The sequence below is a fragment of the Phragmites australis genome, chromosome 14 (genome assembly GCF_958298935.1).
Source record: "Phragmites australis chromosome 14, lpPhrAust1.1, whole genome shotgun sequence".
Classification (NCBI taxonomy): Eukaryota; Viridiplantae; Streptophyta; class Magnoliopsida; order Poales; family Poaceae; genus Phragmites; species Phragmites australis.
Genome location: NC_084934.1, coordinates 1,760,835 through 1,829,322, shown reverse-complemented (window position 1 = coordinate 1,829,322; position 68,488 = coordinate 1,760,835). Strand labels below are relative to the sequence as shown.

Below are 68,488 nucleotides of genomic sequence, written 5' to 3'. Positions count from 1 at the left end.
ATACTGCTAAAAAGGCTCGATAGATGGGTAGAAAATCAAGGATAAGATCATATGGTTTTAGTTTCAAACGGAAAGCCAATTTTTAAATTAGGTGCAACCCAACACTGGCTGTTACACAAGGGTACAGCCACAGCGAGGAACACGGAGGCCGAGTGACATACACACCAGACACAGAGGGACGGCCGATCAACGGTCCGCACGCGTGGCGGGCGGTGCACGTACTCGTGCGGCCGGCGCACCGTGACGCGCGCGAAACGGCTCGTCAAGGCCGCCGGCCGGTCAAGGGCGGCCGCGCGGGACACGTCGCGATTTCCCTGCCCCGTTGCAGTCGTCATCTCCTCCTCCTCGTCCGGCTTTAAATACCGCTCCCCGCCCGCCCCGTCTCGCCCACCATTCCTCTCCCGAAACCGGCTCGGCGCGGCGTGGCTCCGATCGAGGAAAGCAAGAAGCAGCAAAGCGTGCGGGTGATCTTCGACATCGATTCTCTTTTTGTTTTTCCCCATGGCGACGGCGAAGATGATGGTGCTCGCGGCGGCGCTCGCCGTGCTCCTCCTGGCGTCGTCGGCCATGGCCGGCCGGGCCGATCCGGCGGAGCCAGCTGCTGGCACTGTCTCTCCTGACCACCACGTACGTTCTAATCTTCGCGTGTCTCTCTCTCTCTCTCCTCTGTGTCGTCCAGATCTGTTTCACGATATGGAGACGGAGAAGGGACGTTTCGAGGACTGACTGACTGTTTGACTTCCGGTCTGGCGTCGCAGAAGGAAGGCGGCGGCGGCGGCGGCGGCGGCGAGGGGGCGAACGACGAGGACGAGTGCATGGCGAGGAGGACGCTCGCCGCGCAAACCGACTACATCTACACCCAGGAGCATCACAACTAATCCTGGCGACCGTGCGTGCATGGATGCATGCATGCATGCAGCGGAGCTCCGGAGTACATCTACACCCAGGAGCATCACAACTTATCAATCGTAGTAACCTAGGAGTACATGCATGCATGGTTGCTGTGAAATAATGCTCCGATCCGTGCATGATGATGCGTTTCATAAACAGGTTTAGGCTTCCATGCCATTGTGATGATGTCATTCTACATGATGCTTTAATTTCTTTCTTTCATAACAGCAGCGTTCCTAGTCTCAGAAAAAATTACAGGAGAATTTCACGTTTAAAATTCTCCTCGGGCATGTTTGAAACACAAGAACTTCGCGTGTTTTTTTACAGGAGTTCTGTCAATACCCGCGAGAATTGCCGAGAATTCCATGTGTTCCAAGAGCGCCGTATGGAGCTTGAGCTCCTCACTAGTGTCAACCAGGGTTCACAACAAATACGTGGTTTTCAACCGATTTGGTCTGGTTTGCATTTAGAAACCGAGCGATTTTTGAACAAATTCAACATTCAAAAATTTGATAAAATTCAATTGGATTTGACCGAATTCTCCGGTTTTTGAAAAATGCACTGGGTCCGGTTTTCGTCAGTCACATTTGTGAACCCTATTGTCAACAGGATAAACAATTTCCGTTAATATTGATTCCGAGATATCTTTTTCCTTTCTTTTATCGAGCAGTCTGGGGGCCTTCTCATCTGTGCTGAAATTTATGAATCCCTGAATCTGCAACGCTCGTTCTCTGTAAACTGTTTTCTCAGCCTGCAAAACAAAAAAAAGTAAACTAATCTCGCAGGACCTGCTGGTGCAGGATAGGTCATCGGCAATTTTCCGGATGCCTGAACAGGTACAACCAGCGATGATTTCCTGACAGATGCAACAGGGTCAAAAATCCAGAATAAAATCTGTTTACAATACATCATGAAACCACAGCTCTACCATTAGATTTTGACCGAATCTTGACACCATGACAAAGAGCCATTGACCTTGTTCATATATACTCCAGCAAGGGTCAGATCACCAATTTTGTATGCACGTAGTTGACGACAACGTGCCTGCCAATGGATATGCAGATAAGCACGGCCTCCTCTAGAACACTTGATAGATGCCGTTCTCTTCATTAGTTTATCCATCAACATGACTTAACACAATGCTTATCACTTAAGCAGCTGACTGAAGCTAGAAGCCGTTCGTGTCTTCGCTTGGACAACGCTGACGTGTTAGCTGTTGCATATCGATGCTGACGTGTATCGTCTTGCATCTTCTCGGCAGTGACAGATCAGATTAGAAGTATGGATTGTCTGAATGAGAAATGGTAGATGGAGACGAGCCATCAGATTAACTGGGTTGATGGGGACAAGAGAGTTTTCACCACCAATACGTGCCTGCCATGGCGGCGTGCGCTTTCTAGAACTGGACATCTTTCTCCAGACCCAAGAGCTGTTCAGAAGTGCACGTAGATGGAGGGTTGATCACGACCCGAGACAGAGGAGCTAGCTCAGAGATCAGATGAGCGTGCAGGTGGATGAAGACTCAAGAGGCAGCCTGATTCATGCAAGGTTAGAGAAAAACAGCGTCAGGTCAAACCATCTTTTATCATGAAAAGGAGGCCAGCAGAATACAATTCTCCACAAGGAAATATAGGGTCTTTGGTTCTGGAACATTATTACCTGTTGATTCTGTACATATTTGAGTGTTCTAGAAAGGTGCTGATCTTGAAACGTGGAAATAAAATAGGTGGAGAGTGACATGCATGGGCTGTATGCACAGGTTCACACCTGAGCCTGAGAAGATTCAAAGGCACTCCAAATTTGACACAGTGACACCGATGTCCGTAGGTTCTTCCGACCCTCGCCCCGAAAGCACTTAATAGACCTGCAGGCAATGATATTTTCAAAGCATCAAACCAAGTTCACAACTATGGAATTTAATGTGATTGGACAATACAATTTGAAAACAACACAGGTCGCTGGCCTGCTGGCTGCTGCTCCAGACGAACCCAGCAGCAAAGTGAGAAACATGATATGAACAGCACAGCATCAGAATTCGTACAAAACCCTCCTTGAACTTCTAACAAAGGTTCATAGTCAGGAGGCCATGAATCAGAAGATTATATTGTTGAACAGTACTACAAACAAACCGCGCTTATGTATGGACAAAGAATGTCTGAACTCTGAAGAGGTAGATACCAGGTTGCCTAGGACAGAAATAGGGAGGACCTCAGGAAACAGAACAATTCCTAGACAATGTATAGAGAACCTCTTCTCAAAAAAGGGGGGGGGGGGGGGGCGGGGCTTAATTAGATGCAAAAACTTTACCAGTATGGCACAAATCAATCTTATGACATGCGCGCAAGCTATGAAAATGATGAAAAAGAGCAAAAGTAGACAAATTATAGTACTATGCCAAAATATACCCAAACTTGCCAAAGGAAGATGATACAAGCTCTGGTGGATTACATACACATCAGTGTACAAGCAATCAAATAAAACTGATGAAAAACAGATGACATAATGAATTAGGTGTGACTACCTACGCAAATCAACATCTCAAACTTCATGCCATTTTGTACTGTTCCAACATATCTAGCAAATAATCTAAGTCCAGTTACTTCTAGAAAGGATATACACTCTAACAGGGTATCATCGACACTTCAACAGTAAATGCTTGTGATCACAGATGGATCTCTTGATCCATTCATCATGAGAAACTGGTATTCAGCACAGAACCAGATTGGACACAAAACCCTCTTGAGCTCTCGACAAATGTTCAGAGTATTTATAAAATGCGCACTGGTAAAGACAAAGAAAGTATCTGAAGGGCCTTTGCCCAACTTGTCTAGCAGAAAATATAGTTTCGATCAAATAAAATATTTCCATCAGACAAGGTAGAGAGAAGCCCCTAAGTATTAACAGCTACATCTCGGAACTTCAGTACAAACTAGGCTAAATAGTTACATCTCAGTATTTTAGTACAAACTAAGAGAAGTGAGTAAATAAAATAACTTTATCAATATGACTCAAAGTCAATCTAGCCACAGGGGAATTTTAAAAAAATGATGGATATAACATACAAATACAGGTAGGGAAACAGTGGTATTATGTGAAAAGTGCTTGTCTGACCAAATTGCAAACGAAGATGATACAAGCTCTGTTAGATTACTTTGTCTCTGCAATCCACATCAGCTGAAGAAGCAAACAAGTTAAATAGACGATGCCAGAATTAGGTGTGACTACCAAAGCAAATCAACAACTCCTGAACCCTCGTGGCGCTCCTGAATAGCTTGCTGAACAAAGCAGATTGTATCAAAGTACAAAGAGAAGCTAAGGCAATTTGCAACAAAATGCATAGAGTTAATTGATAATTAGTGGAAGAAAAGGAAACAACCCTCTGTTCAACTTCATATAGAATAATTATGGTGTGTTTGGTTTGAGGAATCAATTGATCCTAGCTGAAATGATCCATCATGAGATCATCCCATGAATTTTGGTGTGATGATTCCATTCCGCATGTTTACACTAGACATGTGCTTATGAGGGATGAGGTGGTGATGGATCAACCCATCCCATTCCTCAAACCAAGCAAGAAAATGAGGAGTGAGACGACACATCACCACCCCACTCCTCAAACCAAACACACCATTAGTGCCAAATGCAATCACACATCTTTTTTACAAAATAAATGGAACTCGCCAAAACTATTAGCGTAATAGGAGCAAAGTTAAATCAACAGAATTCTTTTAACTGAATGTAAGGCCAGAGTTATTACACAAGAAAGCTTGAAAACATTTACCCAACAAATTCCTTCCCATTCCCCATTTCCACCATTTTGAATTTAGAGCTTCCGTATATACTATACTATCTCTGTTACTCGTACACAATCATACAGACAACATGCCAATAGATATAAACTGTACAATCATCAATTAAAACTAAGGAACAACCAGAGGCTCAAGCCGGCACCGAGAGCCATGTGCCATTCAAGACATGCAAGCACAGGGCTATGCAGATGGTGGCAATCACCATGGCCCTATCACTCATATACCTCAACGCATGCAGTCCAGCCCCAACCGTGGCATCACCTCCAGCCCTCGCACCGGCGTGCAGTTTCCACAGCACAAACTCGAGGAACGACCGTACTGCCTCAAATGTCGCCCTGCCCGTCAAATCCAGAACGAGCTTGCGGTTGCTCGGCACCGCCAGCGCACTGGACACAATCTCCACCCACCCTTCCCCAGCCCCACCATTGCTGCCGGAGTTGCCACTGACATTGGCGTTTCCATCAGTACTGTTGTCACTGGACAGTACGCTATGGGAGGTCTTCACCAGTGTCTCGACGGAGGTGCTGCAGAGTGCAACGAAAAGCTGTTGTAGCCTGGCGCCGTAGGCGGGGTTTGTGGCGGCGGCGAAGAGCTGGTCGTAGGTGTTGATGTGGATGGTCTTGTCAATGAAGACGCCCACGGCGGTGGCCGTGAAGACCTCGACCCAGCTGCGGATCGCTCTCCGGCACCTCCCGGTGGTGACTACGTCTACCCAACTTGCCGGCGAGGAGTCCGTTGAAGGTTGATCCGGCGCGGAGTAGAAGGCAAGCACGAGGTGGCGCCCGAAGCTGCCGGCGACGGCGGACGCGAGGCGCTCCCCATCGGGGGAGAGCATGCTGTCAATCAAGCGGTCCGAGAACGCCACGTCGCCCGCGGAGGCCGGGCCGGAGCCCGAGGTGGCGGCGTACCCGCGGAACACGCCGGTGGCGAGCGCCCCGGACAGAGCTGACGCCGACGCGGACGCCTCGGGTGAAGCGGCGAGCTTGGAGATCTGCTTGAGGGTTTGGGGAACTGCGTCAGAGTCGGACTGGAGGAAGCCGGCTAGGTCGGAGGCGACGGCCGCGACGGCGTCGGCGAGGGACACGAGCGCGGAGGCGAGGCGCGCGAGGCGGCGGCGACGGGCGGCGACGGCCGGGTGGTGGTAGATCAGGTAGCCTCCCGCCGCGGCGCCTCCACAGAGGAGCCAGCGGCGGTGGCGCCGGGAGAAGGCGAGGACGCGGTGGCACATGGTGGTCGGAGGTGGGGTGCGGATGGGGAACTCGCGTCGCCGGGTCTCCGCGAGGACGTGGCGTGCGTTTTTTCTTTTTCCTTTCCTTTTTCTTTTTTTATTTTCTTTTTTCTTTTTCTTTACACGAGAGAGGACGTGGGAGCTTTTTTATTTTTATATTTCGAAAATAAAATAAATTGCAAAAATACATATCCATTTATTTTTAAAAAAATTAGACTACTATGACCCGTTAAAAGGAGTAACAGAAAAAATACTCCGTTCCATTGTTCTCAAAGTTCATGAAAAAATCTGAAAATTTTGTGATGTAGAGTAACTATCATTTAGCTCTTAAAAAATTTCAAATAAAAATATAATAAATATAATAAAAAATAAATTTTATTGTATAAGTAATTATTTAAGCCGAAAATTTTTCGGCTCATCTAAATTTGACCCAAATTTACCGTGGATTTCGCTCGTCCCCACCGTGGAAACGCTCCCAACGGAATACGTTTAAGCCGTCCGATCAGTCTTAATCCTCTTTGACCTCGTCAAATCCCCCGCCGTCGTCTTCCAGCCCGTCGGCCGTCCTCGGTCGCGAGCTAGCGCACGCAGAGACGTCCTGTTTTGCTATCTCCGCGGGTGGAAGCAGGGGCGGATCCAGGGCCCGTGCTGGCCCAGCCCAGGAAGACAGAGGAAGTTAGAGGAAAATTCAGAAGAAAAAAAATGCATCATTTTAGCTCACAAGTCCAAGAAGCCCAGGAGAAAGAAAGAGAAAATTCAGAAAAAATACATCATTTTAGCCCATAAACCATAAATTTGATCCAATAGTAAGAGGCCCAGCACCCCTCTTGGCATTGGGCTGGATCCGCCCCTGGGTGGAAGACCTCGTTGACGTCCTCCATCAATCTCGTATGGGAGCACGCGCGAGGCCTGCACCCTCTCCCACCACTTCGTGTGCTGCGAAACCTCGATCGTAATCTCCAAATGCGCGATTGGCCTTGGGCACCATGGAAACCTCGCCATGGACATTGTTGGACATAGGCGCACCATGGGCACCATGGAAGCCTCGCCATGTGCTTGGAGCCTGATCATGGGACAACTTGATCAAAAGAAGCAACAGAGACTGCTGATGTTGTTTATGTTGTTCTTGTTGCAGACAGACGTCTGAAGAATCGAGTTTTCAGATGTTGGGTGTTGATGGAGAGAATGTCCATGGCGAGGAAACGGCCGGAAGGCACAGACTCGTCATGACCTGTGAAGTTGTGAAGCCAGCACCTGTAATGGAGCTCCATACTAAAGGGGGGCTTACAGGTACTCCAATGATTACTCGTAAACAGTGTGCTTTGGAACAGAAGAGAGAACTAGGATAAAAACAGCAATTAGAGGAGTGTAAATAGGTATTTTATTAAAAAAATTAAAATAATGTTTTCTCCTATTTACTCACCTAACACATCTCAAAATAAATAGTTGAAACAAAATCAGAGAGAAAAACATGTTGCAACTAAAAATATCGAAGAAGTCATAGCTTTCTTGGATATATATATGAACCATAAGTTTTATCGAAACTTATTCCAAGAGTCATAGCCATAGCAATTAAAAGAGAAAACACTTTAATCAAAAAAAGGAAGCATCTTGGAAGGAACTATTCAAATTCATGATTTAGAGGCAAAGATTTCAAGATTCAATTATATATATTTGTATGTGAATTTTATGTCTCTAGCAACAAGAAAAATGACTCTAATCAGATAAAAAATTTCAACACAACAACAAAAACGAAACTCAACAAGAAAATCACAGAACTTGCAAACAAAACAAATAAGCCAATAGAAAGAGATGAACAGAAGCATGAGGGAAATCACAAGCTTTATTACTCAAAGTGAAACGCCTTATTTTAACAGATTATAAAGTATATTTGCTCTCAAAAGGCTCTCACATATTATAAATACTAAGCTCTTCTCTCTTCCTCTCCTAAAACTCAATCACATACAACTCAAATAGCTGGCTCAAGCCTCCCCATACAGTCATACCTCTCTATTTATAGGCCTTAAAAGTTTTCTTGATATCAAGTTTCTTTGTTCCCAAAATATTTCTCTTTTGTAGTACACTTCTACATACCACCGAATGTATTTTTGTCTATTTTCTTCTCCATCCATCGGACCATCGTAACGCCTTCACGACTTAGTTTCGCCTCGACGAAAGCTTCGCAATGATGCCACGTGCATTCCATCATTCCATGGTTTTGAGACCAAACCGCAAAATCATCTCGCACGATTCTCAAAATGTGACTCACTATCACTTGTTTTCATCTCAAGCAAGCATCCCAATATCGATATGTGTACTCCGTCTTGCGATCTTAACCGCTGGTAAGTCTCTCCCACTCTCAATCCCTCAGGCCACCTTATCACTTGCACCGGTATCCCCTTCGCTTGACTTTATCAACACGTCGTATCCATCCATCTTCTCATACTTTGCTTGACTTCCATATGACAGCTAGGATCACTCTTGACTCCACCCGACCTCCTTGATCGTCCAACATCAAGCACTTCGCTTAGCCCCGATCATCCCACCGTCGACCACCAAGTTACATCTATTACTTGCACAACACAAGACAAGCAAACAAGTATCTCCAACACCATCATGGATTAGTCAAAATTCTCTGTTGAAGAACTCATCCCAGACAAATCATGAATGTCAGATGATTCGGTGTTTACCCCTTCTGAGCGCTAGACCATCCAGCGTGTTCAACTCCTCAGATCGGCCATTTTGCATCATCTCTAGAAATATTAGTCTGATGTCTCCTCCGGCGTTCACACTGCAAATCATCGGACTATCCGGCGAGTAACAAACTTGCCAGATGCTATTTTGCAGCCTCTCTGAAACAAATGGTCCGACGAATCATCTGGCGTTCATTCCTTTGAGCGCCGGACCATCCGATGAGTACAAGTCTACCAGAGCCAGTTTGCAATCTCTCTGCAATAAAAACTCTGGCATTCATATCACTCCATCGCCGAACCTTCCAGTGTTCACTTCAATTTTTTCTTCTGGCTTGAAATGTTCTGATGTGCACTGCTGCCTAACATTGGACCATCCAACGTGTACTTCAACTTCTTCTTTTGAGTTGAAATAATTCGATGTGAAATCCTTCTAAACGCCGAACCATCCGGCGTGGTCAATTTCCCGAACGCCTGATCATCTGACGTGTACAATTTTTCTAGCATATAAACAAAACACTCTAACTCCATTTCTTCCTGCAACTTTGATTAGTCATGATCATAATTGCAGTACATAAACATATTCATGTAATCCAATAAATTATCAAACCAAAACAACAACCTTGTTAATCATTCATCATATATAAACCAAAACACATTTTAATTTGGTTTCTCAGATGAGTTTAACTGGCAACAAACATGGATTTGCTTCTCTAAACCCACTCAGAATGATGACACTTGCGATGCTAAAAGAACACCTCATGGAAGATGACCTAAAAAAAAGGGAGAGAATCTACTAATGCCTAAAAAAGGGAGGAAAGAATCACCTGTTGCCTCAAGGAAGAGCGAAAAATTGGTGCATATCACACTGTAAATCAGATCTTCGGTTGTAGAATGGAGAGACTGTTATGCGGGCACATTCTGAAGTCGTTGATCACACAGCTCAGTGTCAACTACTGCCTAGTTCACTACTCGAATTTTCTTTCCTAGTTGCAGGTTGCTCTTGTTTCTTGTGATTATAGTCCTCAAACCGTAAGCATGAGTGTCACATTGTTCAAACTCTTCTTTTTTAATATAATGATGTTGAGTTATCCTATGTATTCGAGGAAAGAAAAGAGCACTGAAAATCCATCAACTTTCAAATTAACTCGACTTGATGCATGAACCAGATCCACTCATTCTATGTAAAAGTCATAGCATTTCTCTCCAGGTTCAGAGGTATTACCTAGGGATGAAAACAATTGGAAAATGTCTAAACCACTTTAAATTTCACATTTTCGTTCGGAAATGAAGTCAATAACGATAATTCTAGAAACGAATACAACGTTGATAATACGAGAAAATCAAAAATGGTGTTATCGGAATAGAAACATACCGGTATCGATCGGGAATCGATAATTCAAACCCAAAATAAAACATACATATATAGAACACAACGCAACCTCGAACTATCAAACATGCGAGCTAGCTAGCTTCTTGTGCTCGTCTATGTCTATCAAAGATAGAAATAGATTATGGTCAGGCACTCATGCATGTCGATCAACATATTAATAAGTCATACCATGCATGAACCTTCGATAACCCTGATCCTATAGCCTATCAGTACCAAAATATTAGTTTGCCCTTAGGAAAAGTAAACTATCGAGACACTAAAAGCGCAAAGCATATCATCAGCAAACTCACACCGGAAGTTCCCTTGTTATGCCATCGAACAACAACTGGTTTATTCCCATGATGAAGTTCGTGAATTTTACAGCCCATAATTCTTCTGCAGATCTAATGGCCACATCTACTCTATCAATAACCTGCTCCAAAATGAAATAGAACAGTTAGTAACCCACATTCCTAAAGATAGAAAGAAATGGTTCTCTCCGCACAATTATACGGCAAGCCGACGGGAACTAAGCCCACAACAACAACAATTTATTCATACGAGGTAATTGGAATGGAAGTGAAAGTGCATAAAAATTACTGGATTTCATGCTAAAACAAAGCACACAGAGATTACTGGATTGCTACATTGGCCAAATGGCGCTTGCATTCAGTAATAGAACAGTAGGACACATTTGGATAGTAGTCAATCTAATCAAGCCGCATTTCGAGTAAAGCTCACCTCTTTCTCGAGCTGGGCATGACGGTCCGAACCAGCCTTCATCGTCTCCATCCTCTCTGGGCCGCCATGTTCGAGCACGAACTCCATCTACTTGTCGCACCACTCCTGTTGCAAGAAGAACGGTGGGTGACCGAATCCTAGATGGATGGCCAGCAGGGGCGACGATGTGATGCGTCAGGAAGCAGGGGCCAGAGGAGGAAGGTGGTGGATCTGGGAGGACGGAGTACAGGAGTGAAAGTGCCTAGAGAGGGGGGGGTGAATAGGCTTTTCTGAAAATTAAAACTAAAACAGCGGATTAAATCTACCGGATACTCCGGTGAAGGTCGGATACTCCGGTCTAGTCCGGAGTATCCGGTCTAGTCCGGAGTCTCCGGTCTATACAGGAATTCTAGAACAACTACGAATTAAAGCAAGTAGCTAGAATCTAAGGTTGAAGCTAGGTCTACTGGATATCACAGAGCTAAAATAACACTTAACACTAGCAAGATGATCACTAGAGCAATTTGTATGAAGAATCATAAATTTCACACGATAAAACAAATTGCACGAATACGAACACAAGAGATTATTTCGGAGTTCGGCCACCTCACAAAGAAGTGCCTACGTCTCCGTTGAGGAGCTCACAAAGAGCTAGGTCTTTTCCAACCCTGTCCTTTCTAGCGACCACCAAGATCAAGCTAGAAATTCTTACTCAATTCGAAGATGTTTACAAACTTTCTGTGGCACTCCACAAGTTTGAGTGCTCTACGGGCGACGCCTTGCTGTCTAGAAGCACGAAGCTTCAAGAGAAATGATCACAGCGAATGCTCGATGAAGAACTCAATGCTCAAGTGGCTTAAACCCTCTCCAAACACAAACTCTCTAAATTTTTACAAACTTTGCACTAGAGGTAGTTAGAGGGTCTTTGAATGCTCTTAAAGTGCTCAAGAGGTCTAAAGTTCACCAGCAACAGCAAGCACTAAATGCCATGGGGTGTGGGAGCATTTATAGCCCTCTCTAAAAAACTAGCCGTTACTGTTTTGTCAGAATTGACCGGAGTATCTGGTGAACACCGGAGTATCCGGCCCTAAATCCAAAAATGGCGTCAGAACGGTCCTGTTAAATTACCGAAGCCGGAGTCTCCGGTCCTGACAGGGCTTCCAAAAACACTAAGTCCGGAGACTAGCCGGACCCTCCGGCCTCTCCAGGTACCGGAGTATCCGGTGAACACCGGAGACTCCGGTCTTTTTATCAAAAAGATTAAAAGCTAACCGAGACTCTCTGCCGGAGTCTCTCTCGGAGACTCCAGTTAAAACTTAATCTCTTACCAGAGTATCCGGTGAACACCGGAGACTCCGGTCTTTTTCAATTAAAATAAAGACCTAACCGAGACTCTCTGGCGGAGTCTCCCTCAGAGACTCCGGTCTGATAACCCATAAATTACCTCCAATGTTTTTCTAATAAAAATAAACCGGAACCGAGACTCTCTGCCGGAGTCTACCTCAGAGACTCCGGACTAAATACTGAGTACCGGAGTATCCGGACTCAGTGAAATTTGCAGAACTAACTCGGTGTCCGTGGGTGATTGTGTCTCTCAATTAGTTGGTTCTAAGGGATATCTTAGTATTGAGATACTAACAAAGCAATCAAAAGCAACCCTCTTAATAGAGCGGCTATCCTAGACTCAATTTTAAAAATAAAAGAATTTAAATCCTATTGAGTACTCTTCGTTGATTCTCCATTTGTTTCGACGGGCGTCAAACGTCACTTCTCTTTTCAACCAATACTTAAACCTGTTCATAACTTAGATAAATATATTAGTTCCTTAATCGTTTTGTCATCAATAAGCCAAAACCCACTTAGGGGGCCTAGATACACTTTCAAGGAGGAGGGATCATTTTCGTATAGTTTTATCATTCACATTTCTGTTTTCTCGAAATATCGTTTCCGATATCTGTGGTCGGAAAAGTTTTAAAACTATCTCCGGGATTTTGAGTTTTACCATTTTTGTTTTTATCCCTAGTATTACCCTCTCCATTCCGAAATAGATGCATTTTTAAAAGTTAGCTTTGTTTTAAATAGATATAGTTTTAGGTTTTTTAGATGGTTTTCCCTAAAGAGTTCTTATTAAAAACCATTGAAATTTGGAGTTGGAAGTTGGGGTTAAAAATGAATGAATGCGATAGATTGAGTATTATTAATTGGAAGTGTTAGAGGTGGGAACAATCAAGTGTATGCATATCAAAGATAAAAGAACTTATTGCGACCATGTTCTATGTGTTCGGAGGCTAAAATGATATTAAAAAAGAACAAATGGAGTATTACTCTTACCAGTAAATCAGTAGACCTATAGTCTTGGCAATAAATATATGTTCCTAGCAACATCTACTCCAAGCATTTTGGACTGCGGAGTGTCCTCAAGATTCGTGCGGTCCAGGTGTGGGAAAAAACAAATATGAACATAGAAATGAACTATACAACGGGACTGGACAATGTCTCTATTATATAAAACACGAGTTAATCTAATATTTATATTTTCATTACAAAGTACGAATACTTAGCTAGTACAAAATAAATTAAGTGCCCACCTCATCTCTTCTCCCACAATGTTTCTCTCTCCTCTTCAAGGGCGGTACATGGCCCTCGCCACCAGCATTGGTCGAAGCCGTACTCCTCGACGTCGGGTCCAACGGGGAGCACACATGGCGTCGGCGGCTCAGTACACTGACGGGCGATGGTCTGGGGGGCAGGAGGCGCCAGATCTAACCATCCCGACCGACGTGGAGGTATCTGAGGAAGAGGTGGTGGTGGCTCGGCGCATCAAGGGCCAGTGGATGGGGGCGGCCGGTGCCAGATATGGCTTTTCCTGGCAACGGCACGAGGTGGCAGCGGCCGACGTGTAGTTGGGAGAAGAAGAGGAGATGTACGTCACTACCTCATCACACAAGTCTGGCCTTGCGGCGGGTCGCAGAGACCAGCGAGAGTATCTGATCGGTGGGGCGCGGGAGCCCAGCGACACAGCTCCTGTCACCGGCGAGGGCGGTACGCGTACACTGTCAGATATCATTCATGGCACAAATCTTAACGCATGATGCACGGTCGGGAAGCCCGAAACATGTGTTGCCGGGAAGAAATCTATTTTCCGTCGTGGCAAAAAGGTACGCCACGTTGGTAACCTTGAAATGCATGCATGGCAGCGACAGTGCACGTGGCGGCAGAGGAGTGGTCTGATGACAGCATCGATCGTCGAGCGCGTCAAGTTGGATCCAACTTTCATTTCACATAGTCAATGGTCGCTCCTTGCGTGCACCCAATTTGATCAATTGTTTGGTCTAATAATATTTTGATAAAAAAATGTGGGTATGCTGTACTGGTTAAGTAGTTTTGCAGGCAAGGTTGACTTCCCATCCATGTGCCGCCGAAAAGAAGAAATGAAGGAATTGGAAGATAGACATGCGTTGTTCTTTCTTCTTTGAAATGAATAACGCATCAATCGAACAAAGGTAAGAGATTAAGGGATAGGGCTTCCATTGCTCCCTCGCTCGTAGATTGCTATCCTATCCTATCCTGGTCATGGGCAATTAATGAATAAAATATTCTCTTCATTCAAAAATAGGTGATGTATTTTTTTTAAGAAAAATCAAACTTAATGTATTTTGATTAATATTTATTAAATTATAGGAATGTCCGTATAAAAATTATACATATGTTTATTATTCAAAATAATTTCATACAATATAGGTTTTTAGCTATAAATAATATATTTTTAACACCAACTCTATAGCTACAGTATTTGAGGATCCGTAGCTACAGGATTCACTACTACAGTCTTTCGGATCCAGTGCTACAGTGATACAGCTATTTCAAATTTGTTGATTCTCTCTTCTATCCGTATCACTAATTACATACGATGACTATGAGCTCGAAGGGAGGAGGAGAATAATAAAATTTAGAAAATATAGTAGTTACTGCAGATGAAAAAAAGATGTTATAATAGTATCAGGGGATGTTGTGATAGTATTATAAATAATGAATTTTAATTTTTAAGTATCTACTTAGATATAGCTTAAAAAATTAGTTAAAATCTAACATTAAATATTAAAAAAACACATCTATTATTTTTGGCACTAGGATTTGACATGAACAAAGAAGTTTTTTTTAAAAAAAATCTACATCGGATTTTAAGTTTTACCGTTTTTATTTTCATCCCTAGTATTACCCTCTCCATTCCGAAATAGATGTTGTTTTAAAAAATTAGCTTTGTTTTTAAATAGATATAGTTTTAGGTTTTTTAGATGGTGTTTTCCTAAAGAGTTCTTATTAAAAACCATTGAAATTTGGAGTTGGAATTTAGAGTTAAAAGTGAATGAGTGTGATGGATTGAGTGCTATTAATTAGAAGTGTTAGAAGTGGGAACAATAAAGAGTATGCATATCAAAGATAAAAGAACTTATTGCGGCCATGTTCTATGTTATGGAGGTCAAAATGATATTAAAAAAAGAATGAATGGAGTATTACTCTTACCAGTGAATCAGCAGACCTATAGTTTTGGCAATAAATATATGTTCATGGCAACATCTACTCCCACCATTTTCGACCGCAGGATGTCCTCGAGATTTGTGCGGTTCAGGTGTGGTAAAAAAGCAAATATGAATATGGACGTCTCTATTATATAAAACACGAGTTAATCTAATATTTATGTTTTCGTTGTAACGTACAGATATTAGCTAATACAAAATAAATTAAGGTGCCCACTCATCTCTCTCTTCTCCCACAACATTTCTCTCTCCTCTTCAAGGGCGGTACATGGTCCTCGCCACCGGCATTGGTCGAAGTCGTACTCCTCGACGTCGGGTCCGACGGGGAGCACACAAGGCGTCGGCGGCTCAGTACACTGAGGGGCGATGGTCACCGGCGAGGGCGGTGCGCGTACACTGCCGGATCCCTCATGGCACAAATCTTAACGCATGATGCACGGTCGGGAAGCCCGAAACATGTGTTGCCTGGAAGAAATCTATTTTCCATCGTGGCAAAAAGGTACGCCACGTTGGCAACCTTGAGATGCATGCATGGCGGCGCCAGCGCACGTGGCGGCAGAGGACTCGTCTGATGACAGCATCGATCGTCGAGCGCGTCAAGTTGGATCCAACTTACGTTTCACATAGTCAACGGTCGCTCCTTGCGTGCACCCAATTTGATCAATTGTTTGGTCTAATAATATTTTGAACAAAAAATGTGGGTCTGCTGTACTGGTTAACTAGTTTTGCAGGCAAGCTTGACTTTCCATCCATCTGCCGCCCAAAAGAAGGAATTGGAAGATAGACATGCGTTGTTCTTTCTTCTTTGAAATGCATAACGCATCAATCCCGAGAGACCCTTTTTTAAGATTCGGCCAGAGATGATCCTGAATAAGTTCGTCGGAGAAATAAATGGGAATGAATACAACGGTCGGTGGTGGGGTGTCGACCTAGTGCAAGAAGAAGTAACTGCACCGGAATTTAGACAGGTTCGGGCCGCACGGGGGCGTAATACCCTACTCCTGTATGGATGCTATAACTGTCCTGAGGAAGTTCCTCAAGGATGTTGCTGGTTACAAGGATTTTGGCCTAACTAAGAGCTTGAGGCTCCTTGTTCTTTGGCTGGAACTGTGCTCAACCTTACTCACAGTGTCTACCCTTGCGCTGTGTTTTTCGTCTTGTTCTTTTTGGATGGCTCCTCGCTGTGGTTGGTCTTTCGTTGTTGGTTCGTTGTGCGTATCCTTCTCACTTCTGTGTTGCCGACTATTTTAAGTACACGCCGGCCACGACATGCCCCGAACGGGAAGGAGGGGACTTGAGTTCCGAGACGCCATAAATGGAAAGGGCGTCATCATTTTTTCTGGGTGAAGTGACCGGGGCTGGAAAATGTGTCGCACGTCCGGTCGCCCGTCACCATAAATGCCCTGGCAACGGGCGCCGTGGAGAGGGCCCACCGGGCAGCCGCAGAGCAACCCGGCGTGCTCGCCCTATCTTGTTCCCCTGCCACAGCAGTGCGGCAGACGGAACGCCTTGATCCTCACGACGTTATCCCGAGACAAGCCGGATGGCACGAGACGGGACCTGTGCAATTAATGACCCCACGCCTCTATGCCAAAACATGGCAGGAACTGACGCTAAGCGCGGTGGGAGCAGTTGGAGGTGTCAGGCCACGCACGTTCATTAAATGCAGCCTCGGACCTCTGGCTGGTTGACACCTCATCGGCAGGCCCCTCGGGGGCCTTTCTGGGTTGTCGGGGTACCGAGTGCTCGGGGGTACTGTCCACATCCCCGAGCACTCACTCCCGAGCACTCTTGCACGAACCTTCGGGGAACCGAGTGCTCGGGGGCTGCCACGTGCAGCCCCGAGCACTTTCTCCCGAGCACTCTTGCATGAACCCTCGGGGAATCGAGTGCTCGGATCTTCGGGGAACCGAGCGCTCGGGAGCTGCCGCACGCAGCCCCGAGCACTCTCTCCCGGGACTTAGCTCTTCTGATCGTCGGGGGACTATGGTGCTCGGGGGTGACCGGGCACCTCCCCGAGCACTTTCTTCCCGGTACTCGGATTCCGTGGATCATCGGGAAACTAGGGTGCTCGGGGATCACTGACTGTGGCCCCGAGCACCTTCTCCCGGGACTTGAGCTTTTCTCATCCTATAGGAGAGATCTCGCGGGGTGGCGCCATGTGGCGGATGGCTGGCCTGGCCTCGTGATTTAGGGACCCCTGGTTCCTGATACACCGACAGAGGCCGATTGCTTCCTCCCGCTTCCTTATACCAGCACTGTAGCGGCGGAAGTAGATGCCGTTGGAGGCATTTGCGGCACGCAGTCGATCGGCAACCGCACTGTAGCACTAGAAAACGCGTCGATACAGCGTTTGTTGGAGTTGGCCTAAGGCCGACTCTAGTAGCTACCGTATTTGAGAATTGGTAGCTACTCCAGTAGCTATCAGATTCACTGCTACAGTGTTGCAGATCCAATGCTATAGTGATGTAGCTATTTCAAATTTATTGATTCTCTCTCCTGTCCACATCACTGTTCACAGATGATGAATGTGGAGCTTGAAGGAAGGAGGAAAGTAATGAAAAATATTCTCTTTACGCAAAAAATAGATGATGTATTCGATTTAAGAAAAATCAAACTTAATGTATTTTGATTAATATTTATTAAATTATAGGAATGCCTGTATAAAAATTATACATAGGTTTATAATTTAAAATAACTTTACAATTTAAAATGATTTTATACTATATAAAATTTTAGTTATAAATAATATATTATGTAAGGCCCACTCTAGTAGCTACCGTATTTGAGGATCGGTAGCTACTCCAGTAGCTATCGTATTCACTGCTATAGTGTTGCGGTTCACTGCTATATGATGTAGCTACTTCAAATTTGCTGATTCTCTCTTCTGTTCGTTTCACTGTTTACAAATGATGATTGTGGAGCTTGAAGGGAGGAGGAAAGTAATGAAATATAGAAATATAGTAGCTACTAAAGATGAAAAAAATAGAAGATATTGTAATAGTATTAAATGATAATGTGATAGTGTTATATATAATAAATTTTAATTTTTAAGTATCGGCGGAAGATAACTTTTAAAAAATTAGTTAAAATCTAACTTCAAATATTAAAACCAAAAGAAATATTGAAGGGAGTGAGTAGGAAAGATGGCACTAGGATTTGACATGAACAAAGAAGTTTTTTTTAAAAAACAAATCTGCATCGAAGCTGGTGCTGCTTAAGCAAGGTCATCGTCGATTTCTGTTGTCGCGGAGCCAGCAAGGTCATGAACAAAGAATGTTTTTTTTAACAGAGGCAGTCAGGCAGAGCAGCATGGTGCTGCGCGCAGCTTCTTGTTTTGGACTCCCGAGCCCGCCGCAGTCTGCTGATGGCCGGCAGGTCAAGACTCAAGACCCGGAGGAAATTCATCATGTTCACACTTAAGAATCTAAGATCGGTTATTGTGGTGATTATCGGCCCGATGAGACATATCATAATTCCGAAAAGCTAGCCCCTCGATTCTTCTTCCCGAGCCGCCCATGGTTCTCAGCTGCTAGATGGCGCCACGGCACACACACAGCTGCTGGTTAGCTAGACCGCACTCACCATCGGATCACACTGCCACCGCTATCAATCTTGCACCGATCGACTCGCCAGTCGCCACGCAGCAGGAGCACCGCCCCGCCCCACCCACCTCTCGTCTTCCACTCTCTCCCCAAAGTCTCTCCACTCCACTTGCTCCTCTCGTCTCGATCTCCATCGCCATAGCTCGGTATATAAATAAGCCCTTGCGCATCGCCCAAACTCTTCCCAGTTCCAACCAGCAGCACCAGTCAATCCACCATGGTGGCTCCGGTCAGGACCGCGCTTCTCCTCCTCGTGCTCCTCGCCCTGTCGGCCCCGCTCGCGTCGGGCGCCGCCGGGGGTGGTCCGGACGGCGGGGGCTTCTTCGGGATGCCGTGGTTCGGGGGCCCGCAGGGCGGGCCGGGCTTCTTCGGCGGGTGGGGCGAGGGGGGCCCCGGGTACCGGCGCAGCGCGGTGGTGCCGCCCTCCACGGTGTGCGCGGAGAAGGGGCCCTGCCACGGGAAGCGGCTCACCTGCCCGGCCAAGTGCTTCAGCTCGTTCAGCTACAAGGACAAGCACGGCAGCGGCGGGGGCGGCGGCGGCGGGTGCAGCTTCGACTGCACCAAACACTGCGTCGCCTCCTGCTGAAGCTGAACCCATCAGTCGATCGGAGCTCAGCTACTGGTAGTAGTATTAAGGGGTTGCTTAATTACGGAGTATTATGATGGATCGGAGCTTACTGTATTTGACAAGTTTAGTTAGTCCTAGTAGTGAGCATGGTTGTCTGTAAATACTGCTCGGCCGGTTGTGTTGCATGCGGATCTTGGACGAATAAAACAGATGAAATAAAACGAGATTCTTGAGCCGCGTCGATTCTTGTGTTTCTGCTTCCGAGTTCAGATCGGTGCATGGTCTGCACTTTCACTTTCTACCTAGGATCTCAACTGATAAATCTACACGTATGATTTTTATGTTTTTAACTGATCTCAACTCAACTGGTGTCTCCACTTCCACTCCCTGGTGTTGCCGTGGTGCTGTCGACTCCTCAGACTCAGGTGTCCGATTCGGGTGGCCAGATCGGGACAGGACAGCTCTAGAGCGGACAGGAAAACCTCTGGAAGGAAACAACAACCTGCAGAGAATCCTAGAAGAAATGAAGAGGAGGAAGAAGAACAATGGAGTGCTCGTTCCAAGTAGAGGAGGAAAAAAGAAGAAGAGCTGGTTCGGATGGGCCTTTCTGATGCATGTCTCACGGTTGGCCGGGCTGGGCCATCAGAGATCAAACCTGGAGTTTTTTGTTTATTTTTACATTTTTAACTTAAAAAATTAAATAAATAGTTCTCGGAAATTTTTTTTTCAGAATACCGCGGATAGTACTGTTACCGCATGAACAGTAATCAGCGATCCGCATGAACAGCAACCAGCGCTCATAATGGTCTTCTGTTACTCTAAAAATCTTAAAAAAATTTGTACATATTCCATAATCCATGTGCAACTCATTTTAATTAGATTCAATTAAAAATCATGTGTATAATTTAAACTAAAATTCTCTAAAAAAATTACTTTTATAACGTCCAGAAATTGTTAGGATATCAAATAAATTCCTAAAAATCTAAAAAAAATCACTAATATTCTTCTTATATGATGGAATAATTTTTAAAATTATTTTCAGCTCTAGGTTATATGGTGAAAAAGTGAGTTCCTTTGTAATGCTCTATTTATATGTATTTTTATAATTTCATGTGATATTCTTCTTTTAACTCTATTTGAATTCAAACATATAAAAACCTAGTGCTGAAAATAATTTTAGAAATTATTCCATCGTATAAGAAGAATATTAGTGATTTTTTCTAGATTTTTGAAAATTTATTTGATGCCCTAACAATTTCTAGAAGTTATAAAAGTAATCTTTTTAGAGAATTTTAGTTTAAATTATACACATGATTTTTAAGTGAATCTAATAAAAATGATTTACACATGGATTATGAAACATGTAAAAAAAAATTAAAATTTTTAGAGCAACAGAAGACTACTATTTTTTTAACAGAGGAAGAAAATTAAACACTGAGTACTGTTCATCGCGGAACAGTACCTATTCGCTATTTATTTAATTTTTTAAGTTAGAAAATGTAAAAAGAAAAGAAAAAAAACTCATCAGACCTGCGTCTCGCATGAACTCTGCAGCTTTCAAGTTCATTTTTCTTTTCTTTCTTTAAAAAATTAAATCTTAAAGAAGATAGAAATATACTGGGAGTAGCACGGCCGGGACAGCAGCTTATACAATGACAAAAATGGTAAAAAAAGGAACAACCCCTGAGACTTGAGTTCAAACGAACAAAGGGTACCAATCGCCAAGTCATGAATAATTGTACTCTCTAAGGTCAAAGACGATTTTTGATTTTTCACGGTCAACTTTGACCATTATTTTCTATTAGAATATAGTTATAATATTTAATAAAAATATAATATTATAAATGAATTTTAAAGATAAATCTACACGTATGATTTTTATGTTTTAAACTAAATATCTTGAAAGATATTAACATCAAAATTTTAAAAGTTTGATTAAATCTTGATCAAAACGTAAGTATTTATAGCCAGGTAAGTAGTAGGGTGCTCTGTGATTCACGAATCTTAAAGCACTCAAGGGGCGCAAGCAGCTAGTGTGTAATGCAAACTCCAAGCCTGCCTTCAACTTACCCCGTGCTCCTTGGTAACTCATTTCTCTTGCATAGAGTACAGACTGCTTGACCCCGGGTCATTTGTTCAAGTTCCGATAGCTATAAGAGTTTTATATTTAGCGTGTTTGAGAAAAATAAATATAAGAGTTTTATATTTTATGTGTGTGTGTGTATTCCATTGGTTCTAAAATACAGGAAGTATTAGAATTTGGAAAAGTAAAATTTTGTAAATTTTAATCAACAATTAGTCAAATTATACGTATATTTTAATATACAAAAGTTATATCAATAGATCCGTATTGTATAGATCTTTTAATAAAATATTAATTTTATGACAATTGATAATATATTGTAAAATAAATTAATGATCAAAATATATTTTTAAAGACTTTTTAAAATTATAATACGTCCTATATTTTAAGACCAATTGAGTATATTATACCAGATGTTACTTATTCCATTGTTATCCCAACATATCCTCGTGTATGCTCTCGAATCTCGTGCACAAATCTAAAACATTAAAAGTCAAAATCAAAGTTGGCGTGCATATGTTTTGCAGGAAAAGGACTGATCCATCCAAAGGGTGGTGACTACAGGGAGAGTCAGGGGAAGTGCTTGGTTTTGTTCTCCAGTCTCCCCCTCGTGCTCGTGTGTGCAAAAAAACTTTCCACGCCGAATCACCAACCCCTGTTGTTGGAGGAGAGAATCAGCATGAGCCTGGAACTCAGGCCGTCACCGGAAGGAAGGGCTTGGTCCAGCTGCAGCTGCCGGCTCACGAAAAGGCAGCGGCGGCGACGGCATGTCACCTTCAGCTCGTCGTCGATCTGACTGGCTAGCTACCGCCTACCACCTCATATCTGTTCTGACTATTTGATCATTGGCGAGCGTAGATATGACGAATCGTCTTCATCGGTCTTTGTCATTTCGATCCCAAAAGCGAGCTTTTCTGCTCTACATTTCCTCCTCGACGAATGTGCTGAGTGTAAAATAGAAAAAAGGCTTGAAATGAACACAAAAGTAGAAACGGTGAGAAAGAAAGCTCGACGAGACATGATTTCTACTAGAAAACTCTTACGGGAAAAACCGCATGCGTTATACAGCGATCTTCATTATATCATGATAGAACAAATATATGATAATAATAATGAGTCATCAGCTCTTCCTATAGATAAACAAATCTGCTAAACACAGTGATCCATAACACGGGCCACCCAGACGTCGAAGCTCACCTCAGAGCTCAGATCACATGTGAACACGCAGGTCATCCCCCAAGAAGAATGGAGGAGCTGTCTTTGCCGTAATTTGAGACCAACCTGTAGAAATCCGCAGCTCGTAATCGACCATCGGTCGAGATCACATTAATGGAATCGCCATGGCCCCTACCAAGACCATGGACGGAGATCCCTATAACTGTCTGACTTTGGATTCTCGATTTGAACCTATAAATGTGGCCAGCGAGACACAAAGTCTTGATCGATCGGGATGCAATTATTTATTTGGTTGCTTCAAAAATCAATCAATTTCCAATAGTATCCTCCGTACTGATTGTTTTATGTAATTCGATATCTCCCTATCGTTTTTATAGGTTTACCCTTTTTTTTTGTGAGGCTCCATTTCTCTCTCTCCCTCTCTCTAACATCTATTTCTATCATCTCGCATCACCATTTCCTGTTTCCACGCAATCCACATCCTTAATCTAAATCATCCATAGAAAAAACTATTACAGCAACGAAATGGTCAACAGTCGTGTGGTACAGTTTTCAGTTCGTAACGTTCTCTCCTTTTGAAGTAATTATTTGAGCAGAGGAGAAAGAAAAACCAAAACAAAACAAAGACCGTGTAGCTAGGGAAATATGATGGGATCCTTCCTCTACCTATCCTTCTCCTCCATGACTTGTATATAAGCCTCGTCCTCGCATCTCCTGTTAATTGCCGCCATTCGTCTTGACAAGAAGAAGAAGAGGAGAGGAGAGGAGAGGAGAGGAGAGGAGAGGAGAAGAAGAGGAGGAGAGGAGAGGAGAGGAGAGGAAGAGAAGAAGGGGAGAGGAGAGGAGAGGAGAGGAGAAGCTAGTGTGATTAGTAGCGAGCGAGAGGTGGTTGATTCAACAAGGTGTGATTCTGTAGCTGTTAGCATGAGCCGAGGGGGCAGCGGCAAGCTCCACCTGCACGTGAGCTGGCTATGGCGGGCGCCTCGGCGCGCGCTGGGCGCCGCGCGGGACCTGTACGTGCGCAGCCTCACGGCCTGCGCCGGCCACCTCCCGGCGGATGCCGCCTTCGGCTACCCGACCTTCGCCTGCAGCGCCGACAGCTTCGCCTCCTCGTCGCGCCGCTCCTCCGACGTCGACGACGACCTGCGGGAGCTCATACGCGCCGCGTCGCAGAGGCGCGCGGCTGCCGAGGCGGCGCACCCCGCGGCCGTGTCCAGGAGCCAGAGCGTGGCCATGGCGAGGATCGACGAGGACCGCCCGTGCGAGTTCGGCGGAGAGGTGGTGCTGTTCCCCAGGAGCCGGAGCTGCGCCGTCGGGGCCGGCCGGCTCGCCGGACGGAGGGGCAGGATAGCCGCTCTGCCCGCCTGATCCTTTCCTTGTGAACACAGCATTGTTTATATTCGTATCAGCGTTCATGCTTCATACTCTATTCTTTTCTCAGTTTTTTTTTTGGCTGTAGAATTTTGCAGCTGTGCTCGGTGGCAGCGTAGCCATGTCGTCATCCAAAATTATTACTAAATATAACTAATATGAATAGTAAATAAACAGTAAATTTTAAATACTAGTCGTGCGGGTACTCCTATTTTGGTCTGGTTTTGCCGCTAGCTATGTTTTTGCTATTTGCTGCTCAATTGTTTCTGCGCATCTCTTCTTCTCTTCTGGTTTTTACTTCTTTGGATTATTGTTTTGTGTGCTCCAACTGTAAACATGATAATGACCAAAATTCTTCGTTTTGTTGGCTCCATAAAAATATAGCGGAATTCGGTTTTTTAAAAAACATAGTGGATCCAGAAAGGAAATTTTGGATGTAGTTTCCTAGGAAACAACACATCGCCGTAGGATGTAGAAAGGAAAATTTCCTATGTTATACACCAAGTGCTTGGATTCTTCCAACCCGTCTGTTGTTTCATCCGAGTATGACCAAGGTTGCTAACATAACATGGTATATTGTGTTGGCAAAATCTATATTTCTATATAATTCATAAGTTATGACATTCATACGATCTACCCTATCCATCCAAATTGATTAAATAATTACTCTATAAAATTAGATTTTATTTTACTTCCAACCATCAATCACCTATTATTTTTCTTTCATACTAATAATGAAACAACATGACGACCATAGCTTTTTCCTCATGGGGAGGGATGCCCACAGGGCCGCCGGTCCATGCAGAGTTGCCAAGAACAACGCTGTCGTGATGCATCGTCATCGCAAGGTTGTTGACTTGGGGGAAAAAAAATTAACGATGGATTTGGCATATGCACATAGTGGATATTTCGATCCTCATTTCGATGTGAATTATGATATCTTGGTCGTCTGACAATAGATACAAACAGTGTCGGTGCAAACAATAAATTTGCCAGACGATCGGGAAAGCATGCGCATTAGAGGTAAAATAAAATTGTGCAAACCTTTGCTGTTTTCATAATGTTCCGAAATATTTTCAGTTAGCAGAAAAATCAATTGTGAGCAACAGGCTTTCAACATTGGTACGGTTATCTTCAGATTTCAGATGGTCAGTGCAGGTCTGACGAAAGCTGTAGATCACTACCACTACACAGTCAGCATGCCAGCAGCTCGTGTTAACTTGCAATCATATCTTAACTAAATATCAGATCTTTCACCCTTCGATCAGCGTGATGGAACTTTACATAAACATCACCTGTATTTTGTAGTGGGGAGGGAGCACACAAATTTTGTTTGCCGTTATCCGGCTCTACATGACAAGTATCTTCTTCAGATCAGCCATTAATTGATTGTGTCTCTTTCACAACCAAGTTATTCACAAGATGAAGGTAATAAGCCGATACATATCAAATAGTTATTCCAACACCAAGCCCCGTTAAACACACTACCTACCATCTACCAATCGTTGTCATAAGATCTTGCAGCATGGCTCTCTCCTTTCTCCGTACTAGCAAGAGAGTTCTACAGGCATAAAATTAATAATATTATAATTGAATTGATTTTTTTTAAAAAAATAATTAAAAAATAAAAAGTTAAGGATGCACCTCATATATGAAAGGAAATAATAGTATATTAATATTTTTTTAATACTGATAGCGTATGTTAATTGCATGTTTTTTAATTAATTAAAAGTTTCCAAACAATTGAGAGAGGAAGAGATGAGAGACTAACTTTGATTTCATATTGTTTGATCATGTAAGATATACGGTGGAGATGTTCAGATGTGTCGCAACATGAGGCATTGTGCTTGAATGTTTGTCAAATTCATAGGTGATTGACTTTCTTAGTCTATACAAACATGTCATATAGGTTAGTTTATTGTTAGTGTAATCTTACTCAGTACACCCATAATTATTATTCCAACCGTTCATAGCAGTATCAAATTTTTAATTGTCTCTTATTGTTACTATTAATTGTATCTTAACTAGAGCCCTGTTTATGTTGCTCTAGAGCTTTGTCATGTTGTACAGGCAGTGGAAGAATAATAAACTTGTCATTTGCTTTGTTGCTTCGTCACAACATAGGTGAGAACAGAATGGAGTTAGTTCATCTGTTTTATGTTTGGTTTATCTCTCCGTATCATATATATTTCTCTTCTGAATGACTATATTTATACATTTTTCTGCTGGCACTTTATCCATTATTATTATTACAGAACACTGAATCAACTTGAAAGCCACATATTTCGTCAAGGTATGCAAGAAAAATAATTCTTGGTGGCAATTTGAAAATTTCAAGACGGTTCTCTGATTAGGTTTCATTTTCAGATTCTTTTATCTAGAAGAATTAGATTATAGCAAACTCAATCTATACCTTACAAACTTTAAGTAGCATCTCAATATTAGTAATATAAGATGTTAGTATTGTGTTTATGTTGTAAATAGTTAATTCTTATGTTATTTCTTACGGATATTTTAGACTTTAAGGCATTTGATCTTAAACAATCATAGAAAGGCTGATTAAATGTCTCATGATGGAACTAATGCATGTCCCACATATGCTTCTACGATGGTGATCGGCAGCTACACTATGATGCCATAATTTTGTGATAAGTTATTGGTCCATCTCACATGTACGTACATTACTAAGCCATCGGTATAATAAATTACCTATACAACTATGATATAACGTTAACTTTTTTAACTCTATTGCAATGCATGTGTATTCAACTAAGTACATACATAATTGATGAAATTAGTTTTTCAGGGATGGTAATGAAATGAGTAATGACACGTGTTGGATCAAATCATTTTGAAAAAAATAAATTTTATGCAGCGATGCTGTGAACACTTACTCCTGTAGCAACGTCTGAATAACTGCAGACTATCCTAATATTAATATTAAAATAATGACAATCAATATTAATTATATATATTAAGTAATGAATATGCGTGATAATTTTGCACTCCAACATAAGTGGGAAAAAAGAGGGAAGTTGCTCGGCATCGTGTCAAGTCCCGAATCCCGACTCGTCTCCGGTCTCCCTGCTCCAATCTCCCCTCTCGCCTCGCCCACTCCGCCGCGCGCCGTACGACGACGGCGCCATGGCCGAGTACCGCCTCGGCGCCCAGCTCCACGGCCACGAGGACGACGTAAGCCGCCCCACCCCCTCGCCACCACATACTCAGTCTCCGTTTGCTTCCTCTCCAAGCTTGCGCGTGGTTCCTCGGTTTTCGATCCGCCCCGCCCCGCCCCCGAAGTCCGAACCCTCGCCGGCGGGGTTAGGTCTCCGCTCGCGGCGGAAGCGGTGAATTTTTCGATCTGTTGGCTCGTGGCGGGTTTTCGTAGTGATTCGATCTAGCCTCGTTACGGTCGTGGGTTTGGCTTGCGCTCTCGGTCGGTCTGGTGCATTCCCGGAGTTGTGGATTTCGAGCGCGAATGCATTGACGGACTGTACTTTACTTCCGGAGCTTAGTGCGAATTCAGGTTGTGTGAGAGAGGGGGTTTAGTAGGGGAGTAACCTGGAGGGTTGGTATGTGACCCGTGACCACCGTAGTTTGGACCGTTTTTGATATTCTAATGCAAGGAGATTGGTGAACCTAAGAGTGACTAGCTACTTGGTTTCAGTGTAATTTCGCTTCATACATGTAATCAGAAGTTCAGAACAGAGAACAGGGACTCCCTGTGTTCTACTCCAAGTGCAATTCCATCATGTTCTAGTTGTTGCGCTGATTTAAGGTCCATTGGAAAGCTGGCCCAAAATTCTGGAAAAAACATATTATGCACTATTCCAGATTGTCATGTTCTGGTCAATTAGACCATAATTCCTTTTGGCCCTTTTTGTTTACTTGGCTTTGGGCAGCAATTATTCGGCGTTAACATATGTCACAGGATCATTCAGGAAATTGCAAGTCATTGTGATTCCTGTGGACTAAGTAATTATTTTTCTCAGTGTTAAATCAGGCAGCAAAAAAATTCTTTGCAAGTGTAGGACGCACTTATGCATGGCTTTAACTAGTTAGAACCTTTCTTTTGTGCAATCAATAGATTTCAAAGCAGTATAGTTTAATCCCCTCATTGGGGTCATCCATATTTTTTTCAAAACCTGCCTTTGATTTCACAATTGGTAGATACTTGTTTCATGGTTGGATTATCATGCTTTATTCGTCTACAGGTCCGCGGCATCTGTATATGTGGTGATGCTGGGATTGCAACATCATCAAGAGATCGGACTGTGAGATTCTGGACACGGCACCCAGAAAAGAAACGTGAATATTTTCTCTCTAAGACACTCGTGGGACATTCGAGTTTTGTGGGCCCATTGGTTTGGATCCCTCCTTCAGACCGCTTTCCTGAAGGAGGAATTGTTTCTGGTGGAATGGATACACTTATTTTGCTCTGGGATTTACATAAAGGAGAAATTGTTGAGACATTGAAGGGGCACGCTTCACAAGTTACTGGACTTGCAGTAGACAGTAATGGTGACATCATCTCTTCATCCATGGATTGGTAAGTTTCCTAGATAAATTTAAGTTTAATGCTACTTCTCTGTATGGCATCCTGTTTCATCTTGCTTACTTGTTCTAATTTCAGCGAAAAGTTATGTGTTGGCAATAATTTAACAAGTGCAAAATATTCTCATGAGGTGATTGCGACGCAAATATTGTACACTTGCCATTATGCTTGCAGTTGTGTACACGGGATAAATTATATATAAGTTATAATCTGTATTGCTTCATGACCCATGCATGGAAGTGTTTATTCTGATGTCAGGATGTCCTAACAAACGACCCAGCTTTCCTACTACAATGCCACTGTCCTATTTCCCTGACATACACATTGTACATGCAGTACTTTAAGACGCTGGAGAAATGGCAATGCTATAGAGGTCTGGGAAGCGCACAAGGTTGCCGTGCAAACTGTTCTAAAGCTTCCCACAGGAGAACTGTTTTCTGGTAGAGCTTCATTATATTTTGCATTTGGTTCCCTATGCTTATCTTCTATATTGGTGCACTGGTATCTTATAATATAGTACTGCGATCTTTTATTTTTCATACTTATCAAGGCAATTCGTTTTTTAAATTTTCTGGACGCATTGACTATTTTAAGACCTCTGTTTCAGAGACAAAGCAGAAATGTTTTACCAGAATTAGTAAAGGTTCTCTTAGCTAGGTTCCATAGCACAATGCATTGGGGCACGACAAAAGCAAACTTGTTCTCAATGCTTACCAGTGGTTCCCGGGATAATCTCTCATATATTTATGAACAAATTTCAAATGATTGGTTAACAATTTTCTTCTTTTCTCCTTTTGTATAGGTTCAAGTGATTCCACTATTAAGCTTTGGAAAGGAAGGACTTGTCTACAGACATTCTCAGGACATGCAGGTTTTTCTTTTGTCCCTTTTGGTTTATTCCTACTGTAGAGAACACTGTTTATGAGCGTTGTGTGGAACAGTGTCTGTCATGATGGTGTTTTGAGCTTTCATTGTCCTTTATTTTAATCTGTCTAGTGACGTTCACTCAGGCATCTGGAAATTCTGGTTGCACACTTGCACTGATGCAGGAGTTTTATTTTGTTTTACCCAAAGAGAATGTCATGTATCAGTCAATAGTTAAACCTTACTTTTCAATATGTAGCATGTGATTTAGTTTTTTTTTTCTTCATAATCTGTTTTTGTGGTGTTATATTTAGTGCAATCACGCATACTTGGTCTAATGTCACATGCAGATACTGTTAGATGTTTAGCACCAATGCCAGGTCTGGGAATTCTTTCTGCCTCGCACGACAGGTGAGTGGAAGTACCCACCTAAGCATGGTAGATTTCTTTTCCTTTTTCCTTTTTGGAAAAAAATGGGGAACATACTCCTCAAATTCTCACCAGAAGGTTGCCTTGGGTTTGCTGAAAATGTTTGTGAGCCATCTCTCAATCCTTTTTTCTCCTGATCTTTTCAATTTTATGCGTCATCAATGCATTCACTTTGTTTCTTCTACTTTACAATCGCTGCTTGTTTATTTGCTTACACATGATATTTTGGTTCGTTGCAGCACTATCAAGTTATGGGCATTAACTGGTCAGCCCCTATTGGATATGATTGGGCACACTTCTCTTGTATATTCTGTGGATGCACATTCTTCAGGTCTAATTGCTAGTGGCAGTGAGGATCGCTCTTTAAAGATATGGAAAGGTGACATATTTTGTATTCTAAATGCAGTGGTATTTCTTTGTCGTGTTGGGCTTATACATATATTTTCTTTACTGAACAATTCTGGAAACGTTACTTTAGTTGGAGTAGAACTGTACAACCATTCTATAAACTGGCTTGCCTAAATAAATGCAAAGTTGTGGCTAACTGAATGTCTAAACGCTTCCCCTATCTGACTCTCTGCTTCAATCCATTATTTGCTCCAAATAGAAACTATTCTGGTCTGCAATATACTTGTTTTACTTGTGCAGTTATATAAAAAGGAAATATTGTAGGTAAAAAACTAAAAACCAGCATGTGTAGAAAATAGATTAAGTGCTTCATGTACTTGTTATCTGATATTTCAAGTAAAACAATGCAGATGGAATCTGTTTTCAAAGCATTGAACACCCGGGATGCATATGGGATGCTAAATTCTTGGAAAATGGAGATATTGTAACTGCTTGTTCTGATGGAACTGCGAGGATATGGACAACTGATACTAACAGGTTCTGCAGTGACGAGGAACTTGCAACCTATACAGATCTTATTTCTCAATACACGCTTAGCAGGTTTGTATTTATTGTTACATAATTATTTCCTTATTTTCTGCAAAAAATGTCATATTTTACTGCCCAGAGTGTCCTATATTTTTTAGAGACCAGAGTATCATATGCTTGTATTGATACTGTCTGTGGCTTGTTTACTGTTAATACAATAATTTTGCTATATTGACTGTGGCATGTTTACTGTTGACTGTTATGATAATATTGTTTTTTTTTGCTATTTTATGAAAATTGGAGTCCTGGAATCATTCATACATTGATGAGTTTTAATCTAATCAAGAATTCATATGTTTTTTTTTTGGTTTGATTGTACAGAAAGACTGTTGGTGGGCTTAAGTTGATGGATCTACCAGGAGTTGAGGCACTGCAAGTTCCAGGTTATATATGACATTTTCTGATCCTTTGTATTTGGTTTTATTGTTGCTATTTCCATGATGCTACAATGCTAAATATTTTGGTGAGCTGGCAGTTTATCGAATATATTGTGAACATATTATATAGCTAAGGGCTTAATATTGACTTCTGCCCATCTTCTGTAAATATTCAGAGCTTTCTGATAAAACTGTGCCTTCACCATACTTCAAACTATAAGAATATGGAGTAGATGCGTGAAAGACATTTTTTTATGGAAGCTTTAAAGTTATGGTGTTCAAATGAAGTAGCTGAAAATTGCAAGTATTAGTTTAGTAATAACGCAGTGACGAGTTCCAATATAATATCTTTGCATGGTAACTTCACCTTTTGTTTAAGCAGGAAACTCTGATGGCCAAACACTAATTGTTAGAGAAGGGGACAATGGTGTTGCCTATTCATGGAATTCAAGAGAGTTAAAGTGGGACAAAGTAGGCACCTCTGTGATTTTGACTTTTCCATTATATTCACATAAGTTTCTGCCCAATCACACGAGATGATCTGCAAAGTTGATGATATAGTTTAATATCTTGCTGTTTTTCGCTGCTTGATTTCGATAGAGTTGTTCAACTCATGTGCAAGCTGCTCTGCACTTTGATCCAACTCCGAGATGTCATGTGCGAGGGCCTTTAGTTAGTTATTTGGAAGGATTAGATGGCATTTAGAGATAAGATTAGATCAGGGGAATAACTGAATCTCAAGCAGTAATGGTTCAAATTTAAAGCCTAGAATAGGATACAATGGATCACTGGTGACACTTATAAACTGCACATACCATGCCACGATAACAGATTTTTAACTAAATTAATTGGGGATCGCTTTGTAGTTTAGACTTTAGACACTATGATCTTCATATATCTGCTTGCCCTGCTTGACCTGGAACTGCATGTTTTGTTGTATAGCTATTATTTTCGACTTTCTCTGATGCCATCTTTTGACCAATCAAATTGCTAGATTGGTGAAGTAGTGGATGGACCTGAGGCTGGGGATGCTGCACAAGGTCAAGTTCTTGATGGTGTTCGCTATGATTTTGGTAAGTTGATTCACTTGGATGTGTTTGTGTGTTAAACTCTTCAGTTTGCTTACAGTATTATAAAATTGTACAGTTTTTAATGTTGACATTGGAGATGGAGAACCTATCCGAAAACTACCCTATAATCGATCAGGTATATCACAAGTGTATTTCTATTTTGAGTGATTTTCTCTTCTATTGGTTCTGGATTGAACTAACCAGTATTATGGTTCTTATGCATTTTTGCTCTTTATGAGCATATTTCTATATTTAAGTGCCCATCAATATGAAGTATTTCTCATCTTGCATATGCATGCATGTTGAGAGAGTATCTTCAACCATAAGTACCTGCTACACTCGTGCTCATTTACTTGCAGAGGATCCATACGTAGTGGCGGACAAGTGGCTCCTGAAAGAAAATCTACCTTTGACATATCGCCAACAAGTGGTAGAATTTATACTGCAGAATTCTGGCCAGAACAACTTTGTTCCAGATCCATCTTTTCGGGATCCCTTTACTGGGGGTAAGCATTTTTCTGTCTCAATTTTTATGGTTTTTAGCTACTGTCATTTGCATGTTTGGTGCTGTTGTTGACAATCGAGTTGATTATGTATCAGCTAATGCATATGTACCTGGGCAGCCATCTTCATCAAATGGTACATATTCAATATTCGATACTTAGCATTGGAAATCTAGCTTTTCTTTTTTCCTTTTCTTTATGTGGAATGCAGTGCCTCTGTTACTTTCTTTTGGTCTTATCCTGGGTCCTGATGTAACGTTCCATACTTGATTTGCATTGCAGGTAGTGCCTCGAAACAAACTTTCAAGCACATACCAAAGGTACTCTCAATCTTCATGGTTGTAACATTTATTTGAGGACTGTTATTTTGTAAACACAACAATGATATTTGAACTTAAAACTCAGTTCAATGATACCTCTGATTTATGAAACTGGGTCATGTGGTGAAACTTACTTGCAAGTGTGCATTAGTTTAGTGGTCTCGTTGCACTATATTCATTGTTCCCTTATTTGCATCTGTTCATAGTGGTGGTAATCTTATACTTATTTCATCCCTTTGTTTTATACGGGTGTCGGAATCCGACTCGGACTCGGGTGTCCGATTCGGCAAAGAAAATTTGGACACGCGAAATACAACTCGGAATCCCACATGGGTGTCGGAATCCGACTCAGATTCGGGGTGTCCGATTCGGTAAATAAATTTGGACATGGGTGTCCAGGTAACACTGATAAATATTGACTAACAATTAGCCCAGCGATACATATGCTTAGTGACATGAAAGTAATACTGCTAGATTCATAGCACTTTTAACGATCTTAATTATGTAGAATATATCTCAAAAGATGCAATGGTCGAAATTTTAAAGTCCATCCCAAGTCAAACGATGCCTTATACAAATCCATGGAGGCATTACATGTTAACATTCTGATCTACCAGTACCATCATGTACCAGATCTTGTAAGTGCATGCACCCACATGAAATTCTCAACATTTCATGGCATGTTATTACATGGGTTGATGATTAATGGTTGAATTCAGCATTGTCCAGAAACAAGTTCCCATCAAATTATATTTGTGTAATTGCCTTATGACCATTCACTCAAAATTTGCTTGTTTGTTTTGCAGAAAGGAATGCTGTCATTTGAGACAGCTCAGTTCGAGGGAATCCTAAAGAAACTTTCAGAGTTCAATGCAACACTTTCATCTGACACGGTAATTTCTAAGAGTTGTTCTTGGTATCTTTTGTTGCTTCCAAAAAAAATTATCATTCAATTATTTTCTCCCAGAACGTAGAAAAAATAGTTTTGTTTACACCATTCTGTGTGCTGTTAGAGCTATTTCAGTTCTTTACATATTAGGTTACTGAGTTTTAAGCAAGTTGTATGAATCACCTCTGTCCCCAACACACTAATGCACCTGTTTCTTAAGCTGTGTACCTAGTAAGGTAGAAGGACAAAGTATTTGATGAAGAATAAATAGTATGACTTACATAACTAGCTAAATTACTAGTTCTTTTCCTTATGTTTTTGGTATCTTGTGTACTAAACTAATTTTAGTAGATGAGTTAAAAAACCTTTAGGGGACATCTGTCATTTGACTATGGTTCATTTAGTGCGAAGCTGTTAAATTTTTATGTATTGAATGGAATTTTGTGGACCATGACCACAGCTAGGTGACAGTCTAGTAGCTCCACGTGGGATGTTAAGAAGCATAACCCACTGGTTTATAATTGCTTTCCTTTCACACTGTCAAGGGGAACTCGCCCTGTCCATACAGAATTAATTATTTACGCTTAATTGTTAACTTATCTCTGCTCAGGAACAGAAACATATATCTCTGTCCGAGACTGAGTTGTCAAGATTAGTTGCCATAGTGAAAGTGTTGAAAGATAAATCATTTTATCACACAAGCAAGCTTGCTGATGCTGACATGGCCTTGTTGCTGAAAATATTGATGTCTTGGCCTCTGCAAATGATGTTTCCAGGTATCTCTTTTTTGCTCCATGTTCCATGACCCTGTTTCCAACTGTTGATTACTTAATCAGTCTCTCTGGAAATTCCTATGTCGATTTGAGAAAAAAAGAAGAAAAACCCACCATGAATTTTCAGTATAATCAGAAGAAAATGGAGATTATCCATCAATTTGCTACGAACTCTTTCACTGGTTCTGTAGGCTTGAAGCCTTTATAATTAGAAATTTGAAATTCAGCGGTTATTAGAACCTTTTGGTTGCAAATGTGCAGTTGTGCCATCAGTTGGCTCCAGTTGTTGTAATGATAGGAATCTTGGTTACAAATGCAATGCAACTGTGTGATTCCCTATTATAATGGTTGCTTCGCATGTGATCAAAATTGGTGATGACATATTTTATTTTTGCAGTCATAAATTTGAATCGAGTAGCAAAAGCTGATGTCTGTTATGTAGCAAAATTTTAAGTGTGTTGTTGTTAGAAAGAAGCAAAATCGGGATTGTCATTTTGCTTCTTGAGCTTTTAGTCAAACAAAATACATAAAAAGAAGTTATATTTGGTTAAGTTTCTTATCTGAAATCGGCTAGTCAAGATTTCCAAATGTGTCAACAAAGTACAACTTAAAGTATGAATGCTGAGCTCCTTATATTGAGCTCATTTTATCCATACCATAAATTCTAGTAGAGATACTCTACACAATAAAACATTTTTGCATAAAAGCCCGTACAACTGCATGGGTTGACAACTAGCATGTTATGGCCAAATATTTGTAGCTTCATTTTGTTCTCTTTTGGTGGAGATAGTTTGCAGCCCATCTGAAAAGTTTGTCCATCTACCTTGCAGTTATTGATTTTCTGAGGATGTTTGTGTTGCATCCTGATGGAGCTACTTTACTTCTCAAGACCGTCAAAACTGGAAATGGTACAATTTGGATATGCACTCTATCTGCTAATGCTCAGTATTTCTTGTCTGAAGTATCTGCAAACTCAGATTGTCTACCTGTCTTCATTATCTCTCTTGATCACTAAAAGTAACATTTTTCTTACGAAATGCTATTTATTGGTACTGAATAAAGCTTTCCCCCCATATTATCTATCAGATGTCCTTATGGAGACTTTTCGTAAGGTTTTAGCACCACCTGCGCAGCCAGCAAATGTGTTCACAATCCTTAAAGCCATGACAAACTTATTTGACAACTCATGCTTACACCAATGGTTGAGGACCCACTGTGCTGAGGTCAGTTCTCGAACTACATCTATCTATGTTCTGTATGGAAGTAGCTGATGGTTTAATTTATTTGATTGCATTGTGAATATGTGATTACTACCATAACATCTATTTATCATGGGTTGATTAGTGCACAAGGAAAAATTAGCTTTGGAGCAAATATTTAAACTGGCAAGTGGAGTTTGATGTGCAAATTATGTGTCTGGTGAGCCATTTTATTCAGTCTTTGGTGGACTGACATTTTGTTTCCTAATTTCAGATCATTGATTCCGTGTCAAGTTGCAAGCCTTCTTTTAGCAAGAACGCACACTTGGCATATGCAACACTTCTACTTAAGTAAGTCCCAAGCTGAATTCTCTACCTAGAAATTTTGTTTTCATGACACTATACATTATATATATCCATGCATTCTCGGTAATGCTGAAGTCCACTACATTGATCTTTTCTTCTCCCCCAGGACCCTACATTGATCTTTTCTCTTTACTGTTTTCCAGCTATGCTGTTCTTTCAATTGAATCAAAGGATGAACAGTGTCAGGCGCAAATTCTTTCTGCTACCCTTGAGGTGAGTTTTCCACTCTCCAACCTCTGTAGCCATTGCAGTTTTCGCAGTCCTCCGATGTTTACATTTCTTATTTGAAGTTACAGATTGCTGAGGATGATACTCAAGATGTTGATTCAAAATACCGTGCACTCGTTGCAATTGGCTCTCTTGTATCCTTTTTTCAACATTCCATTTTCAGGGCTCGTATTAAGTGGTTTGATTCGACAGCTTGCATTATTTCTTCTAAATGTCCCATGCTTTGGCACGTTTGCCCTTAACCTAACTTAACACAGATGCTGAATGGCCTTGTGAAGTCAATTGCTCTTGACCTTGATGTTAAGAGCGTTGCGAATAGCGCAAAAGCTTCGATGGACTGGAAGATCTCTGAAGTCGGAGCTGATATTGAGCTGCTAACAAGATGAGAAGAGGTTGCCGGCAGTTGGGCATAGTTTCCCCTTCACTGGATGCACCATTGTGCAGGATAGCATATCATTAACCATTGAGCTTGGGTTTCGCGCAGCAAGACTGTTCAGCAGTAGTCAGTAGCTACCACGGCTTTCGGAAGCACTTGGGTTATGAACATTGTCACCTTGTAATCAACATGAAAGTGTGGATTTGTGGGGTGGCCCTGTCAGTATGGGCCCTGGCGTTTGCTGCGAGAAATATTGTTTTCCAGCGACTCTGCAAGTCATCTTTGGTCCAACATTATCTCACCAAACCTGTCACCTCGAGGTGGGTCAGGGATAGTCCTCTCGGTCAAAAAAATAAAAGTTGGGCTTGCATCACCAACATCCTAAGCAAAGAAAAGCTATTCCGGCACCATTTCAGCGACCAACTTTCTTCAGAAAGAGGCAAGAGAGGAGAATAAAATTCATCAACTTTTCTGTCCTCTTCAGTCGGGTTGAGACTGAAAAGGTGTCCAAGTCGACAAAAAGGCAGAAAAGAGAGAAACTTTACTTCTTCGAACTTTTTAGACGAATGACGTGAACTGAGAGAAATTCAAGTGTAACTCATTTGTCCAAAAAGAAAAAATGTGACTCATGCGAGGATGGCCTCCATAACCTCCGTATCATGAGCATAATCCATACTCCTGCTAGATTACGTGGCAAACCGAGCTGATTTTGAACTGAGGTAGCATAAACGAAGCAATACTACGTGTTCACTGCCATGTTGATTTGATCAAGGCAAACCAACAAGTTGTTTTCTAAACCGACGACCATATACACGTCCAAGGGCACCAGACCGTGCAAGTACTATCTGACCCCCAACGCCTCAATTTTAGCAAATTTTTTGACCCCGTAGATCGATTCAAGATTCAAATAGAAGTGCTCTAACAAGATAGATTCACATTCACTCAATCGCATGTGCTCGTTGCAAGTCATGCAACAATAGGGTGAAACAGCCAAAGGAGAAAAACAAAATGTTACCTTGAAAACCGAATGGCATTACAAAGATGGCAAACAAGTACCTACAATTCCATTGTTTTTCTCTTCTCCGAATCTGGAGAAATTTTGGATTATTTGGTATCCGTTTCAGTTTCCGGTTGCTGATGTTTGGTAGTTGACCCGGGGACCGATATTGTTGCCCAGAGCTTCCAAAGAAGTTTAAAAATCAACTCAAGTTAAGCTCCAACAATGTGATACGTTTTTTGTTTTTGAAATAGAGAGTTTTATTAACTTTTATCGTTAGATCAAACTAATATAAACGCATAAAAATTTATTCTTAATCTCTGTATTATTAAGATGCACATAGCCACTGTCTAAGGAACCATATGTATTATTTTCAAGTTAAGAATTCTGTATACAGAAATCATTATGAATTCTTTTTTTTCGAATGGAAATCATTATGAATTGTGATATCTGAAAAAAAAAAGAATTCTACCTCCCGGCAGCAGTCAAGCCCTCCAGATTCGAGAAACCAAACCCTGCTGCGTTGCACGCAGATCACAGTAACACCGTGCTGTCAGTGGCCGGCAGAAATCTCGCTCTCACATGTGGGCTCCGCGCGTCAGCACGGTAAACTTGGACCTGATGGTAGAGAAGGTTGCAGTAAAGTACTAGTAGTAAAACGAAAGCCTTTGCGAGGATCGGGCAGCGGCGTGGCCGGAGACAGGCGAATCCTAGTTAGCCCAGGACAGACAAACGACGTAGCAGACGCTTGAGGCATCTCAAGTTACTCCGAGCCCAATCAAAGGAGCAAAACGCCGACAGGCTACAGTCGCGTTAGATTTGAGCTCTGGTACGCTGCACCGGGGCAATCAGTAGTAGCTGCCGGTACACACGACACACCGGGGTGAAAACTCACTGCCAGTGAGGCGAGGAGGGAGGAAAGAAACAAGCAGAGAGAGGAAACCGAAAGCTTAAAAAAGAGGAATTCTTGAGGGGGAGGAGGGCGCCATGATGGCAGGTGTGGTGTGCTAGCGGGCTAAAGGGAGGAGTGGAGGACACTACTGATTAGTGATGGGCAAAAGGGGATGGAGATGGATTGATAGGTAGCCTTTTTGCTCTTAACCTTTCTTGCATCCTGTCTTCGCTAACTCTGGGTCTGGGAGGAGACGATTGGTAGACTGTGATTGAGCTGGGATGCGAGTGAGGTAATTCTACTCGATATTGATGCTTGTTGTCTTTGTTTATGTGATGTTTTTGCTAGTTCTTCAGTTCGTATGACTCTGGGAGTTAGGGATTTTAGGGTGGTTTTGGTTCAGTTTTTGCCTCATTTGATGAAAGGTTTGACATTTGTATGTAATAGGAGCTGGAGAGTGAGGGAGTATGTGTGTTATTCTTGTTCCCTCTCTTGTTTACCTTTTGGTGGTTTTCTCGGTCCTCCCGCTTCAAATTTGTTGGCTTCAATGTGGTAGAACTGCTCTTCAGTCCGCACCATGGCTGGTGATTCGTCGAAGAGAGTGCTAGGAAAGCTCAAAATTGATTCTTGTAGAATGTAGTACTATTTTGGTCCCAAGGTAGGGGTTTTGTTTTGAATGTGCAGATGAGTCTCTGCTCAATTTTAGGCACGAGCTGAGGTTTCATGCTCATTGCTCAGGCTCTATTTCATGGGAAGGAGATGAGAATCAGATGAAACTACTCATATTTATTTTTACTAGTCTTACCGGGGGACAAAAAGAAGAACAAAGAAGCCGTAAACGTGCCATGTTTTCTTGTTTGTTACTTAGAAATCTTTGACTACATATCCTAAATCAGTGATTGGTGTGAAATCTGAAATAAACAGTTCGATTCTTGTGTTTCAGGTGTGCACAAAAGCGCCGTTCACAAATCACAACTAAACTTCAGAAGGTCAAAAGTCGTCTCAGTTTGCCTTCTCTGAAGATACAGGCTTGTTCATAAGATAACCATGGAAGAATTCAAGATTGGAAGGCTGGATGGTCAGCCGACAAAGATCAGAAACGTCCCCATTGCGGTCACCCCGGAAGGATTCTGGTGCTGCCCATCACAGGCCGCTCTCCACAAGACAACAAAGAACCCAAACCAGCAGGGCAGACCTAGAGGTGGAGCATCCCCTGCTGTGTCAAAGGCCTCCTGGGTTCAGAGGACGCCAACCATTTCTTCGGAGAAGAGGGCACATTCTACTCCTACCAGGTCTAGAACCAATTCAGATGAACAAGTATGCCCCCCTGCAGATGCTTCTGCTGCCCCTGATCTACCAAAGGTAGCACCGGCACCCGAGAAGCGACCAAAGCAACATAAGATCTCCGTCGGATTTGGGCAGCTTGGCACAAGTGATCTGAAGGTTGTGCTGTATGGCAAGGAAGGGGTTGCTGTGAAGATGATTGTTCACAAGAACATCCTTGCTGAAAGTAGTACTTTTTTCGCCGATAGGCTCTCCAGGCAATCTCCAGTGTCGTGCATTGAGGTATCAGATTGTGAGGATGTGGAGATTTATGTTGAGACTGTTGGGTTGATGTACTGCAAGGATGTCAAGCTGAGGCTGATCAAGCAAAATGTTCCACGAGTTCTTCGAATCTTGAAGGTTTCTCCTGTGACATTTACTTGATTTGCCAATTTCTTCATATGCTATATAAATTGTCTCGATGCATATTCCAATTTAAATTATTCAAAAATGTTGAAAAATATATGAACTGTGGTAGATCAAAACTAGTGCTAATTTAGACTGACTAGGAGTATTTGAACTGCAGACTAATTTATATTGGAATTGTATAGGTTTTTATCAAAAACACCTGACTCCTGCAGAAAAATAATTAGCATTTTCTTGAAGGAAAAAATAAGGGCATTGTTTTCTTTTACTTGAAAAAAAGTATTTAGCATTAGGTAATACTTTGTTGGAACCGAGCCCTAGGATCGCTATTACTCTCTCGCCGGACGGAGGTTGAAGACGATGAACAGTAGACACACAGGTTTGGCGACGAACGCCGCGACCGCCGAACGGCCTGTATCTTGGCTGTTTTTTTTGAACTCCAAAGACTCGAACAACTGACACACAAGGATTACATAGCCATTTAAAAGCCCCTCGGCGACGCAGCGCCCACGCAACGCACTTCTGCGAACACGGTGCGCACGTACGCACTCCCCTGACGACCCGGCCTTCTCTGCACTCTGAGCCACAAAACTCCTCCGCGAGAACCGGTCTTTAGCTTCGCTCACAAGCCAAGTTGCGCTCCCCTCCGCTACTGACGCCACGGCCAACGGCTTGACCATCCCTGCAACTGCAACTCCTGCAGAACTACCAGCACGCGCCGCACGCCATGCTGGACTCGACTCCGGATGCAAACGCGAGCACGCACACGCGCGCCATCCGGCTGAACCTACTACGACACCTAGAACGCGGCCACACCGCCGTCCTGGCCTGACACTGACTCAGACACTGGGCGCGAACACGAGCACCAACTCGTGCCCCCAAACAAGCATGACGCACACACGCCATGACCGAACACACACGACGTGGTTTATTTCTAACATACTTCTGTTGTCAGTTAGGCACTATTTTGATAATTTAGTTTTGTTTATTCTGCGACTGTCCATATGATTATATAGCAGCTTATTTTTTAACCTTTGGGTACATTGAGCATTTTGTGGATATTATCTGGGTGTGTCAACTAAAAAGTATATTTGTTTTAAAAAATTGTATTTGTTTTACAAATGTTGAACTTTAGGTGTGATTCCAAACCACCAAAAGTAATGTCCCTTGTGCCAACTGAAAATTTACTAATTCACGCATCTTTATAGTGGAACTGGATTCTTGCAAAAATGTGAATTCTGATTAGATGCAGCTGATTCTATCTCGACGCCCATTTTGTGCTATTGCATTTAGCACCTCTTCTCATCTGTAGCCATATTCTTATGATGCAATCACTTTTGATAGAATCTGACAAACATTGCATATCCTACAACTTATCGATATATCATCTAGCAAATTTGTCAATTGATAGTTGGTCAGTGTCAATTTAGGTAGGCAGGTCAATCTCAATTTAGGTAGGCTGGTCAATCTCTTTAGCAGTTAAACAAGTCTCTTTAGCAATCTGGAGCATGACTATCTGAGACTCGCCTATGTCTCTTTACTATGTGGCTGATTAGGAATAATTAACTGGATTTTTGTAAAGTAAGTTTGACTCCTTAATTTACTTATTCTTTTGTTTGTAGTGTATGAATTTTTGTAATTTGTTACAGGTCGCAGAATCAATAGGCTTCCGTGCATGCATCATGTCATGCTTAGATTACCTGGAAGCAGTTCCTTGGGTTGGCGACGAGGAAGAAAATGTCGTGTCATCCATACGACAACTGCACGATGAGAATCATAGGGTTAACCCCTTACTGAAAAGAGTGACATCTGAACTAAAAAATCCGCCAAACGACACGCTTGCACATATCATTGAATTGGTGCTAAAGAGCAGTGAGGACAGAGGACGCCGCGAGATGAAATCTTTGGTCCTGAAGCTCTTGAAGGAGAACAGTATCTGCACCAATGCTTCAGCAGACTCCTGTGTCATGACCTTGTACAGTTCTTGCCGGGATTGCCTGGAATCCTTACTGACTTTGTTTCACCAAGCCTCTGATCCGGAATTTGCTGAACAATCTTCGGACCACAAGGAATTGGTCTTCCGAAAGATCACTTTGGAGGCAGATAACCTACTATGGTTAGCTGAGATATTATCAGACAGGAACGCAGCCGATGAGTTGACAGTCATCTGGGCCAGCCAAGCCGAGCTGGCCAAACTTCACAGCAAGATACCGGTCATGCACCGGCACCTCATGAGCTGCGTCACCGCAAGGCTCTTCGTCGCCATTGCGAAAGGCGAGGCTCTGCCATCGAAGGGGACGAAGCGGCTTCTGCTGGACGTCTGGCTGCATCCTCTCATGGACGACTACAACTGGCTGCAGCACGGCTGCAGGTGGTTTGACAGGAAGGTGGTCGAGGACGGGATCGGGCAGACCATCCTGACGCTGCCATTGGAGGACCAGCAGGCGGTGCTGCTCGCATGGCTGGGCAGGTTCTTGAAGGTCGGGGACAGGTGCCCGAACCTTCAGAGGGCGTTCGAGGTGTGGTGGAGGAGGACCTTCGTCAGGCCTTACACTGAGCAGCAGGGGAGCTCGTCGTCCCGATCAGGGCGACACTGATCATCGAACGTTGCTAATAAATGTAGTGTGTGAAGTTGGTTGCAACTTACAAGGTAGCAAGTACTTAGTGATAATGATTTTCGACAAGGTTGTAAGAGACTTTACTTAGGAGATGTTGGAGAAGAGAGAAGTTTTGGGTGTTGCTTTCTAACTGAGGGTGTGTGTCACTGTGTTGGTTGTGCTTGTGCTGTAATGCTTTGAGATATAAAAAAACTCTCTGAATTCTTGGCACAGAAATCATCCTTCTGCGATTTACTACTTGTGAGTGAACAGAATTCAGGAGTAACAGTTGTAGTTTGTGGGTTATGACAAAGGATTTTGCTGAGGTGCACGTATGCGTTTTCCAAAGATTTGGATGAACAGATTGAAATGTCTCAATGGCTCGTAGCTATAGGCCTACTCACTTTTGCAAGCAAGAACAGGTGCAGCAACAAGTTTGTAGTTGCAAACCGTCCTCTGATAATAACTGAACCGTCCATTGCCATGTCCCAACAGCCTAAAGAACAGGTACTACAGCTACACTACTGGAGTAGCTTGTACCATCCAGTGCCCATCAATGACGATCACATCTGTGTCACCATGGTAGCTTGACATGCCTGAGATTGGATGGATACAAATACTACACTGTATCTGTCTGCGTGCATGGTACAGCTACTGCTACTGCAGCGAACTGGGACCAGTGGCCGTAGGTGAGCACTCGCTGTCTGAATCTTTTTGAATTGCATTGACATGTCTGAATCTTTTGTGCTACTGTGCAAGCCATCAGAGGCTCCCTTGTACCCAGATTCACATTCAAGTCTGCTGCGATTCTGCATGCGTCCAGGAGGTTGGTGAGGGTGAAATGAACGCAATGAATTGCTACCATGCAGGGATGAGGGATCTCTCTGCTTCCTCCAGGAGAAGGCATGGGCAAGCCGTGCATGCAGGTCTGGAAGAGACACCATCCACAGGATGCCACATCTGCTGTTTCGTCAGGCTACATGCAAGTCAGTGTCTCAGTGAATAGATGTAGGTTCAGTAAATACTTGTGAAATGTTTTTGAAAGTTGAGCTCAGATAGGACTGAAATGTGGAGCCTGAAACTGTATTTTTGCACGCATGGCTAGAACAGTGCTAAGATGTTTCAGCTGGGCAGGCAATTGGTGTAGGTAGTACACTGAGTAGTGAGTACTGTGTGTAGTCTGAAAGTGAATGGTATGCTGTTTGTCACCAGTAGCATAGCCATCTTCCTTTCTACTTTACATTGTTCTTTGAAGTTTTGCCGAATGCTTTGGGTCATTCGTAGTTATGTCCTGTACCACCATGTTTGTCAACATTTTGGTGAGCAGGAAAAGCAAAGCAGTGGTGAGTGAAGGGGCCCTTGCTTAGTACTTGCACAGCCCAATCCAAGCACTTCAGAAAGAAATGGGGGAAAGAAACGGCGATGAGCAGTGTCACGCCCCTGTCTTTTGATTCTTCAAGTCGTTACCTCACCGACCATACTGAAACTTGCAACAAAACTGGCGACGACAAGCAAAGCAAAGCGTCCAGAGTCATGGCCGGTGACCAAAGGATGCAGATGCTATCGAGCTGTACGTACCGATCAACTTATCTAAAAGCGTAAGCTGATAAAAAAAAATGAACAATTCACTTATACTTCAACACTCTATAACCTCAAATATAAAAATAGGAGTCTGGTACAACTTTTATTTAATTATGCCTGTTAGTACTCGAACTTAAGACCTCTGACTTAATACCATATTGAGTTGCATACCCTGATCAATTTACCTAAAAACCTAAGCTGATGAAGAAAGTTGTCCAATTCCCTTATACTATAACACTTTCTCTCACGTGGAGGCTTTCTCAGGCATCAGACGTGGAAATAAGAGTCGGCTGTAATTTTTATTTAATTACGCCCACCAAGATTTAAACTCGAGCTCTAAGACAAAAGCCTAAGCTGATGTGAAAGATGAATAATTTACTTACACTTCAACAGATGTCCAGTTGTTCCCCACCAGAATTTTGGTCAGGTTCTCCTTCCATTGATTTTGTAGTTCATTTTGTCAAAAAAACTAGGTCAATCTTTGGGTGGTCAATTTTGTGACCAAATTTTCGCAAGGTTTGGTAACGCAATTTTGCGGTAGACCAGACAATTGAATTGCAACTAATTGGGGCCCGACACAATATATAGGGTTCACTATCTGATGCAGGAATGCAGGATTAAGAAATTTTGTATGGTTGAAATTGAGCGCAAACACAAGTTTCATGCACAAACTAGTTCAATCACCTTAAAAAAAGTTAGGTTCCTCACAAAAATAGAAAAGAAAGAAGATAGGTGGTTATTACTAAAAGGTGACAAATTTATTTTATATTTTCAATGAAATTGCCCAAAAATTTTTAAACGGACCTATATGAGAGCTGCCTACCGTATTAATAAGGAGAAAAGCTAGATGGACTGACTTGCTTGATTAATTAAAAAAAACTGAGCAAAAACTACAAATATAATGGGCAAACTACCTAGCTACACTAGACCAAGAGCATCACAGAGCACAAGACCGCGGTCGCCCATTTTAAAAGCTAGAGTTAGGTTTTCACCCAAAGAACCTCCCGGAGTAGGTAGGAAACACCATAACACCGCCTCCAAGAAGGAAACGATACCTGAGGACATCGCTAGTGCCGACATTGACAGAAAGCCGAATAGTGATTTCGCCCGGAGCTCCCACACCTACCAAGGTTGAAGGGGGGTAAACGTGGCCATGCAACTAGCTCATCGCAGCCTTGACGATGCGCTACCAACGACATAGTCGTCAACCCCTCGCCAAGGAGCCATCGTCAAGCCACAGAGTTCTTTGCAGGTCAGATATGGAAAAAGACAGATTTGACAAGGAGAGGAACCCGTAATACACAGGAGAGTCCCGGATGTGGGCAAGTCCCGAGGAGAAGAGGACCGGAGAGCCAGTGCCACACCGCGTCGCACACAGAACCATCACCAAGCCGTCAAGCTACTAGCGAGCCAGATCGGAGGGAAGAGAACCAACTGGCAAGGGGGGAGCTGAAGCGGTCGAAAGAAACCAGAAGGGCGACGAGCACCGCTCAAGCCCGATCAGCGACGCCATTGCCGCCAAGCAAACGAACGCCAGCCCCAAGCCATTAATTTCACATATAATTAAAATCCACTCTCTCCCATGTTTAACACAGGCACAATCGGTACCAAATCATGCACCACCCTATCCATTAATTGAACTTTTTGAAGTGCCGTATGCAATTATGCAATCCTCTCCTGCTAATGGAGTATTATTGTACGCAGTGTGTCTCATCTTTTGGTGAAAAGATGATTGGAAAAACTGGCCTTTTTTCCTCACATTGTTTCTTCCTTTTGCCTTCTTTTTTGGGTGCAAAATTTTCGTTCCAGCCTGCCGTGTGTGTTGAAGCCCCTTTTCTTTGCCTCCCTTTAGTTTGTTGATCCCCTTTTGGCTTTTGTTGCATGGCCTTTCGTTTTGATCTTTTCCCCCTTCGTGTTCTTTGATGTCTCTGCGTGTGTGCACCCAAAAAAAAAAGACAAAGTTTAGGCGCACGTATCATTGACCTTTTTTGCTTTTACGTGCATGCATGCATGCACACTGAGGCTCACGATTCCCGGTGAAATGTGTTTGTTTAGCTCGTTTGGTTTAGACCTACTTGCTCACTCTCAAAATAGATATAGATAATATTTTAGTCTCTTCTACAATATTTAAAATATACGATGTTCTATAATTTTGAGGTAACTTTAGTAAGTTTTTTAATCTTACTTCTTTATTAAATAATTTTCTTTCCAATACAAGTCTCATTTCATATGCAATAAATATTATTAAAAAAAGAGTAAGATGTATATTTTATCTTTCATTTTATACTTATGCTCAACTCTAAAACGTTATTTATTTTGAGACAGAGGGAGTACTAAATAGGTATTGTATTGCTGTTGTTGTGTTAGTAATTGAGATGCTTTCAAGCTCCTTTGTATGGTTTATTTGAAGAAAGAAAAAAATGAGTGCGTAAATTAGGATGTAAGGTATCAGTATTACTAAAACTTTGTATTCTCTTTTTTAAAAAATTAAGTATGTAAAGCATTTCGCATTAGTGGATAATTCACTTTGTTATATTGAGCCCGTCCACAACAACTGCCACTGCAAAGTGGCAGGAAAGTGTTTTTAAAAAAAAAAATGGGTAGGAAAGCTAGTACAAAAAACCTGTCATTTTCATTTGTCGGTAGAAAAAAAATTAGACTGGTAATTAAGTAGATGTTATTAGGTACCATATTTTTTTAGTTGAACTAGCTTACAACTTGCTTAGATGGAATCAATGTGGACTTTTTTTGTTGAACGACTACTGTAGGGCAAAAGCCCTACAGTGGGGAGCTTTATTAAGAAAAACATTGCCAAAAGAATAAAACTGTACGGAGACAAAAAAGGAGATAAGAGGAAAAAACGTCTATACAAACGTGCTAAGCCAATCAGTGTGGACTTCGGTAGAAGACATTGGATTCTCCTGTCTTTTGACATTGCAATAAACAAGAAGAAAATGGCGTAATGACCTAGGAGGAGACCTTGGAGAGAATAAACATTGTACACTTGGACGTTGGCACATTTGGATATGATCAAGGAGGAGTTAAGTAGCATATCAGTTCTTGAACATTAAATGTTGCTACACAAGAGGAGAGCTAGCTGGTCTTTCAGTCCTGTAAAAAACAACACCCTGTAAAAAACAACACCATCTCAAACTTCCATTTGGCAAGATGTCAAATGAATTGTTCTTATGTTAGACACTGAAATCAAGTTAATATTCTAGATCAGTCTCCTGCAAAAATGTTTATGATTGGTGATCATCTGATTTAACCACAAGTTTAAGAATTGGATCATATTAAATCTCTTTCAGTTCAGATATGAATTAGCCTCAGATCTGAGAAGATCCATGTGAGATTTGCAGTGGTGGAAATTTTATAATTGCTCAGATTCCAAGCCTCATCAGTCTGCGAGTATGTCCGGCTGTCTTGTTGTCTGTCAATCTTGTTGCCTTCCTGTGTTGTTGATCGATGTTGGCAAATAAATAAATTTCGCATCATCTTATGATCATTAGGACAATTCAAGGACACCGGTGCTAATAGACATAACCGGTAACATGAATTCTGACTCGAGCTTTTGGGCCTATTCTGTCGATTTGATCCTATCTAATTTATTTAATACCTGTTGCAATATTTCAAATTGGAAAACCATGTGAACTAGATATCCCTCAGGAAGTTAGAGATGATAGAGTTTAACAGGATACAACATAGATCATGTGAATTTTAATTTTTGATGAACCTTTTTTTCGACGAACATTTTTTTTTATGAACATGCATGGGTAACAAATGGAGTGATATGACAAATTAAACCATAGCCATATACAGTCAGATATGTTGAATCAGACTTGATAACTTTAAACCTAATTTACCTAAACCTAGCTCTTTTTGTTCTGTTCTCCTCTGTTGCCTCATCACTTTTCTCTAAGCCCATGCCTCAAATGCAAAGAGGCCCACACCTCACCCAAATGAGACATGCAGATGCAACATTCCACAACAAGACTTATTCTGGTGACAAGCAAGAAGCTCCCTTAGGGCAGAGGACAAGTACTTAGGGCAGAGGACAAGTAGACTACAGGCCTGTAGGAGTGCTCAGTCCAAAACAAGAGGAAGCACCCAACAGAGCAAGGTATGATTTCCTTGGGGCACAGCCACAGCCTCCTTTTATCCCCATTTTCTCCACTTTTGAGGCCACCCCTGCACCTTTCCCTTCCATTCTTACCTCAAGAAGGTTTGAACATTCTTAGGGCAAAACATGGTTTTGTCTCTAATGACTTGTTGATCTCTTAGTGTAGGGTCTATCAATTCCATGTTTTTTGGAGAGGACGGTAAGAGAATTGCCGAGATATATTAGGAGAGAAACCTAGAGCTTACAGGAAAAAGGTACACAGAAGGGCAACCGATTTCATGTTGTGGAATCTTTTTTTCCCCTCACAGTTGTAGAGGGAGGCTTTACCAATAAGCTGCTATTGGAGTAGGATCTTTGGGATACATGCTTTAAAAAGGAAAAAAGAGAATGGGGATATACTGACCATATAATAGTACATACTTTGTTAGTACTACTTTTGAATCAAATACTAAAATTCCATAAAATTAATAGGTAGCGCAGCAAACTTTTTTAAAGGAGAATAATAATGCAGCGCACGAGTGTAGTTTGCTACTTCCAAACTTCATATGAAGATAATTGAGCTAATGAGCGAAATACAGAGGTATATATGCTACTGGCCAGTCAAAGATCCTATCATTGTGAGTTGCTGTAAATGATGTACTAGAATATCTCTTGCATTCATATTCTTCACTTGTCCACCAATGCCACAAATATTTCCATCTGAATGAGTTCTTGCTGTCAAATCTGGAAAACTAGCCAGCAGTTAAACTGTTTACCAGGATAAGCACCGACATGGTTTAGAACTTTAGATTTTGTACGTTAATTAATACTTCTGGCTTATGTTTTTCATAGTTGGATGTGCCCATTATAGTGATGCTTTACTATTCTGTGGTTGAAATCTTGCAGATAGTTTGGCAGGGTAGAGGCCAACTCTAACGTTTGCGTTGGCATTTGGCAGGAAACCTTGGCTCTATTAGGAGGAGACAATGATTTTGCATTAATCTATTGCTGTAATCCCTTACCTGTCTAAGACTTACAGTACCTGAAATCATTATTATATCTATGTCAGTGTAGAGATAGATAGCTAGAGAGAGGGGGCAAAACCGACACACAAATAACCATGCAGGTTTAAAAAGTTGCAACTTTTCCTAGTTTTCCATTCCATAGCTGTCACTGTGAATCAAGATTCAAGGACTAGAGCCAAACAGGAATATTTTTCTCTGACCTTGGCCAAAAGGTGCCGTAGTAGGTAATGCAATATCTTCTACTGCTCACAACAAGGAAAGAAACAAGGCAAAAGCTGTCTGACGTGGCAAATTTTTTTTGTGAGGTGTCATGGTCAATGCCTTTTTGCAGTCAGTGGTGGCTCCTGCTGTTGTGTGTGTGTGATAAATTGGGAGGTTTCTGCAGTTAAAAGAGTCCTTTCCTTTACCCTTGCAAATATCCACTTAGTTGGGTCTTTGACCTGAAGAGAAGTTGGTGGTGGTGGTAGATGGGACATTGTGTATGTACAGGGCAAGCCTTGTTGGAGGCTACTGTGGCTTCTGCCTTCTGAAGGCACCATTCTGCTCGCTTGCATCATTGGAAGCTCTCTCTCTCTCTCTCATATTTTGTTTTCTGCTTGAGCCATCAGTTCTGAGCGGCGAGCGCCAGCAAATTGTGTGAGTTCTTTTGGTTTTATGTTCTGCAAGTTTATTTCTTTATCTCTGCACAGGCTTAGTTTCTTGCTTTCAGTTGTTGATTGGTTTGGTTTTCCATGTCCCTTTCAGTTCTTGATTGGTTCAGACAAGGTGTCTGAAGAGCAGGAATGGAGGCACTGGAGAAGAAAGGAGGGCGCGCACCCTTTCCTAACGCAGTCAAGCCCTCCAATTCTACGGCAAGTCACAAGCTTTCTAAGAGGTTGGATGCATGATCTTGCTTCTGCAGATTTCTTCGGTTTTGTTATCTCTTTGCAATGTTCATGGGAAAATTTTGTTGTTTGTGTAATGGCAGTGATTTTGAGGACCAAGATGCTAAGGGTGCACCGCGTTCTTCGCAGAAAGCATCTAGCCAACCTAAGTTGGTAACTTCTTTACTTTCCTTGTACTTATATGTTTTTCATATGGAACCGGTTTCTGAAAATCTGAGCAATTTCTGTGGTTTACTTGTTTTTCTTCTAGCAAGGTAGAAACCCAAACCCTCATCTGAAAAGTGAAGCCAAGAAGGGAATTCCGCCCAGGAGTGAGGCACAAAACTCCCTGAAAAAAGAGGCAAGGATTTGAAATTTTCTGCTGTTCTTCATTGATATATTTTCTTGTACTTCTTTTTTTGTCGTTCAGTCCTTAACTCACAGAAGATTTTTTCCGAAGAATAACTCAGAAAATTTGTGCCTAAATATTACAAGGCTTGTAAATAACATGATGAATCGTCAGTTTTTTTATTTTGTTTTTGGGTCTGATGTGATGCGCACATGCAGATTCTGCAACTGGAGACGCACCTCAAGGATCAGCAGGTGGTGCGCGGCGCACTGGAGAAAGCACTGGGGCCTGACCCTGCTCCTTTCACTCTCCCAAATGAGAGCCCAGTGCTAAAGGTACCTCCTTTACCTGATCAGTTCATGTTTAATTTTCTTGTTATTCATGAATAATATGTTCATTGATCTCACAATGTTTTTTCAATCAGCCGGCTACTCAACTGATAAGGGAGGTTGCCACATTGGAGCTGGAGATCAAGCACTTGGAGCAGTACCTGCTAACACTCTACAGAAAAGCATTTGAGCAGCAGCAAGCACCCACATTGCCCTGTTCAGATGCTCACCGGGATGCGCCGAAGCTGTCGGTGAGCTCACGGTCTGCGCAGCTCGATGAAACGCCGAAGGCGAAGGCCCCTATCAGGAGAGGGGGTGATCCAATGCTCCATTACAGCTGCCCTCCACTTAGTAAGGGGAGGAATGGCGGCGCATTGGATGATTGCTCGCCGTCGACGTGCCCCAGGAGGACTATGGATTCTGATACTGTCCTCCGAAGCCAGTCTGCGCTGTCGTTCCGCGGAGTATGTTCATCCAGGATATCACCCACAGAGGACAGTCTTGCGAGGGCTCTTCGATCCTGCCATTCTCAACCTTTCTCATTCTTGGAGGTGATTGGTTAACCTGTCAGAATTTGTTGATTCTAGGAGTCCTGAAATTAGCTCAGTTTTCAGTTACAGTTAAGTCCATAACATGCTTGTAGTTTTTAGAAAAGGATATTACAGCATATTGGTCAGAGGTAACCAAAATAACCAGCAGAAACATACATTTAAATTGAATACTAATATTCAGAAGAACTTACTTTTGTTGTTATGGCAATTTAGTAGCTTGTTACTGTTACATCTATAACCTGCTATAAGATTCTGTGTTCATGAGCAGGAAGGGGAGACTTCTACATCAGGAGTGGTAAGCTTGGCTGACTATCTGGGGACTAATGTAGCTGACCACATCCCTGAAACCCCCAACAACCTTTCTGAGGAGATGGTCAGGTGCATCTCAGGGGTGTACTGCAAACTTGCTGATCCTCCTCTGGTTCGCCATCGCCCATCGTCGTCGCCGACCTCGTCGCTCTCCTCAGCGAGTGTGGTCTCCCCACAGTACCTTGGGGATACGTGGAGCCCCGACTGCAGGAGAGAAGCAACTCTGGACTCCCGGCTGATCAACCCGTTTCATGTTGAAGGTCTGAAGGAATTCAGTGGACCGTACAATACAATGGTTGAGGTTCCATCGATTTCCCGTGACCGTCGAAGGCTAAGAGAAGCTGAAGATTTGCTCCAAACTTATAAGTGAGTTGTCGTTTCTGTTTTCTACACTGAAATGGATGAAAATGCTTGGTTCTTCTGTTCGGTACTGTGACATCTGTACACCTGCACATTGGTGTTTCAGGTTGATTCTTTATCGGTTGGAGACTGTCGATCTCAGGAGGATGACGAACGAAGAGAAGCTCGCTTTCTGGATCAACATACATAATGCTTTATTGATGCATGTAATGTCCTTTCGCTTGTCAACTCTCAAACTACATTAGCGCCTACTGGCTTAACTGTTCAGTGTACTCATTTCTCTGAATGCCAACGATCACTTGGCACCAACTTCCACAGGCCTACCTGAAGTATGGCATCCCACAGAACCATCTGAAGAAGACATCACTACTTGTCAAGGTAAAGCAGAACCTCACGCTCCATCGATCATCGAAAACGTCTCGAAGAAGAGAAACAATTTCTTGAGAATCGGCAATGACTGACACGGTCGATGCTCCTCCGCAGGCTGAATGCAAGATTGCCGGGCGCACCATCAACGCAGCAGTCATCCAGGGGCTGGTTCTCGGATGCAGCACTCACTGTTCCGGACATGTACGTACGGCTAGCTAGTGCATCATTTGGTCAAAGATCGAACATGTAGTGAGGAGTACGATGCAATGTTCCTACACACATGATGAGATCGATGTGGTTTAGACAGCTAATTGAACCCCGTTTGATCCTTTTAACGCGCGCAGTGGCTGAGGACTTTGCTGCAGCCAAGGAACAAAAGCAGAGCGAGCAAAGCCGGAGGCGAGTGGCAAGCCTTTGCCGTTCATCAATCCGAGCCTCTTTTGCGCTTTGCGCTTTGTTCAGGGAGCCACTCCGATCCCGCGGTGAGAACACGTCCTCCTTTCAGCTGACAAAACACAGAGTCATCAATCCATCAAAGTGATTAGGAGTAGACAATTTGATCATTCTTGGGAGCTCTCAAACATAAACATGGAAATAATAATCATCTAATGGACTAGAAACGCAGAGATGTTTCTGAAAGTGATAAAGCTGCATCCATGTTCCACCCTGACATGAACACAATGATAAAAGAAGCATAGCGAGTATCTAATCCACCTTTGTTTTTCCTTTGGCATGGACCTGTGGAGTATGCATGTATGTACCGTGCAAGAATGTTACTGACGCTGTTCATGCACTGCACTTTGTTGTTCATCAAAGTACTCGGCACATCATTGCCACGATCTCCTTTTGCGCACTAGCTTGTGTTTCTGCATGGAATGGATGCATGCACGCAGGTTCGGGTGTACACCCCGAAGCGGTTGTCGCAGCAGCTGGAGGCGGCGCGGGAGGAGTACATCCGGGCGACGGTGGGCGTGTGGAAGGAGCACCGGGTGCTGCTGCCCAAGCTCGTGGAGGCGTACGCCAGGGACGCCAAGCTCTCGCCGGAGCGGCTCGTGGACGCGGTGCAGCGGTGCGTGCCGGAGAGCCTGCGGACGGCGGTGCAGCGGTGCCGGCGAGGGGGCAGGTCGTCCGGCAAGGTCGTCGAGTGGGTGCCGCACCGGCAGAGCTTCCGGTACCTGCTCGCCAGGGACCTCGCCTTCCCGCACCTCAGCTGATCTGAGCTGAGCACAACCTGCATTGGTTACTGCTAATTCAACAGCATTTAAGTGGAGTCGATTCAGAGATTAGTTGCTGTCGATGTGTTGATAGATTTGGTTCTAGGATGATAACATCCATGATCTGTTAGCCACGGGAATTAAATATCTTGTGTGTGTGTGCGCGCGCGCGCGTAATCCGTGCGCTGTAAAGAGATTAATTTGTAGATAGCAACACAAATGGAAAAGATGACATATTAAGGGCATGTGATTTGAGTTTATGCGGCACATCGGACAGTGATACTGCGTCGCCAGTTTACCGTGAATTACACTAGCATTATACAAACCTCTTAGCCTAAATTATGTCAGCAGCTGGAGATACCACGTTGCCATTTTACGATGAGTAAGTGTACTAAATTGTACTCCCTCCGCTTCAAAACACATGGTGTATAAATATTTGAGAAAGTCAAACTTCATAAATTTTGACCAATGATTAATTAAATTATGTGCATATTTAGTATACAAATGATGTATCAATAGATCTTAATTTCACATATCTTTTAGTAAGATATTAGTTTCGTATCAGTTGATAGTATATTATAAGAGAAATAAATTGTTAAAATATATTTTTAAAGATTTTCTCATACCCTGATATGTCTTATAAAAAGAAATAGAGGAGTAGCATCCGAGAAAGTAATATCCTATTTGGCAGAGCTTGATCTCCCAGTTCTACGTTAGATCTTGTATTCGTAGGGTAAAATAAAGTTATTTAAATATATATTATTAGACTAAAATAAAAATAAATGATTCATCTAAATATTCTCAATATATCCACATCTTCGACTTCATAAATTTTTGAAGCTAAAAAATAAAAATATCTAGCTCCAAAAAATTTTAAAGTTGAAGAACTACCAAACAAAGTTTAAATGTACTACTCGTATACCATTTTTTTAAAAGAAAAAGAGGGAGAGAAGAAGGAAATAAAAAGATGGTAACATCCTTATAGACCTCCGTGCAAAAGAGAGTCCAACCCACCTCAATTTTCGTGCATGGCCCAGCCCGTGTCCTAAACAAGGTTGACAAGCCCAAGCCCAAGCCCAGTCGGGGGCCCAAAAAATCACGAGCCCGCCGGAGGACAGCAGATCTGACGGCTGAGATCTCGCGAGGCCCCACCGGCTCCGGATACGCCTCGGCGTCTCCACAGCCACCAACACGGCAGCAGCCGAGCCACGCGCACCCAGACGACGCCGGAGCTGACCACGGTGGTCGCTGCTGCTGGTCTGGGGTTTTCATCAATCCCGCGGCGGCGGTCATGGAGGGGGAGGAGATAGGCCTCGTCCTCGCCCGCGCCTCCGACCTCCGCTCCAGGATATCCGCCTGCGCTGCCGCGGCCCGGCCGCCGTCTCTGCAGCGCGGCGCCGACGAGGCGGTGCAGCGGTTTGGCGCGGCGGAGGAGGAAGAAGGAGCTGAGGGGGAGGAGGAGGAGGAGGAGGTGGAGAGCCTGGTCGGCATCAGCGACGCGCTCGAGTCGCTCGAGCGGCAGCTCGCCGCCCTACAGGTGTTTGGATTCATCAGTCCTTGCTTTGTACTACGACGGACACGGTTTATATGGTAATTTGTGGTTGATTTGGTAGTGCCTTCTTTTTTGTTTGGAAACAAATCTTTTTTGCTTCTGGATTAGGGGTAAAGAAACAAATCTAAGCTTCCATAGCACAATGCCACAGAGACAGGAAAAGATTTATCTTGTTCAGTTAAACATTTTGATTGCCTGATGGCTGAGTCCGATTTTTCCCTCATTGTTGGCTTGTGGAGGGCTAGTAGGACTAGAAATAGGGCACTGCCTGTTGCAGAGATGTAGTGGCGGGTGAACAAGGATAAGTGGATACCAAATATAGGTGCAGGGCATTAGTGACTAACTGTATATGATGTACAAAGTTAACAAGTAGTCTTTGTTAGCTCATGGGAGGTTCCAGTGCATTCCAATTTGCATGAGCTGATATTTTTGGTAAGGAATTTGCCTGCCGTTAGCGGAGAAGGGTGGTGCTACTATGAGATGCAGACAGCTGAAGACATCGCGAACTCCTGATTGTAATCAAATTGTGAAATTCAGCTGTGTTTTTCTCAGTCTTGCTAGTTGGATCCCTTGAATCGTTCTCTTTCACAAACAAGATTCTTTTAGATGATCACATTTTGACAGAAAGAGGGCATGAAAAATGTCACACTTTTGACAGCAATATGATTCTTTTAGAAAAAAAGGTATAAAAAATGTAGCGTGCCTTTGATTACTATAGTTACTTGTTAGTCAATTGTTTATTTGCAATTTAGAACAGATCTCATCGTGCTTTGATATATGCTCCTTATCTTACCAAGCGAGAGTTTCTTTTGCGCACCTCACACCAGCAAGTTACTTGCTGTGTGGGTTTATTATGACCATAAGTTCTTGTGTTATCATTAACTGCTTCCAGAAGAGTTTACCATATGCTGTCTACTATTCCATCACATTAAATTGATAGTGCTGTGGCTGTTTTTAGGATTAGCATGTACATTCTTAGCTATTTCTTTTTCGCAAATTAAATTCGTTAACGCCTTAAATGTCACTGCCAGGACCTACAACACCAACAAAGATATGAACGGGAAACCATCTTGAGCCAGATCGACCGTAGTCGGGGATTCCTACTTAACAAGCTCAAGGAACACAAGGGACAGGACTGTGAGGTAATCCATGAGGCTGCTGCTTTTGCTGGTGAAAAGGTTGAGCATGATGATGGTCTCATCCTACCTCCTTACTCAAACCATGTCACCAATTCGTTTGTGCTCGACGATCTGTATGCTCTAAACTACGTGTCCAAGTCTAAGCGCATGCACAATGGACTGGACTCTGATGGCATGACCCAAGATGAAGCAAGAACGATCGGGCTGGAGAACAGAAATACTAGCACCTCAAACCGCAGTTTGCGAGGAGGAATCGGATCCTTCATTGGATGGATGGCTAAAACGGCAGTCATGGTAGTAGGCGCTGTATCTATCATGAAGGCTGCTGGCTACGAGCCCGTGGTAGGGAGAAACAGCATCAAGTTGGACATCGCAGGGCTGTTCCGTAAAAAGGTACCCGGTGGAGAAGAGCAGACTATTCTCCGATGCCCTCCTGGTAAGGTGATGGTGCTCGAGGATGGCAGGGCTCACTGTGTCGTGAAGGAGAGAGTTGAGATACCTTTCGACACCAACCTGGCCTCCCCAAACGCAAGCTATGGTTTAGGTTGAAATCGGCTGATGTGAATATTAGGATCTAGCTCGTCCCTGAGGGGAGTTCTGTAGGAATCGTGAGAGTTTTGTAAAATGTCCTGCCTTTATTTTCGGAATTTGGTGCTGAACATGCTCGTGGAGATGTTCAAGCTATGTATCATGCCCATGTTAAAATCACCCCTTTCTTGTTCATTTTACCGCTACGGTGAACTCTTTCTTTGGCTGCACTGCCCCTCTACTGCCACTATTTTATCTCGGTGATTTCACTTGCACATTTTGTTCACTATGTTGTGTCCTGTACTCTGTTTGTGCTCTGCTATGTAACACGATCTAAGGACTTGAATTTGCTGCTTGTTACATGTTACAAATGGTACCTCTATGTTAACATCTGAAGGCAGGCATTGGTTTCGCAGAAGAGAAGTGCCGGCCTGCAGCTGCTGAGTTAGGATCTGAATCCAGCGCAGTGCAGGCTGCCTGCCTGCTGGAACAAGAGACAAGTCACCAGATGCTGATGTTGACGAAGCGAAGACGAGGCTGCCGAGGAATTTCGTTGCCGTCCGCTTCTTGCTAGCTAGGCTCGCTCGCTGTGTGAACCATGTGCACCAAGGCAGTAGCAACCGCGTCCGATCGACCAGACCGAGTTGCTTGGAACAGTGAGGCACGATAGCTATGGACTGAAGAACAGTTGTAATTTGCCTTCCCCTCCTGAGGGCTTCTTAGAAGCCTAGATGCAGGAAGCCAGCAACAGCTTATGCTTTCTTGGAATCCATCAAAATTTCCGGTGCTCGTCTCCAGACGATAACTTCACTCGGTGGCAGTGAGGAATCTACAGCTTCTGTTGGATAAGCTGGATAGGTATAGCCACAGGTTCTTATGGGGGCGATGACGGTTTTGCCGGAATCCTGTAAACGGCTGGTGTTATTAGATAGGGAAGAGTGTTCATAGCCATGTTTTGGGATGTAAGTTTTGGTTGAATCTCAAGCAAATATTGTATCTCTGGTGTTATCCGTGATTACATGTGTATTGTTTCGATAGATCAATCGTTGCTTCCGCTTGTAGCTAAATTTACTAACAGCTTCTGCGCCGAAAAAATGCTTTTATTTCCTTGTGTCAACAACAAGTGCCCTGCTCTGCCTGCATTGGAATTTGGAAGGCAGGTTCGCTACGCGTCTTCCTCCCAGCTGCAGCTACCATGGCTGGATCGACAAGCTAGGGATGGGATGGATGGAGCGCGCGCGTGGTCTGTTCGCCGCACCCTACACCCGTAGCCGCCGGCCCGGGGTTCGCACGGGCGGACGGGTCCCTTTTTGCCGCTCCAGCTGACCTCTTGGTCACTTGCACAAGCTGCGAAGCTAGCGGCATCGCTTTTCCTTCACTGCCACCACACTAGCTAGCTGGGACTGGACTGCTCTAGCTAGTCTACGGCTGCAACGACAAGAAACAACAATGGCGTGCAGGGGCGAGTCCACACGTGAGCCCAAGTGCACGAAGCAACGGTCGCCATGAACTGCCTTGCAGCTAGGAGCGATCGAGCGAGCTCTGCTTTGGAGCTTGGAGACCATTTGTAATCTACACTATACTAGCAGACGGCTCATCGGAACGGGACAGGGCTCTGCTGCGGCGACTGAGTGCACTGTGTCCAGCTCCAGCACGAAACCACACACGTCCTGCTCAGCCCAAACCTGCAGAGAATTACTCCATCTGTCATGCAGCGAGTAGCAGTTATCAGATCACTCGCAAATTCCTAGTTCCGTGTACCCTCAGAAAGACCAGAAAACTGACAGATCCCTTCGTGTCGTCATGCATGTATCGTCTCGAACCATCCATCGGTTAGCTAGTAACCCCTTTTCTTTCAATTGTCCTCTAAAAAATGTGGCCAGGCAAATCGCAGCTCAATTATACAGCTCCCTCCAATTATAAATACTTACATTTTGAATAATATCTAATCAAACTTTTAAAATTTTAAGCATTCATAACTTTAAAAAATTTTGTTTGGAAACATAGAAATTATATATGTAGATTTGTCATAAAAAATATTTTTATAATCTCATATTTTTTTAGAATCTATATATATGTTATAAAAAAAATATTTGTCAAATATATGTATTAGAGACCGTGTTATATTTAAAATGTCATGTATTTTTTATTGGAGAGACCAGTACATTTGTAATCCATTCATTTTGAAAATAATTAAAAGAGAAAATGCATGTACGGTCTTTCCGCAGCTGGAACGAATATATACTTCTACACGCGTGCCGCAGTGTCAGAGTAGTGGTCTGCACGCATGCATTCTGCAGAGTCAACGCGATTTCAAGTTTCGAGATTTCTGACGAATTTTAGCACAGAGACGTGGACAAATGTTTGCGCAAAAAGAAGTAGAGCCGGAGAATTTCTATTCACACTTCCTTGTTTCGTTCATCTGCAACTAATGAAGCACTCAGTTTCCAACACCATCTCAGCCAAAATCCCTACGAATTACGAATGCTAATAGTTGTTTCCACACCAGCTGCATCCCAAGCGATGCTCCATCACTCCCTGCCAAACCACCACCGTCCGGTCCCCTTTGATCCGATTGATTCCAGATTGCTCGAGGAATTTCAGCTTGGCGATCCAATTTGGGATCAGAAATCGGCTGCCATGTGTGAGCACTCATGTATGTTTGGAGTTCATCCCGCGATCGAGTCTTTGTCCCGTTCCGGCGGCTACTCGGTCATGTCGCATTCGGGAATCGCCGTGAGATCTGAAGCGAACCGCTGGAGCGGCCTCCTCGGGTGGGCCGCCGGCCGCCTCTTCCCGACGGACGGCGCAGCAAAGGTCTCCTCCTGCTGCTGCTCCTCCGGCGGCGGAAAGAAGACGAGTGGCGCTACGGCGCCGCGCCTCCGCCGCCCGGTCCCGGAACCGCCGCCGCCGGCGGCGGCCTTCACCAGTGCGGCGGAGGCCTTGACGGCGAGCGCTGCGACCTCCTCGCGTCGGAGGCCGCGGTGACGGGCCTCGGCGGGGAGCACGAAGTAGATCTGCCCCGCGCGGAGCTCCTCGGCGCCGCCCACGGCCGCCACGGGGCCCTCGAACCCCATGGTGTCCGCGTCGCACAGGAACCATCCCTTCTCCCCGGCCGCCGCCGCCGCGGAAGAGGAGTCCTCGAGCACCCGCCCCGCCGTAGCGGGGCGCGGGTACTCCCGCAGCTCTCCCGTGGGCAGCAGCACCAGCGCCGTTACCTTTGGTGCCGCCTCCTCGCTCACCGCATCGCCGCTAGACAAGCAGAGCCCCATCGTCGTTCGTGTTTGACGTCTGCTCGAGAGGAATTTGTTCGGTTTGGTTTTGAGTTTGCGTTGCCGCCGCCGCCGCCGCCGTGATGTTGGAAGAGGAAGAGGAAGAGGAAGAGGGGTGATGAGATGAGATGGCGATGGAGGTGGCTGAGCGGCTCATTTATAGGCGGGGTGGTGAGGGTTTGTCGCGTAGTGGAGCTGGCTTGGAGAGGGGAGCATGACAGGCTGGCGTGTCGCTGGGGCCAGGCAAGCGGCCGCCAGCTTACCTGCGTGGATTAATTCGGTGATTTTTTCCCTTCCTTGTATTACTCTTACCGTTTTACTGCTCTCTATCTACTGCGTCTACGTGGTGCTGTATCGTAAGGAATCGGCAGTGTACAAATCGGCAGGCGGCGCCAAAGATACCTATCGAGGTCAATAAACTACTCGCGTAACTGCGGCAGTTACCCACCTGTGTGAAACAATGTCAGTAACAAAACACAGCAGTCCATGTAAAGTAACAAAAAACAGCAGTCTAGAGTACTTGCGCCTGAAATGAGATTTCAGTGACCATATGAACGCGACGGCCGCCGTCGAGTTTAGAGAAAAGGTTAGGATTCGAGGTTTCAAAGTTTAACGGTGATCCCGAGGTTAGAGAAGGCTTAGGGAGGCAATCAGCTCAGTAGTTGATGGTGGTGTGGTGGTGTGGCGAGGTGGCGGTGACATCACTGGAGCCGTGGGTGGCAGGTGGCTGGTGATAGGGGTGAGAAAAATAGAGTAGTTAGCGTGACACTGGGCTATGGACGCGGATCTAGCGGCAGGATGCTGATGGTAGGCGAGGATGTTGAAGAATGAGGTGTCGGAAGGTTAAAGAAGGCACAATACACGCACGATTTGAATCGAACGGCTCTACTACGTCCACTGAGAGAAGATAAAAAATCAGGCACATGATTTTTAGCATCTCCATTATTTTTTTGGTTTTCATATTAATGAACTTATCTTGAAAGTGGAATGAAAAATACCACTGCAAGCATGGAGGCGACCGCGTACGTACATGCATGTGCGGATGGAACTCATGGAAGAGCAGTGCGTGCTAGTTGTTGTTGCAACGAAAATATCTACTCGTCCATCTTCGATCGCCAGGCAAAATATCACGAATTTTTGGGACAAGCAACTTGTGCTACTACTACACTTGTAACTTTAGTGTAGCTTCATCATCAATATTCTCGAGAAAAGGAAAAGGCAACGGCAAAGGCCACTAAAAACAGTGGGCATGTGTGTAGCAAAAGCAGAAGGGGGCCGGCCGGGCATCCAATGGTTTTGCAGAAACTCGTTGGCGTTTAGCTATACTTCTATTCTGCTTCTAGCTATAGCTAGGAGATAACATTAATCAGTTTGTTAAGAAAAAATAAAAGAAAAAATAGGAGGAAATTAGCCCTTGGTTGGAATTCGTTTCCTCGAAGGGAACGAGTCGAGCTAGAAGAGACGACACGACACAGGGCGGAGTGGTGCAATCGCGACGGTATAGTATGACGCCATGCGTACGTGCAGGTGCATGCATGCATGCATGCGCGCGTCGCGACGACGGGCGCTTCCCTCTGTGTCGCGCGAGCCCCCGGTGGAGCGGATGGCGCCAGGAGACGCGTGGCGCAGCGCGTGAGGACCGTAGGATGGACATCACGTGGCTGCCCAATGGTGTCCCTCGCCGCTCGTCGTTTATGCATGCATGCATGCCTAGTAATTAGTGATCTCCCGGACTTCATGGCGAGAAAATTTTAGTGTAAAAGAAACAGATGCAGATCATGCATTGCAACAAACTGATCTGAGCTAGGAGCACTGCATTCGGCGCTAGCTCCGGGTATCATGTCGTTTCTGTTACTCATACTGTAGTTCATCGAGATCTCTTCCTCTCTGCAGCCGTTCTAGAAGTACCTGCATCATAAATTGTGTGTCTTTTCCCGGCCGGACCCCAGTGCAGCTCGTGCGTGACAAGAAGAATATGGCAGATGCTAAATTTCAAACGCCTATATTTTTTTAAAAAATTAGACGACGACTATAAACTATTTAATGGATATCTAACGGCTTATAGTTATCTTCAACTTCTCACCTTTACCATACCGCGCTCCCCGTACCATCCACCTCCGGCTATCTTCGGCGGTGAGCATACCGCTGGATCTATTTCAATAGCCCCGCCGCGCTAACTTGACATGTCGAGACGTCTTCGCTTCACTTAGCCCACTAACCATCCTCTGCCAACTCGCCGTCATTTATTCTCATGCCTGTCTCCTTCATTGTTTTCCTAAATTTTATGTGTCCAAAATTTAGAAAGTGTGGAAGAATATAGCCACGCCATGCACATGCACGTACGTACGTGGCATGCTCTCCTTCATCGCCTGCGAAAAGAATCGGCTCCATTGAAAACGAACAGTGTCGTACATTGTCCATGCTTTTCTAACTGTAGTACCATCACGATCGTCATCTTAGAGCACTATAAAAAAAACTATTTTTTAAGATATTTAAAGTAACTTTTTACATGTGATTTTTCAAATAAATCGTCTGAACAATTAGCGAGGATCTCCTGTGGTTATGGACCGCCTGTGAAAATATATTTTCACAGGTGGTTCATATAAGAAACCGTCTAAAAATGAACATCTATTAAAAAATTCATAACTTTTGTATATAAAGTCGGATGAGGAAAAATGTATATAAAAATTGTAGCCCTCGATGAGATCTACAACTTTGTAGTTGATATTTTTTTTATTTGAAGTCATTTAGATGCTCAAATAATAGTTTGAAATTTAAAATAATTATTTGGGCATCTAAATGACTTCAAATGAAAAACTTTTCAACTACAAATTTGTAGATCTCGTCGAGGGCTACAATTTTCATACAAATTTTATCCTCATCCGACTTTGTATAAAAAAATTATGAATTTTTAAAAATAAACTATCACTCATTTCTACAGGCGGTTCCTTATGTGAACCGTCTGTAGAAATGATCATATTATTGCAGGCGGTCCGTATAAGAAATCGCCTATAGAAATAGATGATAGTTTATCTTTAAAAATTCATAATTTTTTTATACGAAGTCGGATGAGGATAAAGTTTATATGAAAATTGTAGCCCTCGACGAGATCTACAACTTTGTAGTTGAAAAGTTTTTCATTTGAAGTCATTTAGATGCCCAAATAATCGTTTGAAGTTTCGGATTGCAGATATCAAAAGAATTACGTATGCCCATCTGTTCAGAAGTCGTTCTCTAGTGTGATGGTGGAGAGGATTTGCGTGACCCGACAGGTTTCGAGTTCGAGTGCCAAAAACCGCGTAGCGCGCGTATTTCGCGCGAAAAAACGCGTGACTAAAACATTTTTTTTTTACTTTTTTCAGTTCAAAAAATATCGATTAAGGGACCGATTATTGCAGACGGTCCGCTTAAGGAACCGCATGTGGAAATCAATTTCCACAGGCGGTCCACTTAAGGAACCGCCTGTGAAAATCAATTTCCACAAGCGGACCGCTTAAGGAACCACATGTGAAAACCTATTTTCACAGGTGGTTCCTTAAGTGAACCGCATGTGGTAATAGATTTACACAGACGGCCACTTTTACGTCTGTATAAATCATTCATTTCGACAGGTATTTGATCATAGACGGGTGCACTAAACGACTGTAAAAACGAGTTACCACTTGTCTCTAAAAATAATTTTTTATAGTGAGGTTCTTTTTTTTCTCTCGACTTATCCTTGGAATCGATATGATCAAAGTAAACTTTTCACATGATGAGTGTAAATATATACGTACTCCACGCAACGATATCCAAACAGATGTGATGTGCCTGAAACGACACCTGACCCTCGCCTTTAAAACACCACAGTACACGAACCTACGTGTCTTCACAGGATCACATGACATGAGACGGGATACTACAGTGAACACAAGCATCATTAAGCTGCATGCAGGACCCTTCAGCTAGCTGTCTCGAAAAAGACGGAAAAGAAAAGAAAAAAAGGTGCAGCACCCTGACCTACGACTACAGTGTGGCTGCCCGATACGATGGCCCCTTCCGGTCGTCGTTTGTGCATGCATGCCTAGTAGTGAGTGACCTCCCGTACGCACTTCATGACAGGAATAATTTTAGCGTACTACAAAATAGTAAGGACTTGATGAAGTGTGTAATATATACATGATACTGCTATTTTTAGTGTTTGTGTTAAGAATAGTTATTTAGCGTCCTGGTCTTTTCACGTTCCAATCGTAGCAAGGCTCTAGCGATCACCCGTAACCGTAAAATTGTCGTTCGCAACTGTAAAATTAATATTCGAAACCGTAAAAACACAATGTTGGTCCCAGATTTTTAACGTATTGAGTTCTGACGAGCACCTCGTAACCATAAAACACAGTATGATGAGCCCGCAACCGTAAAAACCCAGTATTGTAACTGTAAACTCTATGACTTTAATCGTAGAATTCCGTATTACAAGCCGTATAAGACAAGCCTTTTATGGTTACATCAGAGAACATACTACTTGAAACATGTCGCATAACAGTGAAATATTGCATAGTTCCTGCACCTGATTTTGTTTCTTCAAATACACAATTTCAGAAATTGTACTACTAAATTCTGTATTGTGATAATAATGAATATTACACAATACCTACTAATAGATGATATTAGTACATGTATTGGATTCTATAGTTAGCACTACTAAATTCTACGCTAATATCTTGATGGATGAATGTAGTACGTTGTCGCCGCCATCATCACCCTTGCCGTGGGTGTCCCTGTCACCATGACTGCCTGAGGAGGAGAGGAGGATAGGTGTGCAACAAAGCCTGCAGTGCTGGGGATTGTGCCGAGAAGATCCGACTCATTGGATTATACATTTGCAGTTACTGCATAGATCAAAACAGAGATAAAATACAACATTAGAATCTGCTCCAATGAAGAAGCCCAAAATTGACTAATCTAGCCAACAACTACATGTAATGGAACGATCAAGAAACCATGCCCGATTTACAGAAAACCAACAAAAAAAATAGACCTAATTAGTCACCTCTGCTCAGATCCATTACATGGGCGAGCCACTTCCACTCATACCCACGCCCTTCACTCAGATCCGCTCTGATGGCTACCAGATCAAGGATGTTTTCCGGTGCTTCGCATCGTGAGGGTGGTCAGCAGGGCCTGCGCGGTGCTTGTCCTACTAGTTGGAGGAAGAGGAAGATGTCTCATGCCCGATCTTGTCGTGCCTGCCACTCCCCTATGTGTGGACAACACTCGACGAGGGAGGGAGGCGGAATGCGACCTCCCATAGGGGTTGCCACCAGTGCATCCAGCATCCACATCTGCGTGCATCATGGCCTTCTTGGCATCCATCGTCACTGCTGTCGCCGCTGATCTAGATCAAGATCTGAGCATTGGGTATGAGAGAGAGTTGGATAGGAGAGGGACATGGGATGGAAACTGGAATGAAATAGGAGGAAAGAGGGGGTGGTTTCATTTTTTTGATTCACGGTGGTCGAGATTTTACGGTTGCGGGGAGCGTCTCTGTGTTTTTTACAGTTGCGAGTGGAGGTAACGTCTAGCGGTAAAAAAATGAACCTATATATGGTTACAATAACTAATGCATTACGGTTGTAGGCTAAGCTGGGGAGCAACATGTCTGTTAGTGGGGAGGTTACATATGTACGGTCGTAATGAATAATAATTTACTTATAGAAAACGATGCATTTAATGGTAACGTCCAATCGTAAAATAATGAACAGATATACGGTTACAATAACAAATGAATTACGGTTGCGGGCTAGGTGTCTGGTTGGCGGGGTGGTTCAGGGGGTCAGGGTCGGAGGGTGCGCGCGGCCAGGCTGTTAAATAGCTATTTTTAGCGCAGGGAGTAGAATAGAGAATATATATATATATATATATATATATATATATATATATATATATATATATATATATATATATATATATAGGAAAATTAGTATGTACTCTCAAAAGTACATACTATATATTATAATATATCATATAAATAAACTAGATATATTCCTTTATCACTATAAGTATCCTTATATACTCATTCTAATGCACTCTAATGTGAACTACAAGAAAAAATTGAAAAAAAATGCATCAATTTTAATAGATTTTGATAATACATTTATATTTATACATAAAATGTAATATACTAAATAAAATATGTGCAAACCACATAAAAAAGTAAACATACCACTTGGATGATCTTATATACTCACATACTCCATATACATATCATTTGTCACATGAGATACTCTATAATATATATATATATATATATATATATATATATATATATATATATATATATATATATATATATATATATATATATATTCACGTAGCTTGTGCTAACAAGAATGAAGGCACACAAGAGTTACAATGCCATGCACACATGGGCAGACCTACGACTCATGCTAAGGGGGCTCTAGCATGGGCCCAGCCCAAAACGGCTAAGGTTATTAGCACCCCCTCTCAAGCTCAATCTAATACTTCAACATCTCTCAGTTTGACCCTCGTCTGCTACCTGCTCGGCCTTCGTCTCCCTAGCAACACCCCTGCTTGGCTCACTGCTCCCTCAGAGGATGTCGACAGGCCTTTCTCTGGTGGCATTCGACACCTTATGTCACACCCTAAAACCCTAATATAGTTATTAAGCATGCATACGTACCATGACATTATGTTTCATGTTGTTGGTTTTGTTTTAAGTATTTAAACACATTTTGTAAACATTACGTAATCGATCAATATGTGTTCCCACCATATATGTTTATGAGTGAAAATTGTTTAGGGATAGTTAGCAAGACCCCAAAGTTATTTAGGAAGGAGAAAACGAAAGAAAGGAAGAAACGGAGAAAATAACGAATGGTTTAACACGTGGGCCCTGCCCGTGGTCTGACCATCAGAGAGTAGAGGCACCACTTAAAGTCATTGATCAACTCTCACTCGCTCTCTCTCGTTCATTCGTTCACTCACTCACTCACTCTCCTTCACCAAACCGAGAGAGAAGATCACCTCGATAACCTCGACGGCCGGAGATCGACGGAAAGGACTTCCCCGAGCTCCTTCCCACCATATTCTTCGCCGGAGATGCTTCTACGTGACTTCTTCCACCTCAAGGCCAATCAGCACCCCGAAGCCTGATATTCAAATCGAAGCTTTCCCAGAGTTGGCCAACCCCCTAAAAAGCTTCCCCACACCGAGGTGAGACTTCCCCTACCATTTTCCCGTCGTTCCCGAGCTCCAACCGGTCCCCATTTCATTTAGACTTGAGCTCCACCCTAGCCATGGACTTCATCCATGGGGTCCTCGAGTTTGGCCCCGTGCATGTTGCCTAAGCCACCCAAGAAACACTTCCCTAGTATTGTAGAGTATTTTGGTATCTTTCATGGTCAAAGGCATCGTCGGAGCCTTCGCATGTGACCTCGCCGGTGACCTCACCGAGGTGTCATCGGCTAGGCCCAGTGGTCTGACCGCCACTAGGCAGGTATGATCACTAGGTTGTGACTTGGTCGGTCAAACTTCCAGTCAAACTCTATAGTTAGGAGTCAGACGGCTACTAAGGCCAGTCTGACTGCTAGACCTAGCGGTCTGACCATCATAGGTCCAGTATCACCGCTATGTCTACTCAGTACTGATTTCTTCTCTGTTTGACCCCCACTGTCTGACCGCCGCCTGGGCCGGTTTGACCGCCAACTACTTACTACCTTGTGACCTTAGATTGTCTCATACGAGGTTCAAACCTCTTTTAACCCAATCGCTTAGCCGTTTCTTTACAAATTCTTTCATAACATGATGCATTACATCTCGTTAAAGATCATGCATCATA

At 43.1% G+C, this 68,488-nt stretch overlaps 9 protein-coding genes across 18 annotated transcripts; 7 read left to right on the top strand and 2 right to left on the bottom strand.

Moving 5' to 3' along the window:
* The first annotated feature begins 230 nt into the window (after positions 1 to 230).
* On the top strand, positions 231 to 1,077 carry LOC133891389 (phytosulfokines 4-like). Its single transcript, XM_062332104.1, has 2 exons — positions 231 to 627; positions 759 to 1,077. The coding sequence occupies exons 1-2, from the start codon at positions 502 to 504 to the stop codon at positions 876 to 878; spliced, it is 246 nt and encodes an 81-aa protein (XP_062188088.1). The 5' UTR covers positions 231 to 501; the 3' UTR covers positions 879 to 1,077.
* Positions 1,078 to 1,720: 643 nt separating this feature from the next.
* On the bottom strand, positions 1,721 to 6,044 carry LOC133891148 (protein PHLOEM PROTEIN 2-LIKE A10-like). Of its 4 annotated transcripts, none has more exons than XR_009904148.1 (3): positions 4,925 to 6,044; positions 2,551 to 2,755; positions 1,721 to 2,425 (listed from the first exon to the last, which is right to left on the bottom strand). XR_009904148.1 is itself a non-coding variant. In XM_062331870.1 (3 exons), exons 1-3 carry the CDS (start codon positions 5,926 to 5,928, stop codon positions 2,414 to 2,416), a joined length of 1,113 nt encoding a protein of 370 aa, XP_062187854.1. In that variant the 5' UTR covers positions 5,929 to 6,044; the 3' UTR covers positions 1,721 to 2,413. The 4 variants fall into 4 exon arrangements, 3 of the variants coding, with proteins under 3 accessions (XP_062187854.1, XP_062187856.1, XP_062187855.1); XM_062331870.1 differs by having other exon boundaries at positions 2,659 to 2,755; XM_062331872.1 differs by lacking the exons at positions 1,721 to 2,425; positions 2,551 to 2,755 and adding an exon at positions 2,763 to 4,166.
* Positions 6,045 to 18,814: 12,770 nt separating this feature from the next.
* On the top strand, positions 18,815 to 19,662 carry LOC133891788 (cold shock domain-containing protein 4-like). Its single transcript, XM_062332543.1, has one exon. It carries the CDS (start codon positions 19,071 to 19,073, stop codon positions 19,437 to 19,439), a length of 369 nt encoding a protein of 122 aa, XP_062188527.1. The 5' UTR covers positions 18,815 to 19,070; the 3' UTR covers positions 19,440 to 19,662.
* A 3,636-nt stretch (positions 19,663 to 23,298) lies between these two features.
* On the top strand, positions 23,299 to 24,239 carry LOC133891128 (uncharacterized). Its single transcript, XM_062331849.1, has one exon. The coding sequence runs from the start codon at positions 23,605 to 23,607 to the stop codon at positions 24,046 to 24,048; it is 444 nt and encodes a 147-aa protein (XP_062187833.1). The 5' UTR covers positions 23,299 to 23,604; the 3' UTR covers positions 24,049 to 24,239.
* Positions 24,240 to 27,058: 2,819 nt separating this feature from the next.
* LOC133890640 (uncharacterized) lies at positions 27,059 to 37,690 on the top strand. Of its 3 annotated transcripts, none has more exons than XM_062331107.1 (22): positions 27,059 to 27,243; positions 28,266 to 28,600; positions 28,943 to 29,046; positions 29,409 to 29,477; positions 29,821 to 29,881; positions 30,139 to 30,278; positions 30,658 to 30,847; positions 31,157 to 31,218; positions 31,595 to 31,683; positions 32,207 to 32,285; positions 32,359 to 32,418; positions 32,642 to 32,788; positions 32,883 to 32,921; positions 33,068 to 33,105; positions 33,912 to 33,998; positions 34,611 to 34,770; positions 35,598 to 35,675; positions 35,854 to 35,990; positions 36,241 to 36,317; positions 36,476 to 36,545; positions 36,623 to 36,694; positions 36,818 to 37,690. In XM_062331107.1, exons 1-22 carry the CDS (start codon positions 27,196 to 27,198, stop codon positions 36,944 to 36,946), a joined length of 2,271 nt encoding a protein of 756 aa, XP_062187091.1. In that variant the 5' UTR covers positions 27,059 to 27,195; the 3' UTR covers positions 36,947 to 37,690. The 3 variants fall into 3 exon arrangements, with proteins under 3 accessions (XP_062187091.1, XP_062187089.1, XP_062187090.1); XM_062331105.1 differs by having other exon boundaries at positions 34,605 to 34,770; XM_062331106.1 differs by having other exon boundaries at positions 27,060 to 27,243; positions 34,605 to 34,770; positions 36,629 to 36,694.
* A 908-nt stretch (positions 37,691 to 38,598) lies between these two features.
* LOC133891664 (BTB/POZ domain-containing protein At3g50780-like) lies at positions 38,599 to 43,446 on the top strand. Of its 2 annotated transcripts, none has more exons than XM_062332398.1 (3): positions 38,599 to 39,015; positions 39,769 to 40,508; positions 42,164 to 43,446. In XM_062332398.1, the coding sequence occupies exons 2-3, from the start codon at positions 39,873 to 39,875 to the stop codon at positions 43,109 to 43,111; spliced, it is 1,584 nt and encodes a 527-aa protein (XP_062188382.1). In that variant the 5' UTR covers positions 38,599 to 39,015; positions 39,769 to 39,872; the 3' UTR covers positions 43,112 to 43,446. The 2 variants fall into 2 exon arrangements, with proteins under 2 accessions (XP_062188382.1, XP_062188381.1); XM_062332397.1 differs by having other exon boundaries at positions 38,599 to 39,117.
* Positions 43,447 to 48,744: 5,298 nt separating this feature from the next.
* Positions 48,745 to 54,488, top strand: LOC133890029 (uncharacterized). Of its 3 annotated transcripts, none has more exons than XM_062330471.1 (13): positions 48,745 to 48,812; positions 49,698 to 50,452; positions 50,597 to 50,690; positions 50,784 to 50,853; positions 50,951 to 51,040; positions 51,247 to 51,363; positions 51,453 to 51,908; positions 52,177 to 52,583; positions 52,684 to 52,783; positions 52,896 to 52,955; positions 53,061 to 53,147; positions 53,291 to 53,428; positions 53,840 to 54,488. In XM_062330471.1, exons 3-13 carry the CDS (start codon positions 50,599 to 50,601, stop codon positions 54,158 to 54,160), a joined length of 1,938 nt encoding a protein of 645 aa, XP_062186455.1. In that variant the 5' UTR covers positions 48,745 to 48,812; positions 49,698 to 50,452; positions 50,597 to 50,598; the 3' UTR covers positions 54,161 to 54,488. The 3 variants fall into 3 exon arrangements, with proteins under 3 accessions (XP_062186455.1, XP_062186453.1, XP_062186454.1); XM_062330469.1 differs by having other exon boundaries at positions 50,577 to 50,690; positions 53,840 to 54,487; XM_062330470.1 differs by having other exon boundaries at positions 50,561 to 50,690; positions 53,840 to 54,487.
* An 833-nt stretch (positions 54,489 to 55,321) lies between these two features.
* LOC133891102 (plastid division protein PDV2-like) lies at positions 55,322 to 57,665 on the top strand. 2 transcript variants are annotated; one of them, XM_062331806.1, is made up of 2 exons: positions 55,322 to 55,697; positions 56,744 to 57,665. In XM_062331806.1, exons 1-2 carry the CDS (start codon positions 55,452 to 55,454, stop codon positions 57,398 to 57,400), a joined length of 903 nt encoding a protein of 300 aa, XP_062187790.1. In that variant the 5' UTR covers positions 55,322 to 55,451; the 3' UTR covers positions 57,401 to 57,665. The 2 variants fall into 2 exon arrangements, with proteins under 2 accessions (XP_062187790.1, XP_062187791.1); XM_062331807.1 differs by having other exon boundaries at positions 55,618 to 55,750.
* A 2,006-nt stretch (positions 57,666 to 59,671) lies between these two features.
* Positions 59,672 to 60,766, bottom strand: LOC133891220 (uncharacterized). The gene has a single exon (XM_062331935.1). It carries the CDS (start codon positions 60,649 to 60,651, stop codon positions 60,085 to 60,087), a length of 567 nt encoding a protein of 188 aa, XP_062187919.1. The 5' UTR covers positions 60,652 to 60,766; the 3' UTR covers positions 59,672 to 60,084.
* Between the last annotated feature and the right edge of the window lie 7,722 nt (positions 60,767 to 68,488).

Bases quoted from the DNA above. Each gene is read 5' to 3' on its own strand.
- LOC133891389 (XM_062332104.1), top strand. From the start codon at position 502: ATGGCGACGGCGAAGATGATGGTGCTCGCGGCGGCGCTCGCCGTGCTC. The intron at 628-758 runs GTACGTTCTAAT...CTGGCGTCGCAG, and splicing joins CTGTCTCTCCTGACCACCAC to AAGGAAGGCGGCGGCGGCGG.
- LOC133891148 (XM_062331870.1), bottom strand. From the start codon at position 5,928: ATGTGCCACCGCGTCCTCGCCTTCTCCCGGCGCCACCGCCGCTGGCTC. The intron at 2,756-4,924 runs GTATATGAGTGA...CATTGCCTGCAG, and splicing joins GCTGGACTGCATGCGTTGAG to GTCTATTAAGTGCTTTCGGG.
- LOC133891788 (XM_062332543.1), top strand. From the start codon at position 19,071: ATGGTGGCTCCGGTCAGGACCGCGCTTCTCCTCCTCGTGCTCCTCGCC.
- LOC133891128 (XM_062331849.1), top strand. From the start codon at position 23,605: ATGAGCCGAGGGGGCAGCGGCAAGCTCCACCTGCACGTGAGCTGGCTA.
- LOC133890640 (XM_062331105.1), top strand. From the start codon at position 27,196: ATGGCCGAGTACCGCCTCGGCGCCCAGCTCCACGGCCACGAGGACGAC. The intron at 29,047-29,408 runs GTAGAGCTTCAT...CCTTTTGTATAG, and splicing joins CACAGGAGAACTGTTTTCTG to GTTCAAGTGATTCCACTATT. The intron at 36,318-36,475 runs GTAAGTCCCAAG...ACTGTTTTCCAG, and splicing joins TATGCAACACTTCTACTTAA to CTATGCTGTTCTTTCAATTG.
- LOC133891664 (XM_062332398.1), top strand. From the start codon at position 39,873: ATGGAAGAATTCAAGATTGGAAGGCTGGATGGTCAGCCGACAAAGATC. The intron at 40,509-42,163 runs GTTTCTCCTGTG...AATTTGTTACAG, and splicing joins GAGTTCTTCGAATCTTGAAG to GTCGCAGAATCAATAGGCTT.
- LOC133890029 (XM_062330471.1), top strand. From the start codon at position 50,599: ATGGAGGCACTGGAGAAGAAAGGAGGGCGCGCACCCTTTCCTAACGCA. The intron at 50,691-50,783 runs GTTGGATGCATG...GTGTAATGGCAG, and splicing joins AGTCACAAGCTTTCTAAGAG to TGATTTTGAGGACCAAGATG. The intron at 50,854-50,950 runs GTAACTTCTTTA...TTTTTCTTCTAG, and splicing joins CATCTAGCCAACCTAAGTTG to CAAGGTAGAAACCCAAACCC.
- LOC133891102 (XM_062331806.1), top strand. From the start codon at position 55,452: ATGGAGGGGGAGGAGATAGGCCTCGTCCTCGCCCGCGCCTCCGACCTC. The intron at 55,698-56,743 runs GTGTTTGGATTC...TGTCACTGCCAG, and splicing joins GGCAGCTCGCCGCCCTACAG to GACCTACAACACCAACAAAG.
- LOC133891220 (XM_062331935.1), bottom strand. From the start codon at position 60,651: ATGGGGCTCTGCTTGTCTAGCGGCGATGCGGTGAGCGAGGAGGCGGCA.